At 38.8% G+C, this 72089-nt stretch overlaps 1 protein-coding gene and 2 long non-coding RNA genes across 3 annotated transcripts; all 3 read left to right on the top strand.

Moving 5' to 3' along the window:
* The first annotated feature begins 13561 nt into the window (after positions 1-13561).
* Positions 13562-17161, top strand: LOC131693879 (uncharacterized). Its single transcript, XM_058982137.1, has 2 exons — positions 13562-17053; positions 17122-17161. Exon 1 carries the CDS (start codon positions 13601-13603, stop codon positions 16568-16570), a length of 2970 nt encoding a protein of 989 aa, XP_058838120.1. The 5' UTR covers positions 13562-13600; the 3' UTR covers positions 16571-17053; positions 17122-17161.
* A 28946-nt stretch (positions 17162-46107) lies between these two features.
* On the top strand, positions 46108-47528 carry LOC131693886 (uncharacterized). Its single transcript, XR_009306347.1, has 5 exons — positions 46108-46450; positions 46520-46663; positions 46724-46892; positions 47161-47341; positions 47395-47528. It is a non-coding gene; the product is annotated as an uncharacterized LOC131693886 (long non-coding RNA).
* Positions 47529-50316: 2788 nt separating this feature from the next.
* Positions 50317-51320, top strand: LOC131693885 (uncharacterized). The gene is made up of 3 exons (XR_009306346.1): positions 50317-50460; positions 50524-50860; positions 50927-51320. It is a non-coding gene; the product is annotated as an uncharacterized LOC131693885 (long non-coding RNA).
* Positions 51321-72089: the final 20769 nt, after the last annotated feature.

Genomic DNA, 72089 nt, shown 5'->3' with positions numbered 1-72089 from the left:
AGCCAAAAGTTTCAATCGAACCCATACCGAGAGCTGCCATTTCTAGACCAACATGAGAAAAGGGCGGAAGTCCAATTGAGAATCTTTGTTTGCTCCCTCTTCCGTCAATAACTCGGCCGCTTCTACGTTTGCTCCTTAACTTTTAGCATAATATGCTAGACGACATCAGAGTCTTTCAATATTTATTGAATCAATGTTGGAAAGTTTTATGTTGACGCCATAATAACCGAAAGAGAAAGTAAACACAGAGAGACTCTCATTTGGACTTCCGCCCATTTCACATGCTGGTCTAGATTTATACAGATTTATCTGTATTATACAGATTTTTAAGCGCAGATACAGACCTGATACAGAATACAGATTTAATACAGGTTTTCAATACACAGTAGAGATTTCAATTGACAACGTTATTGGCGGAAGGCTCCTGCTGCCGTTTTCATTAAGAATAACAATTTCTTCAACAATTCGATCGTGAACCGACAAATCGGCCTAAATACCAAATGTAAGCAAACGGAGATTTGATTAATATCTTAAAGAGGAGTAAACATACTTATATCAACGAAAACGTTATTATATAAAACAATTTAGTTATGATTCCGAAAACTAGTATTTAAATGTTTTAATACATTTGAAAGCGCAGTATACAAACACTGTTAAAATACTATTTAATTTTCTGAAGCGAATTTTCAAAGCTATTTTCTCGATTCGATATCATTGGGATTTCGGCCCTTTAGTTATTGTCGAATGAACCATAACACTTTTTTATTCAAAAAAATCAAAAACTCGAGCCGGGAAATGTACAGATTACCTAAAAGTACCCACCTTAAGTCCCTTTTTATTGTTTGAATTTATAGTAGACAATGCCTAAAACTTTTAAATACGCCCCAAAAATCAAAATTCTTTTTCTTCAATGAATACAGATCAATACAGATTTTTTATAACGAGGGTACAGATTTTTAACAATATCATCTGAAAAACAAAACAACGGTTCCAAACGAGCAATGCAAACAAATGGTGGTGGATATAGGAACTAAAAATGAATGTTTGTAATTATGTTTAAATACGAAGAGTGTAAACTTTTAATACATGCATACTAAATAATATTGATGATTAAATAAAAAAAAATAAAATACGATAAACGCATCGAAAATCACAAAGCTATTGATCGAATGTCTGGTCCCTCTTTTTATATAACTGGTAGATGCAAAGTCTGAAAATTATAAACTTATTGACTGGTTTTCTTCTAATACCGTGACATTCGTTATAAATAATAATTTTGAATGGCATCAGCAAAGTAGCCAACTGTGTGACAATATCGCTATTACTCATCAACTACATTCTCGAATATATCCTCTCTAGTGCAAGAAAAAACATGTAGACAGGCTCAGTAATGTAAATCAATGCGTTTCCGAATTGCATGATTGAGCATTTTGCAAAATATTTCGAAAAAAGAATCCATCAATCATTCATTAAAACTACAGGTTACTCGCTGTTCATACAATATTCCTGGTTGCCAAAACTAGCAGGCAAAATATAGGACGAATCAGACGATACATCAGCTTCCATCAACGTCAACGGACCGTCACCGTTCCGTCAGAATAAGTTTAATACTTTTCTCTTGTGCCCGTTCACACATGCCGTTCGTCAAAACGTTCTGTGCCGTTGATGTTGTGTGTGAATGCTTCCATTTAACTGCACGTAACTAATCTTGACGTTCCGTTGACGTTTCGTACCAGTGACGGAAGCCTGATGTATCGTGTGAATTGTACTTAAGTTGGTAAACCGTGCAGAAAAAATAAGTTTTTCTCTCAGCGTATCTTTATATTGAGTTCTACAAGATGACGACACGAATGAACTCATGGTGAATAAAGTTCATGTTTGACAATTCTCGGTGGTTTGTTTACCTTGTCAGTTGCGTGAGTGCGAGTGCAACGGGTGCGCATCTATTACATTCGAACTCACGTAACTTCCATGTAAACAAACCACCGAGAATTGTCAAACGAAGTTCATCCGGCTCATTTTGTGGGGTTACGTCGGTCGGTGTAAAACCTAATTTGAAGCATCGTCTTTGACGTATCCTGGTAATCAGAGATGCCTGATTTGCAAACGTGTCTGCAAATTTGCAGACTTTTAATTTTATCTGCAGATGACACAGATATTTTCAGATTTTTTAGTTTGTTTGCAGACAGAGTGTATGTAAGGAGAGTGAAGACAACTGTCATGATTATCTGCCAGTAATATTCCAAATGAACAAATCCATATCAACATTTGAATAGGGCTAATAAGATTTGTAAACAAACTTTTGTTTTGCTGATTTCTCCTAATTTTTTATCATTTCAAGACAGAAAACATTTGAAAATGATTCTACCAAGGGTAAAGATGTTGATTCATGTGTATTTTTCATGAAATTCAACTCGGTGGCGGAATAATGAGCGAAATAGGTTTGTTTACAAAAGTCTTATTCGCCCTTTTGAAGAATTACTATTGAAATGACCTCTCAAAATACATGGATTTGTTTCGTTTGGAATGACACTGACAAATAATCATTGTTCCAATGTTGACAGTGTCGTCACTCTCCTTATATGCACTCAGGTTGCAGATATTTACAGTTTTTTGAAAATAAAGGTTTTTGGTTGCACTAGTTTCAAGTTACAGCTGTATCTACCTTAGATTTTTCCTCCATAAGCTATTTCTATTTACTTATTTTGGTCTATAAATATACTATTTTCATTTAATATAACGCATCATTAACAAGTCATTTTTGGTAAAAAATAGTTTTCCTGACATTTTGGTGCTTCCCAGACCTTTAAAAATTTTATTGCAGACATTTGGAAAAAGTATCTGGCATCTCTGCTGGAAATCAAAATCCATAACAAAAACAAGCAAATTCTCAAAATAATAAAACACCGATAAAACAGACGAACTGGAGTTGTAGGCTGCTTTGGGTGAGTTTCAAGAATGTTATTTGGCTGGCATACGGTTGAAAATTAATTGGTACTTTCGTTGCAGCACTCACAATCATTCGATGAATGCGACTGACAGTGATATGATGGCTACTCGATGCTCAAAAGATCCCGATTTTTCTAGTTAACGGTTGTGTTTGTATTCATTGGCAACCTAAGACAGTTTTTTTTTTAAATAACGTGCCGGAAACCAAATACAGCTGATGACGGCACCGTCCCTATCGTTCACGTTTTCGGTTATGACCAGCTTAATAATGTATTGGCTTATTGCGTATCAACCGGATCCAACCGGCGTCAAGTTAGGCACCAAAATCCAGGCACCAAAATTTTTGGTGCCCACCCTTTACCGACGGTGGCGCCACTTATGGAAGAGTAGCGAAACCTTCAGGCACCAAAATTTTGGCGTCAAGTTAGGCACCAAAATCCAGGCACCAATTTTTTTTTTGTGATTGCCATTAAATTTAGATGACAAACATTGTGGTTGTTAACAATTGCGGTTTTCGATTGATTGACACCGGTGTATTGGGGTGCACTGGTTTTGCACTTTCTAGCAGAAGTGTCAATGGAACATACCCAGTTTTCTGCACTTCTGCTAGAAAGTGCAAAAACGGTGCAGTTTCAGTGCACTCCACTACACCGGTGTCAATCAATCGAAAATCCTAAATATATGCTGTGAAAAATCGAATATGCATTTTATGAACTTCAAAATTCAGCAGATGATCAGTAAGGGTATGTGAAATGCGATAAAAATAACCACGAAAATGCCTCATGGTATGTCACTTTTGTTCACATGTTTTGTATTTGTTTGCAAAATATGCTGTAAAAAATTAATCCCAGGTGTACGGGGTCGGGACTCGAACCCAGATACGCTGCGTATAAGGTAATCGATTTACCAACTAAAGACATATTTTGTGGTTGTTTACAAAATATGCTGTAAAAAATCAAATCCCGTTTATCTCGCCCTCAAAATTCAGCAGATGATAGATAAGGGTGTGTAGAATGCGATAAAAATAATCGTGAATATGCCTCTTGGTATGTTCCCATACAACTTTTGAGGATTTTTCTTTTGCTTACATATTTTGTGGTCGTTTACAAAATATGCTGTAAAAAATCAAATCCCGTTTATCTCGCCCTCAAAATTCAGCAGATGGTCATTCGCCTCTTATGGTTGAAAAAAATCTCTTATGATTTTTTTTAACCCTATGCGCGGGGTCGGGACTCGAACCCAGGTACGCTGCGTATAAGGTAATCGATTTACCAACTAAAGACATATTTTGTGGTTGTTTACAAAATATGCTGTAAAAAATCAAATCCCGTTTATCTCGCCCTCAAAATTCAGCAGATGATAGATAAGGGTGTGTAGAATGCGATAAAAATAATCGTGAATATGCCTCTTGGTATGTCCCCATACAACTTTTGAGGATTTTTCTTTTGCTTACATATTTTGTGGTCGTTTACAAAATATGCTGTAAAAAATCAAATCCCGTTTATCTCGCCCTCAAAATTCAGCAGATGGTCATTCGCCTCTTATGGTTGAAAAAAATCTCTTATGATTTTTTTTTAACCCTATGCGCGGGGTCGGGACTCGAACCCAGGTACGCTGCGTATAAGGTAATCGATTTACCAACTAAAGACATATTTTGTGGTTGTTTACAAAATATGCTGTAAAAAATCAAATCCCGTTTATCTCGCCCTCAAAATTCAGCAGATGATAGATAAGGGTGTGTAGAATGCGATAAAAATAATCGTGAATATGCCTCTTGGTATGTCCCCATACAACTTTTGAGGATTTTTCTTTTGCTTACATATTTTGTGGTCGTTTACAAAATATGCTGTAAAGAATCAAATCCCGTTTATCTCGCCCTCAAAATTCAGCAGATGGTCATTCGCCTCTTATGGTTGAAAAAAATCTCTTATGATTTTTTTTTAACCCTATGCGCGGGGTCGGGACTCGAACCCAGGTACGCTGCGTATAAGGTAATCGATTTACCAACTAAAGACATATTTTGTGGTTGTTTACAAAATATGCTGTAAAAAATCAAATCCCGTTTATCTCGCCCTCAAAATTCAGCAGATGATAGATAAGGGTGTGTAGAATGCGATAAAAATAATCGTGAATATGCCTCTTGGTATGTCCCCATACAACTTTTGAGGATTTTTCTTTTGCTTACATATTTTGTGGTTGTTTGCGAAATATGCTGTAAAAAATCAAATCCCGTTTATCTCGCCTTCAAAATTCAGCAGATGATAGATAAGGATGTGTAGAATGCGATAAAAATAATCATGAATATGCCTCTTGGTATGCCCCCATACAACTTTTGAGGATTTTTCTTTTGCTTACATATTTTGTGATTGTTTGTATAATATGCTGTTTACATGTTTCGTTTTGCTTTTTTTGTATTTCGATTATAGAGGTTTTGATATTAAGATCATTCGCCTCTTATGGTTGAAAAAAATCTCTTATGAATTTTTTTTAACCCTATGCGCGGGGTCGGGACTCGAACCCAGGTACGCTGCGTATAAGGTAATCGATTTACCAACTAAAGACATATTTTGTGGTTGTTTACAAAATCTCGTTTATCTCGCCCTCAAAATTCAGCAGAAGATAGATAAGGATGTGTAGAATGCGATAAAAATAATCATGAATATGCCCCTTGGTATGTCCCCATACAACTTTTGAGGATTTTTCTTTTGCTTACATATTTTGTGGTCGTTTACAAAATATGCTGTAAAAAATCAAATCCCGTTTATCTCGCCCTCAAAATTCAGCAGATGATAGATAAGGGTGTGTAGAATGCGATAAAAATAATCGTGAATATGCCTCTTGGTATGTCCCCATACAACTTTTGAGGATTTTTCTTTTGCTTACATATTTTGTGGTCGTTTACAAAATATGCTGTAAAAAATCAAATCCCGTTTATCTCGCCCTCAAAATTCAGCAGATGATAGATAAGGGTGTGTAGAATGCGATAAAAATAATCGTGAATATGCCTCTTGGTATGACCCCATACAACTTTTGAGGATTTTTCTTTTGCTTACATATTTTGTGGTTGTTTGCGAAATATGCTGTAAAAAATCAAATCCCGTTTATCTCGCCCTCAAAATTCAGCAGATGATAGATAAGGATGTGAAGAATGCGATAAAAATAATCATGAATATGCCTCTTGGTATGTCCCCATACAACTTTTGAGAATTTTTCTTTTGCTTACATATTTTGTGGTTGTTTGTAAAATATGCTGTTTACATATTTCGTTTTGCTTTTTTTTGTATTTCGATTATAGAGGTTTTAATATTAAGATCATTCGCCTCTTATGGTTGAAAAAAATCTCTTATGAATTTTTTTTAACCCTATGCGCGGGGTCGGGACTCGAACCCAGGTACGCTGCGTATAAGGTAATCGATTTACCAACTAAAGACATATTTTGTGGTTGTTTACAAAATATGCTGTAAAAAATCTAATCCCGTTTATCTCGCCCTCAAAATTCAGCAGATGATAGATAAGGATGTGTAGAATGCTATAAAAATAATCGTGAATATGCCTCTTGGTATGACCCCATACAACTTTTGAGGATTTTTCTTTTGCTTACATATTTTGTGGTCGTTTACAAAATATGCTGTAAAAAATCAAATCCCGTTTATCTCGCCCTCAAAATTCAGCAGATGATAGATAAGGGTGTGTAGAATGCGATAAAAATAATCGTGAATATGCCTCTTGGTATGACCCCATACAACTTTTGAGCATTTTTCTTTTGCTTACATATTTTGTGGTTGTTTGCGAAATATGCTGTAAAAAATCAAATCCCGTTTATCTCGCCCTCAAAATTCAGCAGATAAGGGTGTGTAGAATGCGATAAAAATAATCGTGAATATGCCTCTTGGTATGTCCCCATACAACTTTTGAGGATTTTTCTTTTGCTTACATATTTTGTGGTTGTTTGTAAAATATGCTGTTTACATATTTCGTTTTGCTTTTTTTATTTCGATTATAGAGGTTTTAATATTAAGATCATTGGCCTCTTCTGGTTAAAAAAAATCTCTTATGCAAAATTTCTAACCCTATGTGCGGACTATGGAGACTCGAACCCGGGTGCGCTGCGTATAAGGTAATCGATTTACCAACTACGCTACGCCCGACCCTAAAGACATATTTTGTGGTTGTTTGCGAAATTTGCTGTTTACATATATTGTTTTCCTTTTTTTGTATTTCGATTATAGAGTTTTTAATCTTAAGATCATTCGCCTCTTTTGGTTGAAAAAATCTCTTATGAAATTTTTTTAACCCTATGTGCGGGGTCGGGACTCGAACCCAGGTACGCTGCGTATAAGGTAATCGATTTACCAACTACGCTACGCCCGACCCTAAAGACATATTTTGTGGTTGTTGGCGAAATTTGCTGTTTACATATATTGTTTTCCTTTTTTTGTATTTCGATTATAGAGTTTTTAATCTTAAGTTCATTCGCCTCTTTTGGTTGAAAAAAATCTCTTATGAAATTTTTTTAACCCTATGTGCGGGGTCGGGACTCGAACCCTGGTACGCTGCGTATAAGGTAATCGATTTACCAACTAAAGACATATTTTGTGGTTGTTTACAAAATATGCTGTAAAAAATCAAATCCCGTTTATCTCGCCCTCAAAATTCAGCAGATGATAGATAAGGGTGTGTAGAATGCGATAAAAATAATCGTGAATATGCCTCTTGGTATGACCCCATACAACTTTTGAGGATTTTTCTTTTGCTTACATATTTTGTGGTTGTTTGCGAAATATGCTGTAAAAAATCAAATCCCGTTTATCTCGCCCTCAAAATTCAGCAGATGATAGATAAGGGTGTGTAGAATGCGATAAAAATAATCGTGAATATGCCTCTTGGTATGACCCCATACAACTTTTGAGGATTTTTCTTTTGCTTACATATTTTGTGGTTGTTTGCGAAATATGCTGTAAAAAATCAAATCCCGTTTATCTCGCCCTCAAAATTCAGCAGATGATAGATAAGGGTGTGTAGAATGCGATAAAAATAATCGTGAATATGCCTCTTGGTATGTCCCCATACAACTTTTGAGGATTTTTCTTTTGCTTACATATTTTGTGGTTGTTTGCGAAATATGCTGTAAAAAATCAAATCCCGTTTATCTCGCCCTCAAAATTCAGCAGATGATAGATAAGGATGTGAAGAATGCGATAAAAATAATCATGAATATGCCTCTTGGTATGTCCCCATACAACTTTTGAGAATTTTTCTTTTGCTTACATATTTTGTGGTTGTTTGTAAAATATGCTGTTTACATATTTCGTTTTGCTTTTTTTTGTATTTCGATTATAGAGGTTTTAATATTAAGATGATTCGCCTCTTATGGTTGAAAAAAATCTCTTATGATTTTTTTTTAACCCTATGCGCGGGGTCGGGACTCGAACCCAGGTACGCTGCGTATAAGGTAATCGATTTACCAACTAAAGACATATTTTGTGGTTGTTTACAAAATATGCTGTAAAAAATCTAAACCCGTTTATCTCGCCCTCAAAATTCAGCAGATGATAGATAAGGATGTGTAGAATGCTATAAAAATAATCGTGAATATGCCTCTTGGTATGACCCCATACAACTTTTGAGGATTTTTCTTTTGCTTACATATTTTGTGGTCGTTTACAAAATATGCTGTAAAAAATCAAATCCCGTTTATCTCGCCCTCAAAATTCAGCAGATGATAGATAAGGGTGTGTAGAATGCGATAAAAATAATCGTGAATATGCCTCTTGGTATGACCCCATACAACTTTTGAGCATTTTTCTTTTGCTTACATATTTTGTGGTTGTTTGCGAAATATGCTGTAAAAAATCAAATCCCGTTTATCTCGCCCTCAAAATTCAGCAGATAAGGGTGTGTAGAATGCGATAAAAATAATCGTGAATATGCCTCTTGGTATGTCCCCATACAACTTTTGAGGATTTTTCTTTTGCTTACATATTTTGTGGTTGTTTGTAAAATATGCTGTTTACATATTTCGTTTTGCTTTTTTTATTTCGATTATAGAGGTTTTAATATTAAGATCATTGGCCTCTTCTGGTTAAAAAAAATCTCTTATGCAAAATTTCTAACCCTATGTGCGGACTATGGAGACTCGAACCCGCGTGCTCTGCGTATAAGGTAATCGATTTACCAACTACGCTACGCCCGACCCTAAAGACATATTTTGTGGTTGTTTGCAAAATTTGCTGTTTACATATATTGTTTTCCTTTTTTTGTATTTCGATTATAGAGGTTTTAATCTTAAGATCATTCGCCTCTTTTGGTTGAAAAAAATCTCTTATGAAATTTTTTTAACCCTATGTGCGGGGTCGGGACTCGAACCCAGGTACGCTGCGTATAAGGTAATCGATTTACCAACTAAAAACATATTTTGTGGTTGTTTACAAAATTGCTGTAAAAAATCAAATCCCGTTTATCTCGCCCTCAAAATTCAGCAGATGATAGATAAGGGTGTGTAGAATGCGATAAAAATAATCATGAATAAGCTGACCAACCGTACGGAATTTGGGAGGACAGTACGGATTTTTGGTCGTGTGTCCGGAAAAAATACTTGTACGGATTTGTCCGGAATTTGTACGGAATTTCCAACTTCAGTGGAAGTGGAAGTACTCCCGGGACAACAAAAATCTTCCACAAATGGAATCAAACTAAATAATGTTGCAAACTAGTTTCCCAGGTTCCAGAAATGCAATTTTTGTTAGCAAATGGAAACCGGTGAACAAGAAGAGTGCTAAAAACTTGATTTTTGTGAATTTTCTCATAAGCTGTGGAACTAAGCAAACTGCGATTTTTTCTAACATAAAAGAAAAAAATTAACTTTTATGTGTCTCGCTATCCGCCTCGACTAGTTGTTTAAGTCGTTCTCCCAATGTTAGCAGACTCAATATCAGTCTGCGCGCATCATAACCAAACTGCCAGCACTGTTCACTACCACAGACATCAGCTGCGGAATACACCACCTTCGCAATCCGCCTTGATAGCCAATACAATCACGCAGCAGCAAGTGACAGACAGTACCTCGTGACAGCAGGAAGAAAGAATAAAACAAAAACCCATCAGATAGTAGAAGTAGTGCATCTAAATTTACTTATAATAAGCTAAAACTAATTAAAACTACTTAAGCTAATTTATACTAAGTGAATTACACCACCACCGTATAACCTACAAGATACAAAAACCGTTCCGTGCCGATTTCGGTATTCAATTAGGCCCGAAGATCGTGAATCAAATTCTATCGCCTGTTTCTAGTTGGCACGTCAGGACTGTGCAGTTTCCTACCGTCAGGTACCCTATAACCGTCTGCTTAGGAAAGTTAGTAAACGTAAGTAAATATGGAAATTGAAATAGCTGAAACAAAACATTAACAGATTATTTATTGTCATGATACAGGAATTTTGTAATCCTTCTCCTACTTTGAATAAAATTGGATTAACAAATTCGGAAATATTTCTACGTCCTGTCTGTGCGCAACAATTTACAAAATTCGTTTATCTCGAGCGATTCTCGAGATATGTCGGGTCGGAGCAAAAATACGCGGCCAAAATCAAAGGCCAGCGTTGATGTTGGTAAGACAAACCAAGGTGAGCGTGGTACAAGTGGTGTGTCAGTGGTGGTCACGGAAGAGCAACAACCGGATGAAACCTTACCGGGAAGAGCGTGTAAAACATGTGGTGGTCCGGATTGTGACGAGATGGTGCAATGCGACGACTGCGATAAGTGGCATCATTTTGCCTGTGTAGGAGTCAACAAGGAGGTCGAACAACAAGACTGGAGCTGTCCTAAATGCGTATCAGCAAACAGGATTCAGAAACTGCGTTCTACCCCCGATGAGATTCCTGCAACAGGAGAACGGGTGGACGAGCGCACGGAACAATCGTCAAAGAAGTCGTCAAATACAGTAGGCTCTAAGCCACCAAAGGGAGGGTCTAAGTCAGAGCAATCACGGAGAGATGAGCTGTCAGAGTTTTCCCACGCATCGTCGCATGCCTCGCGGTTTAAGCGGAATGATAAGTTGTCCGAGTCATCATATGCGTCATCGCATGCCTCGCTGCTAAAGCTGGAACTGCTAAAGCTGGAGGAAGAACACGTTTTGGCTCAGCAGGAGGCTGAAAGACAACGCGCCTACGTTGACAAGAAGTACAGAATTCTAATGCAGATGTCACATCGAGGAAGTTCGCATTGTAGTGAAGGAATGAGTCAAATTGATGAATGGGTCCAGGAAGTGAAGCGCGCTCAGCAGCAAGGCGAAATGGTTGTAGCCGGTTCATGTAACTTCAACCCACAACGTCATTCAACGCATAATCTTGCTGTGGAAGAACAGCGTCCAAATGCAGGAGCTGCTTCACGACTACTGCGTAATCAGTCAAGGGTTTTAATTCCGATTCAATCTTCTCTGGTCAATAATCCCGATTGTAGCAAGGGTTCTAAACAACCAATTTCTCAACTAGACTGTTCTATTGGCCAATCGTCCGTTCTAGGCCATTCAGTTTCACGAAGGGGAAACAGCATTGTTTCAGCCGTAAGTCGAAGTGTTTCCGCGGTTAATCAAAATGTTATCCGCCAGAGCCATGCTTTCCCACAACATTCCCGTCCACCCACTCGAGAACAGATAGCTGCGCGCCAGGCGGTGTCGAAGGATTTGCCTCAGTTTTCCGGAAACCCCGAGGAATGGCCGATTTTCCTGTCAACTTTCAATAACTCTACAGCGATGTGTGGTTTCAGTGACGAGGAGAACACTCTCCGACTTCAAAGGTGCCTTAAAGGCAAGGCGTATGAAGCCGTTAGAAGTCGTCTGATGCATCCATCCAATGTGCACGGGGTGATAGCGACATTACGAATGCTGTTTGGGCAGCCAGAGGCTATTGTTCATTCGCTGATTTCGAAAATCAACTCGTTGCCGTCGATCAGAGAGGATAAGCTTGAAACGATAGTGGATTTCGCCGTCAACGTACAAAACTTTTGCGCTATAGTTGATGCCTGTGGTTTGGAGGAGTATTTATACAACATCTCTCTTCTGCATCAGCTCGTGTGCAAACTTTCTCCATCGATAAAATTAGACTGGGCTCGATATAGACAAACCGTTCCTTCTGTTAACCTTGCGACGTTCGGAAACTGGGTGTACTCTCTCGCCGAAGCGGCCAGTGCTGTGACGATCCCGCCAATTGTGCAGGAATCCAAATTGCTTAGGAACGAGCCACGAGGAGCAAGGAAGGGAAATGCCTTCATGAATGTTCACTCCGATCCTCAGCTCGATTTCACATCATCAAGTCCGCCAAAGGTCCACGAATACGTCAAGCCGTCTGCCATTAACGTATGTCTAATCTGCAAAGGGAGTTGTAAGACAGTAGAGAAATGCATGCATTTTCAAGACCTTTCACGGGATTCACGGTGGGCAGCGGTCAGAGAATTTGGACTATGCCGCAGATGTCTCCATCGACACAACGGTGGCTGTAAAGCAAAGCCATGTGGGAAGAACGGTTGTGAGCTGAAACATCATGCACTGCTACACAATGAACAAAGGAACGTTGTACTGGATCAGAAGCACCCAATTTCAACTGGTAGGGCTCCTTCGCCACAGCCGGGAACCAGCCATGAGCCCCGTAGGTGTAACACTCATGGGACCGACCTGGGTACTGTATTGTTTCGATACTTGCCGGTGATTCTCTACGGGAAAAATCGGATGGTAAGAACATATGCCTTTTTCGACGACGGTTCGGAACTAACATTGCTTGATCAAGAGCTGGCGAATGAGTTGTCCTTAGACGGCGATGTTCAACCTTTATGTTTGCGTTGGACTGGGGGCACTCAGCGAAATGAGGATAAGTCAAGAGTCGTTAGCCTAGACGTAGCCGGTATACGAAGCCAAACCAAGAAGTTCCGCTTGGATACCGTGAGAACTGTCGAGGAGCTGTTACTTCCACCTCAAACGCTGAACGTAGACAAGCTAGCGGATGTGTATCCACACCTTCGAGGTCTACCAATCGATTCGTATTTCGACGCTCGACCACGAATCCTTATTGGGATGAAACACGCCGGAATAAGTCTCGTCCAGAAGACTAGAGAGATGGGGTTGGATGATCCAATAGCGGTAAAGACACGTCTAGGCTGGACGGTTTGTGGTAACTGGCAAATGGATCGACCAATTGATTCCGCTCTGTGCACATTCCATGTTCATCGAGCCGATCAGGACCAAGAAACAGACGAGTCCTTGCATCAAGCTATGAAAGCGTATTTTACGCTGGATAGCCTTGGCCTGTCGAAACCAGTGAATACTCTACTCTCGTCCGATGATCAGCGCGCTCAACACCTACTTCAATCTTTGACAACGTTTCAAGAAGACCGATACGAGACCGGTCTGCTATGGCGTTACGACAATGTGCGCCTGCCAGATAATCGAGCAATGGCTCTGCGTCGACATTACTGTCTGAAAAAACGCATGAAAAAGGAGCCGGTGCTAGCGCAGGTCCTAAATCAGAAAATTGCCGACTACTTGTCTAAAGGATACGCACGAAAACTCACCAACGATGAACTGAGCCAAACCTTACCACGTGCGTGGTATCTACCCATATTCCCGGTCACCAACCCGAATAAACCCGGGAAACTTAGAATGGTTTGGGATGCAGCAGCCAAGGCTTTCGGTGTGTCTCTAAACTCCGTCCTGTTAAAAGGCCCCGATCAACTGTGTTCGTTGCTGACGATCCTGCTTCAGTTCCGCGAGCGTCGAGTAGCGTTGACCGGAGATATACGCGAGATGTTCCACCAAGTGCGAATTCGGGAGGAAGATCAACAATGCCAGCGCTTCTTGTGGGATGACGAAAACGGCGAAATTGCAACCTATGTTATGCAGGTTATGACTTTTGGAGCCTGCTGCTCCCCTAGTAGCGCCCAATTCATCAAGAATCTAAATGCCAATCGCTTCTCCAATCAGTTCCCGGCCGCCGTCGAATCGATAACAAAGCGTCACTATGTAGACGACTTGTTGGTGAGTGTAGACACGGAGCAAGAAGCGATTCAGTTAGCGAAGGACATCAAGTACGTACATTCGGAAGGCGGGTTTGAGATACGCAACTGGATGAGTAACTCGGAGGTAGTGCTATCACGATTACAGGACAGTTCTCTAGAAGAGAAGAGTCTTGATCTGCAGTCAGAAATGGGCACTGAGAAAGTTTTGGGCATGTGGTGGTGCATGGCCTCAGATGTATTCACGTATAAAGTCGGGTGGACCCGTTTCGACCAAGCACTGCTGGAAGGCCAGCGACGACCGACTAAGCGAGAGATCCTACGCGTGTTGATGACTATCTTTGATCCTCTAGGACTTATCGCTCACTTCTTGGTGTATCTCAAGATTCTGCTGCAGGAAGTTTGGCGATCCGGAGTCCAATGGGACGAGAAAATCGGAGACGAATTATTCAGGAAATGGCAAAGGTGGCTGAGAGTTCTGCCACAGGTGGAAATGGTCCGAATTCCACGATGTTACAACCTTCATTCGTCCCCAGCGAATAGTTGCGATACGCAGCTACATACATTTGTTGATGCGAGCGAGAATGGGATAGCAGCTGTATGTTATCTGAGATTCGTTCGCGATGACGTTACTCAATGCTCAATCGTTGCAGCTAAAACTCGCGTAGCACCGTTGAAGTTTGTCTCAATCCCAAAGCTGGAGCTCCAAGCAGCTGTAGTCGGTGCAAGACTCGCACGAGCTGTTGGCGAGGCTCTCTCCATCTCAATCAATAATCGAGTGTTCTGGACCGATTCGCGCGACGTTCTCTGCTGGATCAATTCAGACCATCGACGTTACACACAGTTCGTAGCATTCCGTGTCGGCGAACTCCTTGAAACTACGGAAGCTACTGAGTGGCGTTGGGTCCCTACAAAACTTAACGTAGCAGACGATGGAACAAAATGGGAGAGAGGGCCAGATTTGACGCGTAACAGCAGATGGTTTACCGGTCTGGATTTTCTTTGGCAACCAGTGTCGGAATGGCCCCAGCCAACGATTGCTCATGGCTCAACGAAGACTGAACTGCGTCCACATTTACTGTTTCATCGAGCGGTTCCTGATCCACTGTGCTGTGTGACCAATTTCTCTAATTGGCGGCGCCTGATCAACGTGATCGCAGCTGTTTTCCGTTTCCCAGCAAATTGTCGCTTAAAACGTCGCAAGCAGCCGATCCAAACGGGACCTTTTTCAATGGAGGAATTAAGCGTAGCGGAAAACTATTTAATTAGCCTAGCTCAGCTTGCCGCATATCCCGATGAAATGACAGTCCTGTCCCAGTCAAAATTGCAGGAATGTCCGGCCAAAAGGTTGATTCACAAGAGCAGTCCGCTGTATAAGCTCACCCCGTGGATAGACGACTGTGGAATTCTTCGAATGCGAACTAGAATTGCAGCTTGTCAGTTCGCCACCGAGGACGCTAGAAGTCCAATCATCCTACCACGTGACCACCATGTAACCAAACTGATAGTCTCGCACTACCACGGTAAATATCACCACCTGAACCACGAGACCGTTATCAATGAACTACGCCAAAAGTACCACATCTCCCGAATCCGTGTCATTTACGCCAAGGTTCGCACAAACTGCCAACGCTGCAAAAATGAATCGTCGGTGCCAAACCCTCCAATAATGGCAGACTTGCCAGATGCGCGGCTCGCTGCTTTCTCGCTCCCCTTCACGCACATAGGAGTTGACTACTTTGGGCCTATGGAAGTCGTGCTTGGCAGACGCGTAGAGAAACGATGGGGAATGCTAGTCATCTGTCTGACTACCCGTGCAATTCACATCGAGGTCGTCAACTCATTAAGCACCGATTCCTGCATCTTGGCACTTCGCAACGTCATTGCTCGTCGTGGCACTCCTAGACGGATTCACAGTGACCGCGGGACGAATTTTGTCGGTGCATCTCGAGAATTGAGGGAAGCTGCTGATTTGATTGATCAAAATGCTATAATGAAGGAGTTTGTAAGCCCAGAAACCGAATGGGTATTCAACCCACCGTCCGCCCCGCACATGGGTGGTAGTTGGGAGCGCCTGATCCGTACCGTCAAAAAGAACCTGATGGCAACTTTACCTTCACGAAAGCCCTCCGATGAAATTCTTCGGAGTCTACTTACCGAAATCGAAAGCACAGTTAACTCTCGCCCTTTGACCCACGTTCCCATAGATGACGATTCGGCCCCTGCACTAACTCCGAACCATTTCTTACTGGGCTCATCGAGTGGCGTGAAACCGCTTATCACGATGGACGACAGCGGCTCTGCCCTACGACAAAACTGGCGAGTATCGCAAGTTGTAGCAAACCAGTTTTGGAAGCGCTGGGTCACCGATTATCTGCCGGAAATTACCAGGAAAACGAAGTGGTTTGAACACACCAAGCCAATCTCGTTGGGCGACGTAGTGGTCATCGCGGACTCCAATCTACCGAGGAATTGCTGGCCGAAGGGCAAAGTGATTCACACGCGTGTCGGCCGAGACGGGCAGATCCGATCTGCAACTGTTCAAACAGCGAGAGGTGTGTACGAACGACCTGCAACGAAGCTGGCAGTGTTGGACGTTCGTCGCGATGAGGTGTAAGCCAATCAGAAGTTGGCGTACCTGGGGGGACTGTTAGCAGACTCAATATCAGTCTGCGCGCATCATAACCAAACTGCCAGCACTGTTCACTACCACAGACATCAGCTGCGGAATACACCACCTTCGCAATCCGCCTTGATAGCCAATACAATCACGCAGCAGCAAGTGACAGACAGTACCTCGTGACAGCAGGAAGAAAGAATAAAACAAAAACCCATCAGATAGTAGAAGTAGTGCATCTAAATTTACTTATAATAAGCTAAAACTAATTAAAACTACTTAAGCTAATTTATACTAAGTGAATTACACCACCACCGTATAACCTACAAGATACAAAAACCGTTCCGTGCCGATTTCGGTATTCAATTAGGCCCGAAGATCGTGAATCAAATTCTATCGCCTGTTTCTAGTTGGCACGTCAGGACTGTGCAGTTTCCTACCGTCAGGTACCCTATAACCGTCTGCTTAGGAAAGTTAGTAAACGTAAGTAAATATGGAAATTGAAATAGCTGAAACAAAACATTAACAGATTATTTATTGTCATGATACAGGAATTTTGTAATCCTTCTCCTACTTTGAATAAAATTGGATTAACAAATTCGGAAATATTTCTACGTCCTGTCTGTGCGCAACACCCAAGTTGGGTGGTATTTTGAAAATCAGTGTCTAGCAGCCGCCAAGTCGTTCTATCTAAGTCGAAACGCAATTTACCCGATTAATTTCCGTTATGAAAAATATAGTGCTCGATGTAGGTACACATTTGGTTCAACTCAATTTGCCTCCTATGAAGGTATTTCAATATGATCCGAATTATACAATTTCTATTTTTAATCTTTTTCGGAACCAAATTATTACCACTGCAGTTCGATTGTATTCTGTAGTTCTGAGATATAATACAATTAAAATATGCAGTGGATTCTAGAACTCTCTAAAATTTTCCATTTACATAGATTAACACGTTTTCCTTTAATTTCATTTGAAAGGTTGAACCAAAAATTTAATCATACTCGAAGAACATTAGATACAGAAACGAGACTGTTAAGTACAATGGAGTCTTTATATTTACGTTAGGTTTTCAGCCAGATAAACTGATTGGGTAGCTTGATACACACAAGGAACATGATGAGTACAAGTGCAAAATTCGTTTACACTCACTTTTATATTCCGTAATCAATTTCATCTTGTGCAAAGAAGCGCTTTTTTGACTTTAATACTATGTTCACACTACAGAGTTAAAATACGTTATTACAATTAGCAACAAGAAACATGTCATAGATAGCGTTAAAACACGCTTTAACTCGTAGTGTGAACGTAGTATAATGTTGTGCGTTTATAAAATTATGGCGTACAGTGATGTACCAAATCGGGTTTTTATAATTTTCGGGGAAAAAACCCAAGGTTTCTTTCCCGGTTAAAACGGTTTTTTTCATGGGAAGTTTAGGTTTTTTGAGTTTTTGATGTTTTAATAATAGAAAATTAATGCACTTTTTTGATTTATGAGCATTATTGTCATTAAGATTGATTTGAATCTGAAAATTTTGATAAGTCTTTCTCGATATAATCGAGATCGCTGATCCAACATTTATTTACCAATTTTTTATTTAAATAGCTTTCCAACACAAACTAAGCTAAGTCGATTGCGTTTCTTGCTGCGAATCAACCACCGGCCGAAAGAATTCGGATTGCAATTTGTGAGAGTTCTGATTGCGGTGCGATGTTTTTGTGCATATTACTCAATTTTACTTTTCACCGAATGAAGTGTTTAGTAAATTTTGGGTAAATTTTTAGTAAATTTTGGGAAGGTATTTAGTAAATTTTGGGTGAAAAATTATCTAACTTCGATAAAAGTGAAACAACTTCTAAAATGAGTAACAAGCAGGATAAAAGTGGTTTAGGCATCACATGATTATTCTGATTTTTATTAGGGAAACTATGACTATTGTTCGATGTATTATAAAAAACGAGCTGAAATTTTTGGGCTGGGGACTAAATGAGCGACCGAAAATAAATGTCGTAAGAACAGAACATGCTTCATAAAACCCGCTTTAAATATATTAGAATGTTAAAATCGGAAGCTAAAAGAAGCTCTTTCATGTAACAGTCGATTAAAAAACCGGTATAAAATCCGTAATAAATACATTGGGTTCTTACAAAGGAATCTTCTTCATCCGACTTTCAATCTTGAATGTAACGTTATACGGATTTAGCCACAAGCCAATTATGCTGGAGGTTTCTTGCAAATTTTTTCGAGTGAGAATTTTCTAAGTGATTCTCATGCTGAAGGATCTCTGTCCGATTTTTATGCTTGATGTTTATATTCGATTTTAACATTTTAAGATAGTTGAAGTGGGTTTTACAAAGCATGTTCTATCCTTGCGACTTTAATTTTCGGTCGCTCAAATCTAAACACAAGATTCTTAAAAAAAACGCTAAACAAACATTCTATAGTCGATCAATCGAAAAAAACAGGTTTCGGCCGGGTTAAAATGATTTGGGAAAAAACCCGGTTACAACCCAAAAATAGAAACCTTTGCGATACATAATAGAATAGCGGCATAATAGGAATTGTGTTATATATCAGGCCCGTTTGTATCAAAAACCGTCCATATTTACTGCTGTAAGTTATTGTGATGAGATTTGTTGCTTCTATTTCAGTTATTGGGGTAATTTTATATTACCTGGAAGCCTCTTTGGCCATAACCGGAAACTCTAGTAATATGGGAGAACTCACTCTCTTCTAGGATATGAACCATACTATGCAAATTAAGTATCAGATTCAGAATCCGCGCGCGATCATTCAAAAATACACGCAAATATGCGACTAGCCACACGGTTATAAAACCGAATTTATACACGAGAAGTTACATACACGCTAGCGCACGCGACAAACACGTTCACATACAAACGCTTGAGCCCTTCACGATCATCCATGCATACCTACGCTTACGATCTTACAAACAGGATAACACTCCGGTGACTAAGTGAACGTTCTAGCACTTATAAATTTACAAACGCGGTCTGAAGAATGAGCCTTCATACGCTTGTGTTCGCGCGATCATGAATTGGTTATGTCCGGAAATTCTTCCTCTCGACCCTAGCCGCCTAGGTCCATGCCCTCAGCTGGACTAATCAGAAAAATGACGCTAATATCTACTAGACAATACGTTCCATGGCGACATGACCGGGAACTCTAGTGATAGAGTTGACAGTGATAGAGAACTCACTCTCTTCTAGTATCTGAACCATAAACTGAAAATTTAGTATTACATTAACGGTCCGTGCGATCATCCAAGAACACACGCAAATATGCAAATAGACACCCGGTTTTAAAATCGAATTTAAGCATGTGAAGTGACACGCTAGCACACGCGAAACACAAACATCTACGCGACAAACAAACGCCCACGCAATCGAACACAATAACATCCAAACGCTCGAGCCCTTCGCGAGGGTACACAAAGACGAACATACAATCGTGATCATCCATGTACAACTACGCCCAAGATTTCATAAACACAAAAACGACCCCAATGATTTAGTAATCCCTACAGCACTTCTAATCCGGTCTCAAGCGCACACAAATAAACGCTCATTCCAACGCGATCGTCAAGTTCATTCCACTGCACAACTGAACCGTACAGTCGATATCACAATTAGAATCACGGCCTGCTGCAATTGGACTGAAGCAGTGATGAGTGATTCTGATAGGGAGCCCTTCTGTGAACTCAGCTCTACAGCTCCAGTAGGAAAACTCTCGAAATAGAAAGAAAGATAACAAATTTTAAAATATCTATGAGAATCGTATTCTGTAATAAAATTATGTTTTTGTCTGCCAGTTAGTATGAAATTTAGGAACATATTTAAAGCAGTTGCAAGAAAAACATTTTTACCAATTACTTCTCCGCGATGCAATTTCATTAAATATATTTTCATTCTCTTCAGACTTTCGTTACCAAAAAATAACTTTTTAAAAAATGCGTATTTTTTGTGGTAAATCTACAAAATTTATAATAATTTTTTTTTTATTTTTTGATAAATTCACAACTTTTCATACAGCATTTGTTTTTTGCGAAGAAGAGATTATTCCCTGCAATTTTTTCTCGGAGTGTTTTGCTGTGCAAAATACAGATCTCGAAACACATTTTTTTTAAACGATGTCTGCAAAAAATTTTAGGCCCTTTGAAAGTGTTGCGCTTGAATCAAAATTCTTTGCTTTGCGTGCAAAATGCTCAGAACCCATGCTGCTAAAATGTTTCAACTGTATCGAAGATGCACCCAAAACAAAAATCTCTTGCAATAATTTCAAGCGACAATCACTTGCAAATAATGTTAGCATCGCTTGCAATTTTGCAGTGAAAGCCGCTGGCAATTGTTGCAAGCAGATAAAACCACTTCATCTCTCTCTATACGTACATACTTTTCTTCAACACACTGTCAAAGGATTACCACCACATTCACGTGCCTATGCTGGTTGGTATAGCAACGTATGGCGAGTTTTTATTTTCCGTCTACTTTTTATTCATTCCTCACCAACATCATCAAACGCAGTTTTGTGGTTTATTCATTACACACGAGACGGCATCAAATGGCGGATGTGACGATTGTACGAGTTTTAACGTCCTGTTCTTACGTGTAAGGACAGGTCAGTACTTATAGTTAGAGCTATGATGCGCAAGAGCCTGAGTTCAAATCTGGGTGGGTGTTTTACTTTTTTCATTAATCGTAAAATCATCCAAGTGTTTATATATGACTTTTATCCACTTATTACTATCTGGTAGTATGGTTGGGTGGATAAAGTATTGCTTAGCGATCTGTTTGTGCGGGGTTCATGTTTCAATGCCAACAGTCTTTTTTTATAAAGCATATTGGTCACCAATACACATACATCGCTAATACATAGGCAAAATTCGTTTTTTCTGTTTCTTGCATTGCATGCAAGGAAGCTTCTTGCAATTTTCGCACATTACCAGAACGCTTGCAATTTTTGCTCGTATTTATTGCATTAATGTAAGCGAATCTTACCGGGTACGTTTTGGGTGTGGTCGTTCGCGATTTTAAAGATTTTTGGGTGAATCTTGGAGGAATTACTGTATTGTAAAATCTGTCTGGAAGTGCCAATTTGAACGACAATCGCTGTAATATTTTAATTCTTGCCGAAGTGATCGTTTAGTGTCGAGATTTATTAAAAACAAAAGTGGAACTCTGGTCAAAGAACGGACTTCGAGTCTTTTCGTATTAGCCCGAGTTTTTGGAATATTTAGTTACAGGTTTCATAGCCTAGCCTTGCGAAAGTCACCTCTATCAGATGCCATCAAATCAAGCATTTAATAATGATAATTTTCGATAGATTGCGCCAGGCAAACAAAATCATTTTGCAGAACAATCTACAACATGTCGTTGATCATGAAGCATTATAATAAAATTCAATATCCTCGTGTTTATGGATAAAATCAAGATTCAACTGCCCGATACGGCACCTCGAACTTGTGATAAGGTCTTTAAAAGTATCGCTGTACAGAAAAGTGGAATCGTTACAAAGGATACATGAAAAAACTAATTATGCCTAGATTATTTCAATGGTGATTACACGGTAAGATTGCGTCCTTCCTACCTGATCCGACAATACAAAACATGACAGTATTATTTTACAAATAATGCTTTGCAGTACATTCGTAACCCAACTTTGTACCGGGAAACAAGTGCTTTTTGTTCTCTCCGGTGTGGTTTAGTTTTTTCGGTGGTACGAAGGTGCTTGCTGTGGTAGAGGCTGCAGTAAAGCATTGCTAATAAACAGTCCCGCGAGTGATAATTGTTACCTGCGATATCAGTTAAAGTAGTGCAGTGAAGTGCGTTACTAAACATTTTTCTTGCCTGAAAGACGGCTTTGTTTAGACGAGCTATATCAGCTCTACTGTGTGAAGGTCACGCGGGTGACGGATAAAACAAACGAAGGATCAATTCACCTACCAGCTCGTCAGGAACCAACTGGTGAAGTGTTTCGTTTTTTACTTTTCTTATCGATTTTTTTCTTTTTATTGCTTTTGATTTTTTATTTTGATTTAAGTTAAACAGTGCGGTCGAGCGTGTTGCTCCCGCAACAAAATGGAACAAACAGAAGGATCACCCTCCGAAGAGGAATATTATGAAGAAGAAGAACGTATATCTGATACTGAGACAGATAATGTTATGGTCGATCCACTTCCCCCACTTTCCCCCAATGTCTCACAGCCCCCCCGAGTCAAGGTTTACCAGGATGGATCCGCTGGTCCTTGGGTGGTATACTTTCGGCCCAAAAATAAACCGTTAAACAGCATAACTGTTGCACGGGAGCTGACAAAACGTTACTCGGCCGTAACCGAGATTAAAAAGGTTCAGTCAGATAAACTGCGCGTAGTCGTTACTGACTTGAAACAGGCCAATGATATCGTTAGCAATAGCCTCTTTACGCTGGAGTATCGCGTCTACATCCCTTCTCGTGATGTGGAGATCGACGGTGTGGTAAGTGATGCGGGTCTAACTGTCGATGATCTGATGAATGATGGGGCTGGCCGCTTTAAGGACCCTAACCTTCAATCAGTTAAGATTTTGGAGTGCAAGCAATTGCACTCAAAGTCCATCGAAGATGGTAATTACTATCCATCAGACTCGTTTCGCGTAACCTTCGCCGGATCTGCACTTCCGAGCTACGTTGAAGTGGGAGGAGCTCGTCTACCTGTACGCCTGTTTGTACCGCGGGTCATGAATTGTTCCAATTGCAAGCAGCTAGGTCACACGGCCACCTACTGTAGCAACAAGCAACGGTGCGGTAAATGTGGGGAACGCCATGCGGATGATACTTGCAGTAGGCCCGCTGAGAAGTGTGTTTACTGTGGGGAAAATCCGCATGCACTTTTGACATGCCCAACGTACAAACTTCGCGCGGATAAACTGAAGCGATCCGCCAAAGATCGCTCCAGACGCTCTTACGCAGAAATGCTTAAAAGAGCTGTTCCACTTATCTCCGAAAACCCATTCGCTCTCTTGCCAACTGACGATAACGCCTCTAACGACCCTTGCGAGGGGCATTCTTTGGCTCCGCTTGGAAACTCTAGGAAAAGACCTAATCAAAACTCACCTGAACTTCCTCGTAAGGGTCCTAGGTTGTCCCAAACAAGGGTACAAAATAAAAATAATTCATCAACTGGAAGTGCTGGTACAAATCCGAAGATAATACCTCCTGGTTTTGGGAAATTGAGATACAACCAGGAGTTCCCAGCACTCCCCGGGGCACCAAAAATCCCAAGTGCTCCAATTTTACAGTCAGAAACTCAACCTAAAACGGGATTCCTTAAATTTTCTGACATTGTGGACTGGATATTCACAGCTTTCAACATTACCGATCCTATGAAAAGCTTGCTGGTTGCTATTCTACCAACAGTAAGAACATTTTTAAAACAGTTGACTGAACAATGGCCCCTCCTTACAGCGATCGTATCCTTCGATGGCTAACTTATTAGACGGAATCAGGGATCTGATCACTGTTTTACAGTGGAACTGCAGAAGTATTATCCCCAAAATTGATTCATTAAAACACTTGCTAAATTACAATCATTGTGATGCATTTTCCCTATGTGAAACATGGCTAACTTCTAATATAAACCTCAACTTCCACGATTTTAACATTATCCGCTTGGATCGAGAAGACTCATATGGGGGGGTACTTTTAGGGATCAAAAAGTGCTACTCCTTCAATCGAATCAACCTCCCTTCGACGCCAGGCATTGAAGTTGTCGCTTGTCAAACAACAATCAAAGGCAAAGATCTTTGCATTGCTTCTATTTACATTCCTCCTAGGGCCATGATGGGATATCGAAGATTCTCCAATGTAATTGAACACCTTCCCTCGCCCCGCCTGCTTCTTGGAGACTTTAACTCTCACGGTACGGGGTGGGGCTGTCTATACGACGATAATCGATCTTCGACAATTCAAGACCTTTGTGACAACTTCAATATGACAATTCTGAACACAGGGGAAATGACACGAATTCCTAGACCACCTGCGCAAGCAAGTGCACTGGACATATCTTTATGCTCGACATCACTACGGTTAGTTTGCAAGTGGAAGGTAATATCTGATCCCCACGGTAGTGACCACTTACCAATTGTAATTGCAATCACCACTGGTTCAAGACCATCGACACCAATCAATGTTCCCTATGACCTCACACGAAACATTGATTGGAAGAGCTACGCTGCTGAGATATCCAAAACTATCGATTCAACACAGATACTTCCCCCGGAGGAAGAATATAAGTTTTTGTCCAACTCGATTCTCGATAGCGCGATTCAAACTCAGACGAAACGAGTACCCGACGTGAACACCCAAAAACGTTCTCCCAACCCGTGGTGGGACAAAGAGTGCTCAGACGTGTACGCGGAGAAAGCTGCCGCGTATAAAACCTTCCGGAACGACGGGTTAGTTGCTAGTTATCGAGTGTACGCGATATTAGAAAAGCGAATGAAAAATTTAATGAAAGCTAAGAAACGCAGTTACTGGCGCCGGTTTGTCGACGGGTTAACAAGAGAAACATCGATGAGCACTCTTTGGGGCACGGCCCGACGTATGCGAAACCGAAACGGTACTAACGAGAGCGTGGAATATTCAAACCGTTGGATATTCGATTTCGCCAAGAAGGTTTGTCCGGATTCCGCCCCGGCACAGAAAATCTACCGCGCCGCGTCGCCTTACAATACCGCGAACGAAACACCGCTTACGATGGTGGAGTTCTCACTTGCTCTCTTATCATGTAACAATAAAGCCCCGGGGCCAGATAGAATTAAATTCAACTTATTGAAGAATCTGCCAAAAGACGCTTGTTGAATTTATTTAATAGGTTTCTTGAGGGTAACATTGTCCCACATGACTGGAGACAGGTGAGGGTCATCGTCATCCAAAAACCAGGAAAACCAGCCTCCGACCACAATTCGTATCGTCCGATTGCAATGCTGTCCTGTATCCGGAAGTTGTTCGAGAAAATGATCCTGTTTCGGCTCGACAATTGGGTCGAAACAAATGGCTTACTGTCAGATACACAATTTGGCTTCCGCAAAGGCAAAGGGACGAACGATTGCCTTGCGTTGCTCTCAACAGAAATTCAAATGGCATATGCTAACAAAGAGCAGATGGCATCAGTATTCTTGGATATTAAGGGGGCTTTCGATTCAGTTTCGATCAACATTCTTTATGAGAAGTTGCACCAGCATGGTCTTTCGCCAATTTTAAATAACTTTTTGCTAAACCTGTTGTCTGAAAAACAAATGCATTTCTCGCACGGCGATTTATCGACATCACGATTTAGCTACATGGGCCTTCCCCAGGGCTCATGTCTAAGCCCTCTCCTCTACAATTTTTACGTGAATGACATTGACGAATGTCTTGTCAATTCCTGCACACTAAGGCAGCTTGCAGATGACGGTGTGGTCTCTATTACAGGTCCTAAAGCCGTCGACTTGCAAGGACCACTGCAAGATACCTTGGACAATTTGTCTGCATGGGCTCTCCAACTGGGTATCGAGTTCTCCACGGAGAAAACTGAGCTAGTCGTATTTTCTAGAAAGCGTGAACCAGCGCAACTACAGCTTCAATTAATGGATCAAACTATTGCTCAGGCTTCAACATTCAAATATCTCGGGGTATGGTTCGACTCTAAAGGTACCTGGGGATGTCACATTAGGTATCTGAAACAGAAGTGCCAACAAAGGATCAACTTTTTCCGTACAATAACTGGAACATGGTGGGGTGCCCATCCAGGAGACCTAATCAGGTTGTACCAAACAACGATATTATCAGTGTTGGAGTACGGATGTTTCTGCTTTCGCTCCGCTGCGAACATACACTTCATCAAACTGGAGCGAATCCAGTATCGTTGCTTGCGTATTGCCTTGGGTTGCATGCACTCGACCCATACGATGAGTCTCGAAGTGCTGGCGGGCGTTCTACCGCTGAAAAATCGATTCTGGGACCTCTCATATCGATTGCTAATTCGATGCGATATTCTGAACCCATTGGTGATTGCAAATTACGAAAGGCTTGTCGAGCTTAATTCTCAGACCCGATTCATGTCCTTGTACTTCGATTACATGGCACAGAACATCAATTCATCTACATATAACGTCAACCGTGCTCATCTCTTAGATACTTCTGATCCAACTGTATTTTTCGATACATCCATGAAGGAAGAGATTTGTGGAATTCCGGATCATATTCGCCCACAAGTGGTCCCAAATATTTTCTATAACAAATACCATCAAGTCGACTGCGCCAAAATGTTCTACACTGACGGATCAATTCTCGACGGGTCCACAGGCTTCGGTATCTTCAACGAAAATCTTGCTGCCTCATTCAAACTCAATGATCCTGCTTCAATTTACGTCGCAGAATTAGCTGCCATTCAGTATACTCTCGGGATCATTGACACCCTGCCCTCAGACCATTACTTCATCGTTTCGGATAGTCTCAGCTCCATTGAGGCCATCCGTGCGGCGAAGCCTGGAAAGCACTCACCGTATTTCCTGGGGAAAATACGGGAATATCTGAGTGCTTTATCTGAAAAATCTTACCAGATTACCTTGGTTTGGGTCCCGTCACATTGTTCTATTGCGGGCAATGAGAAGGCGGACTCTTTAGCCAAGGTGGGCGCATTAGAAGGCGACACTTACGAAAGACCAATTTGCTTCAACGAATTTTTCAGTATCTCTCGTCAGAGGACGCTCGATAGTTGGCAAACCTCATGGAGCAATGGGCATCTGGGACGGTGGCTACATTCCATTATCCCGAAGGTATCAACGAATGCTTGGTTTAAGGGGTTGGATGTGAACCGGGACTTTATTCGTACGATGTCAAGGATCATGTCCAACCATTACTCGTTTGACGCGCATCTCCGTCGTATAGGGCTTGCTGAAAATAATCATTGTGTTTGTGAGAACGGTTATCACGACATCGAGCATGTTGTTTGGCTGTGCGCAGAGTACTGTGTTGCCAGGTCCCAACTAATAGATTCCCTTCGGGCCCGAGGTAGATCACCCTATGTGCCAGTCCGGGACGTCCTGGCAAGCCGTGACCACCCCTATATTTTTCTTATCTATATCTTTTTGAAAACCATTGATGTCCAAGTTTAATACATTTTACCCTCTCTCATTCACAGTAGAATCTCACCAACCTATCCCTGTATCTACAATATGGCATTGCTTCACGAGTCTTCGGTGCACACTCTTCTTGATAACCGTCTATCCAGAACATCATGACATACCGCACATGCAGATGATATAGAGTGCCAATAATTATCCGAAATATCGACCCTCCCCTCGCCCCTGCGATTACAGGCTGGAAACTACAACACTACAACAAAGTGTGCATATCCGCCACAATGATCAATCAGCAAACGACGATGTCAATTACACAATATGTATCCCACTTCCTACCTTTTTCCTTTACTTACATAAGAGGGGAGCAAGCCGCCCCTAAATACGGCTTTCCCTTCCCCCACTAACATGTGACATGTAATATAAAAAAAATGAATTATCGGCCTCGTTAAGCTACAGCATTTGGGCCTAAATAAACGTATTTTAAGATAAAAAATGCTTTCCTACCTCCATATTCTATAATGAAACGGCTCACTATCATAAACCGTAACAGCAGTCGTTAAGGAAACTCATCTCTGACAATTAATACCAATACAGTCTTCAATTCCGTTGAATGATTCCCAAATGGTTGCCAACTTTGTGACACTTGTTCAGGCAATAACGGCAACTGCAAAACGGTAAAAACTGTGTGCAACTTCAAATCAAAAGCCAGAGTTCTCAGTTGGAATGATGAAAGAAAGAAGATCCAACCGTGCATGTACTGATGAGATGAATTCGAAACGCATAAGCATTTTATTTTTAATTTGTCGATTTGTATAGAACTCTGACTTACGCTGTTTTTGTGAATTTGAAGTATAGAATACATCCTTTTTATTCCAAAATTTGAATTTGAAAAAAAATCTGTGCACGTTTCGGGTCTTTGGTCTCTGCACTAAGATTCTAATCAAAAATAATCCCGGGATTGGATGGTCGTGGATATTTAAATTCGAAACCTAATTATTTTGAATCCAATGTGCTGAGCAACAGTCTGTTATAATTTCGTAAGTTCATTTCGTTCGGAATATCTAATTTTCTACAGAAACCCATATAATTTCAAAGAACCTTCCTGCATGGCAAGAAATTTCAGTTCGTTGTGAACTTAACATGAAGAATGTTAAAAAGAAGGTATTTTTTCTGGATTTTTTAAAAACATAATACGAAGAACGAAACGATGTCTCGGAATGGTCGAACTAGACTTAGATGGTAAACTAAATATAGTTTGGTTCCATAAATTATAACTGCAAATTAAATAACAAATGTACATGAAGGAAACTGATCAGGACACTACAACAGGCAACTCTGGCATATAATTTCTGAGCTTCATCACTTACATTGAATCCAGAAAATATTTCGATTATAGAGGTTTTAACATTAGGGTCATTTGCCTCTTTTTCGTGGTAGAAAAATCTCTTTTGAATAAACTGTAACCTTGTGTGCGGAATTGGGAATCGAACCAATCGATTTACCAACTACGCTATGCCAACCCCTAAAATCATTGTTAAAAATTCTATTGCCTGTAGTAAAATATAGTAAACAAGAGAAACACTAAACAGTCTTAGAAATCAACCTGTGTTCTAAATTTTGAAATGAAATGTGTACGGATTTTTCTTAGCCCACAGTTGGTCAGCTTAATCATGAATATGCCTCTTGGTATGTCCCCATACAACTTTTGAGGATTTTTCTTTTGCTTACATATTTCCTTATCTATCATCTGCTGAATTTTGAGGGCGAGATAAACGGGATTTGATTTTTTACAGCATATTTCGCAAACAACCACAAAATATGTAAGCAAAAGAAAAATCCTCAAAAGTTGTATGGGGACATACCAAGCGGCATATTCACGATTATTTTTATCGCATTCTACACATCCTTATCTATCAACTGCTGAATTTTGAGGGCGAGATAAACGGGATTTGATTTTTTACAGCATATTTTGTAAACGACCACAAAATATGTAAGCAAAAGAAAAATCCTCAAAAGTTGTATGGGGACATACCAAGAGGCATATTCACGATTATTTTTATCGCATTCTACACACCCTTATCTATCATCTGCTGAATTTTGAGGGCGAGATAAATGGGATTTGATTTTTTACAGCATATTTCGCAAACAACCACAAAATATGTAAGCAAAAGAAAAATCCTCAAAAGTTGTATGGGGTCATACCAAGAGGCATATTCACGATTATTTTTATCGCATTCTACACACCCTTATCTATCATCTGCTGAATTTTGAGGGCGAGATAAACGGGATTTGATTTTTTACAGCATATTTTGTAAACAACCACAAAATATGTCTTTAGTTGGTAAATCGATTACCTTATACGCAGCGTACCTGGGTTCGAGTCCCGACCCCGCGCATAGGGTTAAAAAAAATCATAAGAGATTTTTTTCAACCATAAGAGGCGAATGATCTTAATATTAAAACCTCTATAATCAAAATACAAAAAAAGGAAAACAATATATGTAAACAGCAAATTTTGCAAACAACCACAAAATATGTCTTTAGGGTCGGGCGTAGCGTAGTTGGTAAATCGATTACCTTATACGCAGCGCACCCGGGTTCGAGTCTCCATAGTCCGCACATAGGGTTAGAAATTTTGCATAAGAGATTTTTTTTAACCAGAAGAGGCGAATGATCTTAATATTAAAACCTCTATAATCGAAATAAAAAAAGCAAAACGAAATATGTAAACAGCATATTTTACAAACAACCACAAAATATGTAAGCAAAAGAAAAATCCTCAAAAGTTGTATGGGGACATACCAAGAGGCATATTCACGATTATTTTTATCGCATTCTACACACCTTTATCTATCATCTGCTGAATTTTGAGGGCGAGATAAACGGGATTTGATTTTTTACAGCATATTTCGCAAACAACCACAAAATATGTAAGCAGAAGAAAAATCCTCAAAAGTTGTATGGGGTCATACCAAGAGGCATATTCACGATTATTTTTATCGCATTCTACACACCCTTATCTATCATCTGCTGAATTTTGAGGGCGAGATAAACGGGACTTGATTTTTTACAGCATATTTCGCAAACAACCACAAAATATGTAAGCAAAAGAAAAATCCTCAAAAGTTGTATGGGGTCATACCAAGAGGCATATTCACGATTATTTTTATCGCATTCTACACACCCTTATCTATCATCTGCTGAATTTTGAGGGCGAGATAAATGGGATTTGATTTTTAACATCATATTTTGTAAACGACCACAAAATATGTAAGCAAAAGAAAAATCCTCAAAAGTTGTATGGGGACATACCAAGAGGCATATTCACGATTATTTTTATCGCATTCTACACATTCTTATCTATCATCTGCTGAATTTTGAGGGCGAGATAAACGGGATTTGATTTTTTACAGCATATTTTGTAAACAACCACAAAATATGTCTTTAGTTGGTAAATCGATTACCTTATACGCAGCGTACCTGGGTTCGAGTCCCGACCCCGCGCATAGGGTTAGAAAAAAAATCATAAGAGATTTTTTTCAACCATAAGAGGCGAATGATCTTAATATTAAAACCTCTATAATCGAAATAAAAAAAAAGCAAAACGAAATATGTAAACAGCATATTTTACAAACAACCACAAAATATGTAAGCAAAAGAAAAATCCTCAAAAGTTGTATGGGGACATACCAAGAGGCATATTCATGATTATTTTTATCGCATTCTACACATCCTTATCTATCATCTGCTGAGTTTTGAGGGCGAGATAAACGGGATTTGATTTTTTACAGCATACTTCGCAAACAACCACAATATATGTAAGCAAAAGAAAAATCCTCGAAAGTTGTATGGGGACATACCAAGAGGAATATTCATTATTATTTTTATCACATTCCACGCACCTTTATCTATCATCTGCTGCATTTTGAGGGCGAGATAAACGGGATTTGATTTTTTACAGCATATTTCGCAAACAACCACAAAATATGTAAGCAAAAGAAAAATCCTCGAAAGTTGTATGGGGTCTCATACCAAGAGGCATATTCACGATTATTTTTATCGCATTCTACACACCCTTATCTATCATCTGCTGAATTTTGAGGGCGAGATAAACGGGATTTGATTTTTTACAGCATATTTTGTAAACAACCACAAAATATGTCTTTAGTTGGTAAATCGATTACCTTATACGCAGCGTACCTGGGTTCGAGTCCCGACCCCGCGCATAGGGTTAAAAAAAAATCATAAGAGATTTTTTTCAACCATAAGAGGCGAATGATCTTAATATTAAAACCTCTATAATCAAAATACAAAAAAAGGAAAACAATATATGTAAACAGCAAATTTTGCAAACAACCACAAAATATGTCTTTAGGGTCGGGCGTAGCGTAGTTGGTAAATCGATTACCTTATACGCAGCGCACCCGGGTTCGAGTCTCCATAGTCCGCACATAGGGTTAGAAATTTTGCATAAGAGATTTTTTTAACCAGAAGAGGCGAATGATCTTAATATTAAAACCTCTATAATCGAAATAAAAAAAGCAAAACGAAATATGTAAACAGTATATTTTACAAACAACCACAAAATACGTAAGCAAAAGAAAAATCCTCAAAAGTTGTATGGGGACATACCAAGAGGCATATTCACGATTATTTTTATCGCATTCTACACACCTTTATCTATCATCTGCTGAATTTTGAGGGCGAGATAAACGGGATTTGATTTTCTACAGCATATTTCGCAAACAACCACAAAATATGTAAGCAAAAGAAAAATCCTCAAAAGTTGTATGGGGTCATACCAAGAGGCATATTCACGATTATTTTTATCGCATTCTACACACCCTTATCTATCATCTGCTGAATTTTGAGGGCGAGATAAACGGGACTTGATTTTTTACAGCATATTTCGCAAACAACCACAAAATATGTAAGCAAAAGAAAAATCCTCAAAAGTTGTATGGGGACATACCAAGAGGCATATTCACGATTATTTTTATCGCATTCTACACACCCTTATCTACCATCTGCTGAATTTTGAGGGCGAGATAAACGGGATTTGATTTTTTACAGCATATTTTGTAAACGACCACAAAATATGTAAGCAAAAGAAAAATCCTCAAAAGTTGTATGGGGACATACCAAGAGGCATATTCATGATTATTTTTATCGCATTCTACACATCCTTATCTATCATCTGCTGAGTTTTGAGGGCGAGATAAACGGGATTTGATTTTTTACAGCATATTTCGCAAACAACCACAAAATATGTAAGCAAAAGAAAAATCCTCAAAAGTTGTATGGGGACATACCAAGAGGCATATTTATGATTATTTTTATCGCATTCTACACACCCTTATCTATCAACTGCTGAATTTTGAGGGCGAGATAAACGGGATTTGATTTTTTACATCATATTTTGTAAACGACCACAAAATATGTAAGCAAAAGAAAAATCCTCAAAAGTTGTATGGGGACATACCAAGCGGCATATTCACGATTATTTTTATCGCATTCTACACATCCTTATCTATCAACTGCTGAATTTTGAGGGCGAGATAAACGGGATTTGATTTTTTACAGCATATTTTGTAAACGACCACAAAATATGTAAGCAAAAGAAAAATCCTCAAAAGTTGTATGGGGACATACCAAGAGGCATATTCACGATTATTTTTATCGCATTCTACACACCCTTATCTATCATCTGCTGAATTTTGAGGGCGAGATAAATGGGATTTGATTTTTTACAGCATATTTCGCAAACAACCACAAAATATGTAAGCAAAAGAAAAATCCTCAAAAGTTGTATGGGGTCATACCAAGAAGCATATTCACGATTATTTTTATCGCATTCTACACATCCTTATCTATCAACTGCTGAATTTTGAGGGCGAGATAAACGGGATTTGATTTTTTACAGCATATTTTGTAAACGACCACAAAATATGTAAGCAAAAGAAAAATCCTCAAAAGTTGTATGGGGACATACCAAGAGGCATATTCATGATTATTTTTATCGCATTCTACACACCCTTATCTATCAACTGCTGAATTTTGAGGGCGAGATAAACGGGATTTGATTTTTTACAGCATATTTTGTAAACGACCACAAAATATGTAAGCAAAAGAAAAATCCTCAAAAGTTGTATTGGGACATACCAAGAGGCATATTTACGATTATTTTTATCGCATTCTACACACCCTTATCTATCATCTGCTGAATTTTGAGGGCGAGATAAATGGGATTTGATTTTTTACAGCATATTTCGCAAACAACCACAAAATATGTAAGCAAAAGAAAAATCCTCAAAAGTTGTATGGGGACATACCAAGAGGCATATTCATGATTATTTTTATCGCATTCTACACATCCTTATCTATCAACTGCTGAATTTTGAGGGCGAGATAAACGGGATTTGATTTTTTACAGCATATTTTGTGAACGACCACAAAATATGTAAGCAAAAGAAAACCCTCAAAAGTTGTATGGGGACATACCAAGAGGCATATTCACGATTATTTTTATCGCATGCTACACACCCTTATCTATCATCTGCTGAATTTTGAGGGTGAGATAAACGGGATTTGATTTTTTACAGCATATTTTGTAAACGACCACAAAATATGTAAGCAAAAGAAAAATCCTCAAAAGTTGTATTGGGACATACCAAGAGGCATATTCACGATTATTTTTATCGCATTCTACACACCCTTATCTATCATCTGCTGAATTTTGAGGGCGAGATAAACGGGATTTGATTTTTTACAGCATATTTTGTAAACAACCACAAAATATGTCTTTAGTTGGTAAATCGATTACCTTATACGCAGCGTACCTGGGTTCGAGTCCCGACCCCGCGCATAGGGTTAAAAAAAAATCATAAGAGATTTTTTTCAACCATAAGAGGCGAATGATCTTAATATTAAAACCTCTATAATCAAAATACAAAAAAAGGAAAACAATATATGTAAACAGCAAATTTTGCAAACAACCACAAAATATGTCTTTAGGGTCGGGCGTAGCGTAGTTGGTAAATCGCAGCGCACCCGGGTTCGAGTCTCCATAGTCCGCACATAGGGTTAGAAATTTTGCATAACAGATTTTTTTTTAACCAGAAGAGGCGAATGATCTTAATATTAAAACCTCTATAATCGAAATAAAAAAAGCAAAACGAAATATGTAAACAGCATATTTTACAAACAACCACAAAATATGTAAGCAAAAGAAAAATCCTCAAAAGTTGTATGGGGACATACCAAGAGGCATATTCACGATTATTTTTATCGCATTCTACACACCTTTATCTATCATCTGCTGAATTTTGAGGGCGAGATAAACGGGATTTGATTTTTTACAGCATATTTCGCAAACAACCACAAAATATGTAAGCAAAAGAAAAATCCTCAAAAGTTGTATGGGGTCATACCAAGAGGCATATTCACGATTATTTTTATCGCATTCTACACACCCTTATCTATCATCTGCTGAATTTTGAGGGCGAGATAAATGGGATTTGATTTTTTACAGCATATTTTGTAAACGACCACAAAATATGTAAGCAAAAGAAAAATCCTCAAAAGTTGTATGGGGACATACCAAGAGGCATATTCATGATTATTTTTATCGCATTCTACACATCCTTATCTATCAACTGCTGAATTTTGAGGGCGAGATAAACGGGATTTGATTTTTTACAGCATATTCTGTAAACGACCACAAAATATGTAAGCAAAAGAAAAATCCTCAAAAGTTGTATGGGGTCATACCAAGAGGCATATTCATGATTATTTTTATCGCATTCTACACACCCTTATCTATCATCTGCTGAATTTTGAGGGCGAGATAAACGGGATTTGATTTTTTACAGCATATTTTGCAAACAACCACAAAATATGTAAGCAAAAGAAAAATCCTCAAAAGTTGTATGGGGACATACCAAGAGGCATATTCATGATTATTTTTATCGCATTGTACACACCCTTATCTATCATCTGCTGAATTTTGAGGGCGAGATAAACGGGATTTGATTTTTTACAGCATATTTTGTAAACAACCACAAAATATGTCTTTAGTTGGTAAATCGATTACCTTATACGCAGCGTACCTGGGTTCGAGTCCCGACCCCGCGCATAGGGTTAAAAAAAATCATAAGAGATTTTTTTCAACCATAAGAGGCGAATGATCTTAATATTAAAACCTCTATAATCAAAATACAAAAAAAGGAAAACAATATATGTAAACAGCAAATTTTGCAAACAACCACAAAATATGTCTTTAGGGTCGGGCGTAGCGTAGTTGGTAAATCGATTACCTTATACGCAGCGCACCCGGGTTCGAGTCTCCATAGTCCGCACATAGGGTTAGAAATTTTGCATAAGAGATTTTTTTTTAACCAGAAGAGGCGAATGATCTTAATATTAAAACCTCTATAATCGAAATAAAAAAAGCAAAACGAAATATGTAATCAGCATATTTTACAAACAACCACAAAATATGTAAGCAAAAGAAAAATCCTCAAAAGTTGTATGGGGACATACCAAGAGGCATATTCACGATTATTTTTATCGCTTTCTACACACCTTTATCTATCATCTGCTGAATTTTGAGGGCGAGATAAACGGGATTTGATTTTTTACAGCATATTTCGCAAACAACCACAAAATATGTAAGCAAAAGAAAAATCCTCAAAAGTTGTATGGGGTCATACCAAGAGGCATATTCACGATTATTTTTATCGCATTCTACACACCCTTATCTATCAACTGCTGAATTTTGAGGGCGAGATAAACGGGATTTGATTTTTTACAGCATATTTTGTAAACGACCACAAAATATGTAAGCAAAAGAAAAATCCTCAAAAGTTGTATTGGGACATACCAAGAGGCATATTCACGATTATTTTTATCGCATTCTACACACCCTTATCTATCATCTGCTGAATTTTGAGGGCGAGATAAACGGGATTTGATTTTTTACAGCATATTTTGTAAACAACCACAAAATATGTCTTTAGTTGGTAAATCGATTACCTTATACGCAGCGTACCTGGGTTCGAGTCCCGACCCCGCGCATAGGGTTAAAAAAAATCATAAGAGATTTTTTTCAACCATAAGAGGCGAATGATCTTAATATTAAAACCTCTATAATCAAAATACAAAAAAAGGAAAACAATATATGTAAACAGCAAATTTTGCAAACTACCACAAAATATGTCTTTAGGGTCGGGCGTAGCGTAGTTGGTAAATCGATTACCTTATACGCAGCGCACCCGGGTTCGAGTCTCCATAGTCCGCACATAGGGTTAGAAATTTTGCAAAAGAGATTTTTTTTAACCAGAAGAGGCGAATGATCTTAATATTAAAACCTCTATAATCGAAATAAAAAAAGCAAAACGAAATATGTAAACAGCATATTTTACAAACAACCACAAAATATGTAAGCAAAAGAAAAATCCTCAAAAGTTGTATGGGGACATACCAAGAGGCATATTCACGATTATTTTTATCGCATTCTACACACCTTTATCTATCATCTGCTGAATTTTGAGGGCGAGATAAACGGGATTTGATTTTTTACAGCATATTTCGCAAACAACCACAAAATATGTAAGCAAAAGAAAAATCCTCAAAAGTTGTATGGGGTCATACCAAGAGGCATATTCACGATTATTTTTATCGCATTCTACACACCCTTATCTATCATCTGCTGAATTTTGAGGGCGAGATAAACGGGACTTGATTTTTTACAGCATATTTCGCAAACAACCACAAAATATGTAAGCAAAAGAAAAATCCTCAAAAGTTGTATGGGGACATACCAAGAGGCATATTCATGATTATTTTTATCGCATTCTACACATCCTTATCTATCAACTGCTGAATTTTGAGGGCGAGATAAACGGGATTTGATTTTTTACAGCATATTTTGTAAACGACCACAAAATATGTAAGCAAAAGAAAAATCCTCAAAAGTTGTATGGGGACATACCAAGAGGCATATTCACGATTATTTTTATCGCATTCTACACACCCTTATCTATCATCTGCTGAATTTTGAGGGCGAGATAAACGGGATTTGATTTTTTACAGCATATTTCGCAAACAACCACAAAATATGTAAGCAAAAGAAAAATCCTCAAAAGTTGTATGGGGACATACCAAGAGGCATATTCACGATTATTTTTATCGCATTCTACACACCCTTATCTACCATCTGCTGAATTTTGAGGGCGAGATAAACGGGATTTGATTTTTTACAGCATATTTTGTAAACGACCACAAAATATGTAAGCAAAAGAAAAATCCTCAAAAGTTGTATGGGGACATACCAAGAGGCATATTCATGATTATTTTTGTCGCATTCTACACATCCTTATCTATCATCTGCTGAATTTTGAGGGCGAGATAAACGGGATTAGATTTTTTACAGCATATTTTGTAAACAACTACAAAATATGTCTTTAGTTGGTAAATCGATTACCTTATACGCAGCATACGTGGGTTCGAGTCCCGACCCCGCGCATAGGGTTAAAAAAAAATCATAAGAGATTTTTTTCAACCATAAGAGGCGAATGATCTTAATATTAAAACATCTATAATCGAAATGAAAAAAGCAAAACGAAATATGTAAACAGCATATTTTACAAACAACCACAAAATATGTAAGCAAAAGAAAAATCCTCAAAAGTTGTATGGGGACATACCAAGAGGCACATTCATGATTATTTTTATCGCATTCTACACATCCTTATCTATCGTCTGCTGAATACTGAGGGCGAGATAAACGGGATTTGATTGTTTACAGCATATATTGTAAAAAATTGTATAAAGACCGGCATTAGGCATTTTTTCGTTTATTTTTATCGCATTCTACACACCCTTACCCCCTTACCTATCTGTTGAATTTTAAGGTCCATATAGTACATATTCGATTTTTTACAGCATATATTGTAAATAATTACAATCTAAATCTAAGGACAAACAGCAAAGAATATTTGGTGCCTGAATTTGGGTGCCTAACTTGACACCAAAATTTGGTGCCTGAAGCTTTCACTACTTTTCCATAGGTGGCTCCACCGGTGGTAAAGGGAATGCCAAAAAAAAAATTGGTGCCTGGATTTTGGTGCCTAACTTGATGCGAACTAACTTGACACCAAAATTTGGTGCCTGAAGCTTTCACTACTTTTCAATAGGTGGCTCCACCGGTGGTAAAGGGAATGCCAAAAAAAAATTTGGTGCCTGGATTTTGGTGCCTAACTTGATGCGAACCCGGATCCATCGATCGTGCCCGAGTCGTTTTAGCACCTGCACTTATTCATTTATGTGTCATTGTTTGCTGACACTGACCACCATCAAGAAGAGATTCGAGTAATTTTCATTGGATTTTTCTTGATATGCACGTTATATCTATATCTGACGCAGACTGGAATACTCAAGGATTTGTACCCGATATCAAGGATTTGTACACGATGAACTTTGTCCTCAACTAGGACTAGAACAGCGACTTCCTTACAGCAATCAAAAGCATTCTCATCACAGCGCTGGGCAGCAAGCTGCAGAAGGTGTTGGCGTTTTTTCGTTTCTAGCAATTCATCATGGATCGTGCCCTTTTTCTGCACCCAGAGTTTTATTTCTCTGTTTTAGTTCACCAGGTACTGAAACCGGTATACAGTATTTGCTTAGGGCATTTCTAGTGCTTCGAGTGAGGCGAACCTGTATATCTTAGGCTGCTGTCGATCTTTGACTAGACGGTATCCCACTTGGTGCTGGTGACAATTGCAATTTGTTTCAGATCAAGTTATTATTACGTCCCTCCAACTGGTGTCACAGTGGTGCAACGTCAGTGTCAGAGTTGTTGCTGCAGTGCAAAATATGGCTACCAGTGAAACTATCACTTCTGATTGATCTGTCAATATGTACTCGAGAACCGAATATGAGTCGTAATCATTCTATTGGATTATTTTTTGGCATCGATTCGTGAGGCACACATTATATTTAAGCGGAGTGGGAGTGCAAACCTGGATACTATATTTATCTTGGATCATGTTAAATTCCTGGTAAAATCTCAGCTGATTAGTCCATACAAATCATCGTATCCATTGTTATTCTGTCTCCGGTTAGTGACAAAAAAATTTGTTTATTTCATTATAGTTTGGGACCGAATGATGCTGTATGTTCTCCATTGAAAATGCTACTTATAATTTCTAGACGGGGGTGGGCGTAGCGTAGTTGGTAAATCGATTGCCTTCTACGCAGCGCACCTGGGATTGAGTCCCGACCCCGCACATAGGGTTAGAAATTTTTCATAAGAGATTTCTCTAACACGAAGAGGCGAATGACCTTAAGGTTGAAACCTCTATAATCGAAAATAAAAAAAATAACTTCCAGACTTCTGCGTCTTTTATTGAACCCCTTCTTCCAGGACGGTTTATTCTCTTTATCGCACATGCTGAACACGTAGATGCCAGCGCCATCATCATAGCCATCCAATCCGAGTTGAGTGCCATTGTGGTGTGTCTGACTGTATAAGCATTGTACTGCCGCTATACGCATAATTGTCCCATATGTATAGGAAATCCCATAGCACATGGGACAGTTATAGCGGCAGTGTAGATCTGATGAAAAACTATCGATTATCGAATAATAACCGTGTTCCTTCATTTGGTGCACAAACTAATTTAATCCAAGGTAGAATCAAGGGCAATATAACCGTCACTGGAAGTGTTCCTCAGATAACTGAACATGATGTAGAAGCACGGCTGACTGATAAGCGGTATCACTAACGGAAAACCCCGCAATCACAAAAAATGAATATTGCAATTTTTGATTTTTGTTTTGACTGTTTCAACTAAAAATTGCTGATTCAACTAACTGCTCTGTTGATTTTCGCATCATCGATTGGCTGAAAAAATTAGTTATTTTTGGAAGCTGTCAGTTTCCTGAAAATAAAGACAGCAAAAAGGAAACAAAAATTGCAAATTTTATTTAACCATTTCTTTAGTTGAAAAGGATACATTAGTTTGCTCACTATGTTTATTTTGTAAAATTTTTGAGGCTACCATAAAAGAGCTGGATTTCGAAATTTAGATTAATAAACCAGTTATAATACTTAAAAGTGCCTAACTAGTATATATGTGAATTCATCGAAGTATTTTTATATAATAGATCAGATAGACAACAAATTGCATGCTTCGCCTGATGCTCGAACAAACAAACCGGAAATATAACCAGGTGTGTATGTTTTAAGTCAATTTTACAAAGCATCCATCTAAACAAGATTTGCATTTTTTTTTTTAAATTCATCATGTTCTCATGGTGAGAAAGAAGTTTGAAAATAATGGAGATCCGACATGGCAATATAAAATGAGTGAGCCGACTAGAACAAATCATAAACATTATTCGGTCGATCTGACAATCACCATCACAAAACTTTCCAACATTGTTTCAATCTAATGTCGTTTAGGATATTATGCATCCTTTCACTTTGGGTAGAAGGCGTACACAATTATTAACATCCAAATATTGCCATCTGCGCGGAACGTGTGAATGTTGTACGAACAGCGCCGATTCAAAATTGATATCTAGAATATAATTGGGCAGTTCTTCGATGCTAGCATGAGCTTGTGTCCGCTGGAAGTGATGTTCGCCGCCGAAGATCGAATGGTGCTCGCTATCATTGTGCTAGGAGCAGATGGAGTGCCGGATGCTGTATTTGTGGAACTAAGCATACTAGTACCGTTGTTTCGTCGATTATGCCACGTTATTGCGCGAGTTCCACCTGCAAGAGCCGTCGTTGATGAGGCTGCTCTGCATTCAGGCATTAGGGAAGAGCGTTTAGGGGTGTTTTGTTCGAAGAATTTTCCAAAGTGTTCATAGGATACTGATACGGACTGCATAGTACTATCCGAGTCTGATGTAACGATTATGTCTGGTCGGGCTGCGTTAATGTTATAATATTCTTTCAGAACGTTCAGCTCCATTCCATGTAGTGTCAGTAAATCTTCATTGTAAACATCACTCTTGAAAGTTGAAAACCTCGCACGTTCGTCGGATTTGACATTTGTTACACCATTGCACGATCTCTGCCCGGGCTCTGTCGACAAACGCCTGAATATTCTCCCACCACATTGCCTCGCAACGGTCCAGCTCGATAAAAAGTTTGTCATATGTTGTCCGTGTATAATCGTTATATTTTTCAAAACAACCGAAGGACGAATCGCCAAAATATTTCCACAGATTCTGTAGTTTAGAACGCATTTTGTCAATATTGTGTTTAAGATGCCCGTACTGGGAACATACCGATTCATGCAAGTGTCTACGATTAGTTAGATTTATCTTGATGGAGGAAAGTTACGCACATTGATCAACTCGTCCTGACGATTCGATTGCATGGTGATATCTAAATAGCCCATCAACATTTTAATTTCCCGAGGCATCGCAATATCGTCGAATCACTGTAGCTTCTCCACTCGAAGACCTCTTGTCGGATATTTTCGATTTTTCTTGCGATTTTCGCTTGGCAATGTTGGTAAACACCAAAGAGAATAGTGAAAGAGACGCAGAGTGAAAATCAGTCAAAACGGCAACACTCCCTTTGCGATGATTTCAACACTAGAATTTGGCAACCGTTTCCAAAGGCAGCACTTTAAATGACTTCTATTATATTTTGAAAACAAACCTTTTGTCGATCGTTGAATTTGTTTATCAAACGATGTGCATTTCGAAACAAAGAGATGAAATAATTCTAAAACTTGTTTTTACTCATACATAGACTCTAGAATGCACCTTACAATCACGATTGCACTAAATTCTGACGAAAATTCAAATTTCTTTTTTGATAGATTTACAATACTTATCTCCTCCAACTCAGGCATGAGTAATGTTTATTTACATTGCACGATTGGTCTGCTCAATAAGGTATTTTTGGCTTCACACTATTCGTCTCTTTCCCTATTCTCTTTGGTAAACACGGCTCACAGTAAACTTCATTTATGTCGACTTCGTCAGTGTACACTGAAAATCAAAGTTACCTATTTTTTGGGTTAAATTTGCTCACTGGGAAGTTTATACATGGGCAACCCAAAATTAGGTAGAAATTTGAACATGGCGATTACCCATAATTTGAGTTGGTCGCTGTGAACTTCGTGTTGGGTAGGAATTGAATAATGATGTCTACTCAAATTCAAGTTCATCGCTTTGTACTTATATTTTGGGTAGCCCATTTCAAACAAAGTAGTAGGTAATGTTTTTGACAGCCATTGTTATTGTTGTGAATAAAATTGCATGAAGTGGCTCTGGAAAAGAATGGTAATTATAATGCATAATGCAATAATTTCAATTAAAATTAATGATTAATTTATTTCAGCCTAGAAAGATAGGATAAAGCAATTAGCGCTGGATCTAAAACATGAGTCGGTGAGTACTGAAACGTTGTTAATTTTTTGATTGTGGGTTCATGTTGAGTTGCTCATATCATTCAAATAGCGGCCACCGCATCATTCCGAAACCCGATCGGACCTCGAAAGACACATTGAACTCATGATGGGACGTTGATGATTCATATTTTTTGGAAATGTCTGAAATGCATATCGCTAGAGTTAAAATAGAATATAACTACTAGAGGGTAATGGCAGCGGCTAGCGGTGATTAAATATTTTCTCGCTCTTACATATGATGGGCCCATTAGATTGACATTTGTTGCTCCTGACACACGCAGGTTAAAGTAATGAGTAACAATAGCAGCTACAACGTGATACAGTTTGGCAATTATATACCAAATGTTCCAGGCTGCAACAATTCTAATTTTAGTCTATTGATCAAAAGCAGGCAAAAACCTCAAGCGGTGTGAATTTAGTAAACGGGGTAATTCTAAAAGATATGACGAAATGTTGAATGATAAATGGTCGAAATTGATTGAAAATAACAAAGGTAATGTTACTAAAGGTTTAATGAAAAAAGGTAAAAATTCAAAAAAAAAAGAATAATGTATTCTCACCGTTATGACGCGTCACCTCACCTAGTTTGGTGAGGTGAGAGCGAAAAAGCGATCACCGCAGTCACTTAGGTGACTATAGTCACCTAAGGTGACAGAAGTCACCTGGCAGAGCGATTCCAATAATCATTTTGAGTGACGACGGTCACCGTAAGATGGAAAAAAGTGAACAAATTCTCGCCTAAAAAATGTAAGTGATTAGAACCAAAAAGTGTTGCGTTTACATTCAGATTTTTTTTTTAATTTTCGGGTAACATTTCCTTTTGGATAATAGTAGTTGGGAAGTTTCCGAATGACGTAAATTGATGATAGGCGTTTTTTTGAAATTCAAGATGGCGTTAATATAGATGTCATTTGAAAGGTAGTGTTTAGTAGAAGGCAAAAAATGATGGTTGGAGCCATTTAAAAATCCAAGATGGTGGATTCCAATTATCACAAAACACTGAAAACGAAAATCAGCATGGGTGTCATTTGAAAGGTAGTAATTAGTAGATGGCAAAAATTGATAATTGGCGCCATTTTGAGTTCAATTATGGCGGCTTCCGGTTACTACAAAACATTGAAAACCATCATCAATATGGGTGTCAATTAAATGGTAGTGTTCAGTAGAAGGCAAAAATTAATGATTGGCGCCATTCCAAAATCAAAGATGGCGGCTTCCGGTTGCCACAAAACACTGAAAATCACCACCAATATGGGTGTCATTCGAAAGGTAGTTATTAGAAGGCGAAAATTGGTTCCATTTGGAAAACCAAGATGGCCGCTTTCGGTTATCACAAAACACCGTAAATCACCATTAATATGGATGTCATTGGAAAGGTAGTAATTAGTAGAAGGCGAAAATTGACGATTGAAGCCATTTGAAATCCAAGATGGCGGCTTCCGGTTACCACAAAACATCAAAAACCATTATCAATATGGTTGTCATTTGAAAGGTATTGATTAGTAGAAGCCATAAATCGACGATTGGCGCCATTTTGAAATCTAAGACGATTGACTTGGTTTGTTTGATAGAGCCCATCAAACGAATTTTCATGTGAGAGGTGACAGAATGGGGTCAATACACTGACAAAATCGGGGGTAGACTGAATCAGGCACAGACAATATCGCCCAGTGAGTACATTTTCTGGCAGAGACCGCTCTGCTAGATTTCTGGAAGTCTTGGTTTGGCAGCCCTGTCAGATTTCTGCGCGAATCCTGTCGCGTTAGTTGAGCTAGGACGAACTCGGTTTCGCTCGCGTTTTCTGGCAAATTTTGACAGGAACCGAGCTAAACCCTGGCGTAACTCGGATATAAACTGTGTAAAGATCCTGGCAATTCCTACCTGGTAGAATTTAGCACGAATCGAACAAAACATCTGACAAAGATGTGGCAGGAACCGTACAGAGATCTTGGCCGTACATTTCTGGCTCGATTCTGGATAAAAGTGAGCAGCATCGGTTGGTTTAACCGCTTCTGTCAGAAACGGTTGTTGCATTTGAGCGAATTCGTTGCCAGAATTCTCGCACAAATCGCGCAAAATGCTCGCAGAAACTCTGTCAGCATCAATTTCGCTTTGTTCAACTTTTGCTAACTTTCTGCTTGCCACGCAGACCGGGCGGTGGCTGATAATATTGGGTCTTCCCTATATTTCTAAGTACTTCGATAACTATGTTTCTAGAATCATCCATTTCGTAAACTAGCATTCGGTGAAATGGAAATCGTCATACTGACGCTCTTCCTTTTTTCAAATCATCTATCTATTGCTTTTAACCCTTTCATGTCCAAAGTTTTTCTAGTGCATGCAGGGTTTCAAAACTATTTTTCCTTGAAAAAAGTGAGGTTAAGAAACACGAAATCTTTCTTTCATAAAGATAGGAGCTTCCCTCGCAGCGCTAGAAGCTGCTCAATTTCTACCTTCTAATGGTCAATTCCCCTAGAATATTCGATTTGAAACACATTTTGCTTAGTGACCGCACCCCACAACCCATAACTCTGGAATCGGAAATCGGATCGAGATGAAATTTAATAGCCATTTACGGGGATAAAACACCTTTCATTTGAGACCAAGTTTGGTCGAATCTCCGGGAAACAAATGAGACTGTAATTCTGAATTTGGATACTTCCGCCGGGGCTTCCGGAACCGACGATGGTGGCCAATGTGACCAAAGAGACTTTTAATGGCTGTTAGTGACCTAGTACTACAAATCTAAGTAGATGTGGCACCATTTTGAAAAAGTTTTCACCTTTATACATTACAGAATTTTGAAAATCGACATTGTCTGCGTAATCGTACTCTTCACTCTGCAATTCCGGAACCGGAAGTCGGATCCATTATAAACTCAATAGCAGCCTATAGGAATGTTGTATCTTTCATTTGAGACTAAGTTTATGAAAATCGGTTCAGCCATCTCTGAAAAAAGTGAGTGAGATTGTGGTCACATACACACACAGAATTGACGGATTGAATCGAATGGTATATGTCACTCGGGCCTCCGGGTCTCCGTTTAAAAGACGGTTTTCAGAGCAGTTTTCTATTGAGAAAGGCAAAACGTAAATCGTACGAATAAGTTATAGCAAATAATGGCACATTTTATACTTTTATAATTAGTGGCTCATGTCCCTTCAGATTTGACCGCACTTACCGCTTGATGACGTCCCAGTTTGATATTTCTTTTGAGTGTTTTGAGAAAACGAAAATCATCAACGCAGGCCTGGATACGGTTAAAGAAATATAAACAAATTTTGGTATCCTCGCATCGTTGTCCGGAGCAGTTGGATATGTAAGGATATTTATTATTTTTAATCTAGTCCTGTAATTTAATTCTATTAATCCAATCGTATATTTAAAGCATTGTCATCATTACCCCCAGGGTTGAAAAATTGATTCGGTTCTGTGACTCCGAATCTAAAGACTAATGCGTGCGGCATCGAAGAATTTATTCCGTGCATTTTAGGTCGTCTTGTTTCAAACACCTATTAAATCTATCTAAAGGGTAAATGTTGTAAAATTACACAAACTAAACATTAAAAATCTGACACGTTTCATTTTGTAGATGATGATCGAGTTGCACTTTTTGTTGCCAACGAACGGAAAACAGCTACCAGCTCTTGCTTTTGCTCCACCACCCGTTTTTTCTAAGAGATCAGAGATGTATATTTTCGCTCTGCAGTTTGTTGCTTTTAGCTAAATAGTTGAAGAAATTTTTCTCCTCAAAATATTTGGTAAGTAAATAAGAACAGTTTTGCATGTAATATAAGTTGTTATCGTGGGCGTGGAAACGACATTTATTCACTATTACTTGTGGATACACTGGAAGATAAACTAATGGCGTTTTCGTTTTTGACTCTGCACCGCACCAGTGTAGTCGGTGCTACACTCATTCAAACCTGAGGGTAATCAGTTTATCTCTTTTTTTGCATTACACCGGTGTAGCACCAAGAAAAAACGAAAGCGCCAGAAGACTAATTTAATTTCTACCACATTTTATAGATTATTTCTGCTGCCTCTGCACTCCTTGCTGTCGTTCGATTCCGTTCACGTAGCTTCGACGTGCTGCCTCGTGGATCGTCAACTCGTTGGTAGCGAGCCGCGTGGCTTGTTTCGATATTCCACCTGTTGCTATGGGCCTTGGTTGCGTTTAGATGACCTCGCATCTGCGTGGTGACTTCAGGTATGGTTAAGATGATCGGTTGTGGTATAACGTATATATAACATTTTTTGCAGAAAACTATTCAGTCATGTCAAACTAAGGCTTCCAATAGTCAACACCGGTGAAACAACGTCATCTCGGTTATTGACTTCAGATACATCGATCAATACGGAACATTTGAACAAGACTGTAGCTTACCCGAGCTCCGAGCCACTATAATTCCATTTGACTTTAGTCATACCGGCTGGAATATAATATAGAATTCTGGCTGTCTAAGAGACAAGTATTTTAATTGTGCATTCATTTTTTTTGTTTTTTGTTGATGATTAATTCATTTCAAATATATTTGTAGTTGGGACTGTGTCCACATTTGTAATTATGGCGCCACTGACATATGAGCAAGCGTATGGGGGATAGACCACTTGTGAATAATTGTTCTTAAACCTGAGGGGTATCCACCCATATTGATGGTGGTTTTAAGTGTTTTGTTACCAGCCGCCATCTTGGATTTCAAAATGACGCCAATCATCAATTTTCACTTTCTACTAATTACTATCTTTCAAATGACCCTCATATTGATGGTGGTTTTCAGTGTTTTGTGGTAACCGGAAGGCGCCATCTTGGATTTCAAAATGGCACCAATCATCGATTTTTATCTTCTACTAATTACTACCTTTCAAATGACACCCATATTGATGATGGTTTTCAGTGTTTTATGGTAACAGGAAGCCGCCATCTTGGATTTCAAAATGGCGCCAATCATCAATTTTCGCCTTCTAACAATTACTACCTTTCAAATGACCCTCATATTGATGGTGGTTTTCAGTGTTTTGTGGTAACCGGAAGCCGCCATCTTGGATTTCAAAATGGCACCAGTCATCGATTTTTATCTTCTACTAATTACTACCTTTCAAATGACACCCATATTGATGATGGTTTTCAGTGTTTTGTGGTAACGGGAAGCCGCCATCTTGGATTTCAAAATGGCGTCAATCATCAATTTTCGCCTTCTAACAATTACTACCTTTCAAATGACCATCATATTGACGGTGGTTTTCAGTGTTTTGTGGTAACCGGAAGCCGCCATCTTGGATTTCAAAATGGCACCAATCATCGATTTTTATGTTCTACTAATTACTACCTTTCAAATGACACCCATATTTATGGTAGTTTCAAGTGTTTTATGGTAACCGGAAGCCGCCATCTTGGATTTCAAAATGGCGCTAATAATCAATTTACAGCTTCTACGAATGGCTACTTTTCAAATGATACCCATATTGATGGTTGTTCTTAGTGCGAATGCCAAGCCTCCATATAAGCCTAAATTTTCGGTTACCCGAACGTTACCGAAATTTTGGATTATCCGCTCGTTATAAATGTTGGGTTATGCGCTCAGTACTCAAATTTTCGGTTATCCGCTCAGTACTCAAATTTTGGGTTATCCGCTCAGTACTCAAATGTTGGGTTATCCGCTCGTTACTCAAATTTTGGGTTATTCCATCGTTACTTAAACTTTGGGTTACCCGCTCTGTACCCAACGCATGGGTTATCTGTAACCCAAACTTTGGGTAGTCCTCACACTACCCAAAATTTAAGTTCAAAGCCCCCAGTTACCCAAAAGTGAGGAGATGCACTTTAGTCCATTTTGGGTAGGATTCTACCCAAAATTAGGTAACGGCTGGTAAGCGTGTACATTCTTATTTTCGCACATTTTCACCCTGCCGAAATCTTCCGAACAGTGTTGCTATCTTTATTAATGGAAATGGAGTCTTGTTAATTAATTTTATGCCGGTAATATTTCCTACCTTGAATCCACTATATAGAGGAAAGGCAAGGGTTTTTTTCATGTCATGGATGTTTAATAAGGTTTGATGAATGATGATGTGGTTTCTGTCTTGTTAAAGTTAATCAACTATGTATACGGTAAATGCATGATAAATACTTGTTTCACTTTGCCGCAGTTCAATTTAGTTATTTTTACTTTTTTAACGATAATAATTTTATTTGTCAAAAGTAATGATAATGTTTTCTTATAAATATATCAACACTGCCAAGCATCATTTCGCTATCCCTGCAGTAACATTGCGTACGGTGCAAACAATCAGAATCAACCAATCAGGAACTGGATAATTCTAACGTAAAATTGGAACAAACCCCCCCCCCCCTCTTTTGTTACATCTTGTCTTAGCATAATACAGATAAGTCTGCACGCCACCGAAAAACTACCTAAAATTCAGTACTTTTGACTCAATCTCGTGGTATCGTGCAGGAAGGCAAAATTAGGTAAACCGTGTGAAGGTAGTTTCCATTAACTACGGCAAAAATAATAACTCAACCTTGAGTTCAATTTACTTAAATTTAAGTTGAATTTACCTTATTTGAGTATATTTCAAACAACTTAAAAGTACCTTACTGCACGGAAGACCTCGACTGAGTCGAATCTCTCGTTTTGTTTTTGACAACACAAATAAGTGCGAAAGCGACGCACAGCTCAAAAGTACCTAAATTTAAGTTAAAAGAACTTATTCTGTAGGTTATTTTACGGTTGCGTGTGTATAAATGGCAGCTCTGTTCGCGAATGCAAACAAAACCAGGGTGGCTGACCTACCGATTTTGGGCTTTCCTAACGATTCACAGTTGACCGGGGAAAAACTAACGATATTGTCGTATTCCCACCGAAAACTACCGATTTTTATTGATTTTGGGCACATCCTACACCAACATTTATTTTTGGGTCGGATTTAGTCTGAAATCTGTGTTTCCAGTATTTATAATTCTATGTGAACAATACGTTTTTTGGACAAAAACACCGATAACTACCGATAAATTTTTAGTGAGTTTACTGATATTAAGGAATTCTATCTGGCCACCCTGAACAAAACAAACAAACCGACATGTGATGTTTTTTCACTGGCTTTGCTAAAACATTCGGCGTCTTCGAGTCAATCCATTGTTGTATTCTATACATAAAATGAAGTATATTGCTTTCGGGTTGTCATCCGGTGGACCTACGAGGTATCAAACGGCCATATTTCCATGTTAAACCACTGGATCGTTCTAAGTTGACAAAGTGGAAGGAAAACCTCGATTTTGAAATCGAAAATGTGGGATAAGAAAGGTATTCTTCTATTGCTTGAACGGTAAGTGATTGTTTGGGCACTGTACAATTTCTGGCTTAATTCGATTTTTTACTTGGATTGCAGATTGGACGAACCAGATAATGTTCTACGATCCAAGGTGCTGAAGAACAATTCCCCATCCGGACAAATTTGATGTGCACCTGTGTGGTCAGCATTAGCAAAAACTCAGGACCACAACAAAGCCGGTGAGATACTTGCAAATCTGGTGGTTTGCTCCTGCTGATACAAATTGCCTGTGGGCGAATAAATTTGGAGCGCCGTCGTGACGACAAATGCGTTCAGTTGTATTCTTCAAGATTAAAATATGTCAACCAGGCACAGGTGCTCGAGGAAGACACGTCGACCACGGAAGTTGCACTGCAGTTTATGGTACAGGATGGGTTAAAGCGAATAAAAAGAGGTAACTTATCATTTGTAGAGTGTTCGTTTCCTTCATTTACAACAATTAACAATTTGTAATTTCTAGAAAACAATCGCCACTCAAAGAATCATCAAAGGAAATTGCGTCCAGTGCCACAGTTGGAACTAGTAGTACTGCTGCTAGTTATATAGTCGGAAGCTACAACTATGCTAGCACAACTCCTACTATTACGGAACTCTGGCAACCCAATCCAGCCAGTATCAATACGAGGAGAGTTCGCCTACGGCTACAGCACCTGAAATCATCAATATTCCAAAGCTGGCTACAGAGAGTACAGTCAGTGGAGTCTGTATGGATGTTATTAAGGTAGGCAGAATCCGGCGTAGTCAGGTTCTAATAATTATCTAAGACAATCATGTATGTTCCTTTTTATACTGTTTCTATACATACGACGATAAAATTTTTGAAAAGAGAACTAAATGATAAAAGTAAAACTTGCTTCAATCAACACAAAATCGAATTCTTTTTTGTCGTAGAACAGAAAAAGAATGTGGCTAGCTCACTGGGCGCTGTTGTTTTCATCGCACAGTGGCGTAACAAATTCGTGGGGGTGGCGGTATTAATTGGAGGGTTTCGCAGTTAAAAGATTAGATTAGTTCACGTTACACTACAAATTGAAGCTTTTTTCACTTATAAATAACCCATTTTCTTTAGGGCAATTATGTTCTTCAGCTAACTCCTCTTCTTAATTGCCAAACATATCTTCGACAAACATTCCAGTAAAGGTACAGCATATTACAATTGGGGCCCTATTCTCACAGTCACGTCACTTAGTGACTAGAAGGATTTTTTTTCTAGTCACTGGGTGACGTGACTGTGAGAATAGGGCCCTTGATTGAAACAACCACCTTGGTTTCCAGTTTCAACTCGCATCAATCTTGAAATCGAAAATAATATAGCGCATTGCGCACATAATAAGTGCGACTAAAAGTGCGGAAACGCTTATAAAATTGCGCTTTTACATTGAATTGGCTTGGTGTCTTACGCACTTATGTATTATCTAACGAGGAATAAGTGCGCGTCATACATGAAAACGATTCAATGTATAAGCGCACTTTTATAAGAAAAATCGCACTTTTATGGAGTCCAGTTTTAAAGGCCATCAATAATATTAGTTGTTACAACTTGTTGCGAATTATTTTAATATAACAATTGATTGAAACAACCATCTTGGTTTTCAGTTTCAACTCGCATCAATCTTGGAATCGAAAATAATATTAGTTGTTACAACTTGTTGGGAATTATTTTAATATTACAATTGATTGAAACAACCATCTTGGTTTTCAGTTTCAACTCGCACCGATCTTGAAATCGACAATTATATTAGTTGTTACGACTGGTTGGGTATTATTTCAATATTACAATTGATTGAATCAACCATCTTGGTTTTCAGTTTCAACTCGCATTCATCTTAAAATCGATAATTATATTAGTTGTTATAGTTATTTGATGAGCTGAGTCAGATGATGTGTGTCTTGGCTAACTGACAGCATCACATTTTCAACTAGATGATTTAGTTGTTTCAGCAACTGTTTTGCTAATATAAAAACAAAAATGAAAGTTTAGAAAAATCAACAATCGTTTAGCTGTACCAAATTTTAACTAGTCGATTTCAGAAATTCGACTAATATATTAGTTGCTATGCGATCGGGAGCGTTTCCGTGCACTCGACTCAGCTCGACGATTTGGGACAATGTCTGTGTGTTAAATCTAGTTAAAAATGGTATGCTGTCAGTTAGCAAAGACACACATCATCTGAATCAGCTCATCATCTAGCTGTAACAACTAATATAATCGTTGATTTCAAGATTGGTGCGAGTTGAAACTAAAAACCAAGATGGTTATTTCAATCAATTGTAATGTTGAAATAATTCCCAATCAGTTGAAACAGCTAATGATTTTGTTAATTATAAGGAGGATTTGCTACCCAGAAATATAAAAAAGCCAAATTATATTCGAAAAAGTTTATTGCCGGCATATCAATAAGTTAATATATCCAAACGCGTTGCATCACTGAAATATAAATTTATAATAACATTGCTTATAACTGTTCATCGCAAATACGCTTCCATGAATTCTATCTTATAAAAATATTCAAGATTGGGGCATTACTAGAGTATAATAGTTACTAGAATGGTTCTTCCGATCCACCAGAATGTTTGCTACCACTACCAAATCTGCAGTATGGAGGATCAGTGTCCAACATAAACCACTGAGAATATGAAACAAAAACTAGACCCGCATTTCTGCAATCACATCTTCCACCAAAACGAACATTCCGGGAAGATGCCGTAAGGACCTTCGACCAGCAGGTACAGAGTTTTAATAACAGATAGTCTCAAATGAAAGATACAACCTCCCCATCGGCTGATATTGAATTTTGGATCGCGGCCACACAGAAATTTCTAATATGAACTATAGGAAAAATTAAAAATAGAATTTTTATTTTTGATGCTAAATGTCTTCAAGGAGCATGAAACGTCGAGATTTGAGGCAAACTCGAAAAAAATTTGACGACGATTCACTTTTTTGGATTTTGGCACTTTTTGCCTTTCTCATATAGAAATGTTATGCAATCTCTCTGAAAAACGACAACCTAATCCCGGCCCGGAGGGCCGAGTGTCATATCCCATTCGACTCAGTTCGTCGAGATCGGAAAAAGTCTGTGTGTGTGTGTGTGTGTGTGTATGTATGTATGTATGTGCGTATGTGTCAAATAATGTCACTCATTTTTCTCAGAGATGGCTGGACCGATTTGCCCAAACTGTCTCAAATGAAAGGTACAACCTTCCCATCGGCTGCTATTGAATTTTGGATCGATCGGAATTCTGGTTCCGGAATTACGGGTTTAAGAGTGCAACCACACAGAAATTTCTCATATAAACTATAGGAAAAATTAAAAATAGAATTTTTATTTTTGATGCTAAAGGTTTTCAAGGAGCATGAAACGCGAGATTTGATGCAGAAAAAAAATTTGACAACGATTCACTTTTTTGGATTTTGGCACTTTTTGCCTTTCTCATATAGAAAGGTTATGCAATCACTCTGAAAAACGTGAACCAAATCCCGGCCCGGAGGGTCGAGTGTCATATCCCATTCGACTCAGTTCGTCGAGATCGGAAAAAGTCTGTATATGTATGTGAGCATGTGTGTGTGTGTGTATGTGCGTATGTGTCAAATAATATCACTCATTTTTCTCAGAGATGACTGGACCGATTTGCCCAAACATAGTCTCAAATGAAAGGTACAACCTTCCCATCCGCTGCTATTGAATTTTGGATCGATCGGAATTCCGGTTCCGGAATTACGGGTTTAAGAGTGCGGCCACACATATAAACTATAGGAAAAAATAAAAATAGATTGTAACTTTTTTGAACGACTGGGGGTGATCTATGTTTGGTTATTGGCTTTCTCAGTCTAGTGTATATGTATCAAACGACTTAATTTTTAATTATCCGACGTTTCAGTCGTTTTTGGCGACCTTTTTCAAGGAAAATTATCTGTCTGTCGCTATTGTCATGTATAATTTTTCCCGCGTTGGGACGTTCGGTTTGTATTTTTCATAGGTGTGCTGTGGAGTTTCTATCGGCACAAGATTTTTCACGGGTACACTTTTGGTTCTTACTTAACGATCGTTTTGAAAAAACTACAGTCAACTAATCAAAAATTAAGTCGTTTGATACATATACACTAGACTGAGAAAGCCAATAACCAAACATTAAAAATAGAATTTTTATTTTTGATGCTGAATGTCTTCATGGAGCATGAAACGTCGAGATTTGATGCAAATTCGAAAAAAATTGACGACGATTCACTTTTTTGGATTTTGGCACTTTTTGCCTTTCTCATATAGAAAGGTTATGCAATCACTCTGAAAAACGTCAAACCTAATCCCGGCCCGGAGGGCCGAGTGTCATATCCCATTCGACTCAGTTCGTCGAGATCGGAAAAAGTCTGTATGTGCGTGTGTTTATGTGTGTATGTGTGTGTATGTATGTGCGTATGTGTCAAATAATGTCACTCATTTTTCTCAGAGATGGCTGGACCGATTTGCCAAACTTAGTCTCAAATGAAAGGTACAACCTTCCCATCGGCTGCTATTGAATTTTGGATCGATCGGAATTCTGTTTCCGGAATTGCGGGTTTAAGAGTGCGGACACACAGAAATTTCTCATATAAACTATGGGAAAAATTAAAAATAGAATTTTTATTTTTGATGCTAAATGTCTTCAAGGAGCATAAAACGTCGAGATTTGATGCAAACTCGAAAATTTTTTTCACCGCGATTCACTTTTTTGGATTTTGGCACTTTTTGCTTTTTGCCTTTCTCATATAGAAAGGTTATGCAATCACTCTGAAAAACGTCAACCTAATCCCGGCCCGGAGGGCCGAGTGTCATATCCCATTCGACTCAGTTCGTCGAGATCGGAAAAAGTCTGTATGTGTGTGTATGTGTGTATGCATGTGTGTGTGCATGTGTGTGTGCATGCATGTATGCATGTGTGTATGTGTGTGTGTGTATGTATGTGCGTATGTGTCAAATAATGTCACTCATTTCTCTCAGAGATGGCTGGACCGATTTGCCCAAACTTAGTCTCAAATGAAAGGTGCAACCTTCCCATCGGCTGCTATTGAATTTTGGATCGATCGGAATTCTGGTTCCGGAATTACGGGTTTCAGAGTGCGGCCACACAGAAATTTCTCATATAAACTATAGGAAAAATTAAAAATAGAATTTTTATTTTTGATGCTAAATGTGTTCAAGGTGCATGAAACGTCGAGATTTGATGCAAACTCGAAAAAAAATTTGACGACAATTCACTTTTTTGGATTTTGGCACATTTTTGCCTTTCTCATATTGCCTTTCTCATATAGAAAGGTTATGCAATCACTCTGAAAACGTCAACCTAATCCCGGCCCGCAGGGCCGAGTGTCATATCCCATTCGACTCAGTTCGTCGAGATAGGAAAAAGTCTGTATGTGTGTGTGTGTGTATGTATGTGCGTATGTGTCAAATAATGTCACTCGTTTCTCTCAGAGATGGCTAGACCGATTTGCCCAAACTTAGTCTCAAATGAAAGGTGCAACCTTCCCATCGGCTGCTATTGAATTTTGGATCGATCGGAATTCTGGATCCGGAATTACGGGTTTCAGAGTGCGGCCACACAGAAATTTCTCATATAAACTACAGAAAAAATTAAAAATAGAATTTTTATTTTTGATGCTAAATGTGTTCAAGGTGCATGAAACGTCGAGATTTGATGCAAACTCGAAAAAAAATTTGACGACAATTCACTTTTTTGGATTTTGGCACATTTTTGCCTTTCTCATATAGAAAGGTTATGCAATCACTCTGAAAAACGTCAACCTAATCCCGGCCCGGAGGGCCGAGTGTCATATCCCATTCGACTCAGTTCGTCGAGATCGGAAAAAGTCTGTATGTGTGTGTATGTGTGTATGCATGTGTGTGTGCATGTGTGTGTGCATGCATGTATGCATGTGTGTATGTGTGTGTGTGTATGTATGTGCGTATGTGTCAAATAATGTCACTCATTTCTCTCAGAGATGGCTGGACCGATTTGCCCAAACTTAGTCTCAAATGAAAGGTGCAACCTTCCCATCGGCTGCTATTGAATTTTGGATCGATCGGAATTCTGGTTCCGGAATTACGGGTTTCAGAGTGCGGCCACACAGAAATTTCTCATATAAACTATAGGAAAAATTAAAAATAGAATTTTTATTTTTGATGCTAAATGTGTTCAAGGTGCATGAAACGTCGAGATTTGATGCAAACTCGAAAAAAAATTTGACGACAATTCACTTTTTTGGATTTTGGCACATTTTTGCCTTTCTCATATTGCCTTTCTCATATAGAAAGGTTATGCAATCACTCTGAAAACGTCAACCTAATCCCGGCCCGCAGGGCCGAGTGTCATATCCCATTCGACTCAGTTCGTCGAGATAGGAAAAAGTCTGTATGTGTGTGTGTGTGTATGTATGTGCGTATGTGTCAAATAATGTCACTCGTTTCTCTCAGAGATGGCTAGACCGATTTGCCCAAACTTAGTCTCAAATGAAAGGTGCAACCTTCCCATCGGCTGCTATTGAATTTTGGATCGATCGGAATTCTGGATCCGGAATTACGGGTTTCAGAGTGCGGCCACACAGAAATTTCTCATATAAACTACAGAAAAAATTAAAAATAGAATTTTTATTTTTGATGCTAAATGTGTTCAAGGTGCATGAAACGTCGAGATTTGATGCAAACTCGAAAAAAAATTTGACGACAATTCACTTTTTTGGATTTTGGCACATTTTTGCCTTTCTCATATAGAAAGGTTATGCAATCACTCTGAAAAACGTCAACCTAATCCCGGCCCGGAGGGCCGAGTGTCATATCCCATTCGACTCAGTTCGTCGAGATCGGAAAAAGTCTGCATGTGTGTGTATGTGTGTGTGTATGTGCGTATGTGTCAAATAATGTTACTCATTTCTCTCAGAGATGGCTGGACCGATTTGCCCAAACTTAGTCTCATATGAAAGGTACAATCTTCCCATCGGCTGCTATTTAATTTTGGATCGATCGGAATTCTGGTTCCGGAATTACGGGTTTCAGAGTGCGGCCACACAGAAATTTCTCATATAAACTATAGGAAAAATTAAAAATAGAATTTTTATTTTTGATGTTAAATGTGTTCAAGGTGCATGAAACGTCGAGATTTGATGCAAACTCGAAAAAAAATTTGACGACAATTCACTTTTTTGGATTTTGGCACATTTTTGCCTTTCTCATATAGAAAGGTTATGCAATCACTCTGAAAAACGTCAACCTAATCCCGGCCCGGAGGGCCGAGTGTCATATCCCATTCCACTCAGTTCGTCGAGATCGGAAAAAGTCTGTATGTGTGTGTGTGTATGTGTGTATGTATGTGTGTGTGTGTATGTATGTGCGTATGTGTCAAATAATGTCACTCATTTCTCTCAGAGATGGCTGGACCGATTTGCCCAAACTTAGTCTCAAATGAAAGGTGCAACCTTCCCATCGGCTGCTATTGAATTTTGGATCGATCGGAATTCTGGTTCCGGAATTACGGGTTTCAGAGTGCGGCCACACAGAAATTTCTCATATAAACTATAGGAAAAATTAAAAATAGAATTTTTATTTTTGATGCTAAATGTGTTCAAGGTGCACGAAACGTCGAGATTTGATGCAAACTCGAAAAAAAATTTGACGACAATTCACTTTTTTGGATTTTGGCACATTTTTGCCTTTCTCATATAGAAAGGTTATGCAATCACTCTGAAAAACGTCAACCTAATCCCGGAGGTCCAAATTTTTTTTCGACTCGCATAAGGTTTCTGGATTTTAACAGGGGCGTATTTGATGGTTTACGGAGAGGGGTTACACCCCCCCCCCTCTACTGTTCACTCCCCTCCTTTAAAAATCTCCTTAAATCACCCCTCAGACCACCACCCCATCCAGCCCTCATACCCCTCACTTTCAACCCCATCATCTTTAAACCACCACTATATCACAAAGCATACCAATTTAAGCTGGGGAGTCGTTCGTTCATGGGACTTTCGCCCTCCTCACATACCCACCCCCGCATGACAAAATGAGTTAGCAAGCAGATAACATTGATCTAATGCTGGTTAGACTAATGGAGTATGATATTTTTTTGTTTCAAGTGTTTCACCGTCGACACGTAGCTCATCAAGTTCGTGGCTGGCATGCCATTGTGTATAAGTGCAAAGTGTACTAAGAATGTAATGGACATTTCCACAATTATGTTGAACATAAAAAGCCTCCGTGCCATAGTTTAGAGAAATGAGAATGGCACAATTGCACCGCTAGGTGGATTAAAACAGGTTTCTCATATAGAAAGGTTATGCAATCACTCTGAAAAACGTCAACCTAATCCCGGCCGGAGGGCCAATTTTTTTTGACTCGCATAAGGTTTCTGGATTTTAACAGGGGCGTAGTTGATGGTTTAAGGAGAGGGGTTACACCCCGCCCCCTCTACTGTCCACTCCACTCCCTTCAAAATCTTCTTGAACCACCCCTCAGACCACCACCCCATCCAGCCCTCATTCCCCTCCCCTTCAACCACATCATCTTTAAACCACCACTAAATCACAAAGCATACCAATTTAAGCTGGGGAGTCGTTCGTTCAGTTTCGCCCTCCTCACATACCCACCACTGCATGACAAAATGAGTTACCAAGCAGATAACATTGATCTAATGCTGATTAGACTAATGAAGTACGATATTTTTTGTTTCAAGTTTTTCACCGTCGACGCGTAGCTCATCAAGTTCGTGGCTGGCAAGCCATTGTGTATAAGTGCAAAGTGTACTAAGAATGTAATGGACATTTGCACAATTATGTTGAACATAAAAAGCCTCCGTGCCATAGTTTAGAGAAATGGGAAAGGCACAATTGCACCGCTAGGTGGATTAAAACAGGTTTTTATTCTTTTTATCACTTCATTCATTTATTTTATTCATTCTATTCATTTTATTGATTTTGTTAACCCTCTGCATACCCTGTTATTTATGAACAACAACGTTTTCAAACAGCTATAACTTTGGGGTTATACAAGATTTCCTCACAAAAAAAGTAAAACTAATATGATCAAAACAGGTTTTTCGTGTTTCTTTACTCTAACACTTTTAAGAAAAGCGGTTTTGGAACCACGTGCTAGAAAAACATTAGGTATGAAAAGGTTAATTTTATCCATATTATTCTTATTATTTATCTTATCAATTTATTTTTTTGCTTTATTCATATTATTTATTTTAATCTTTTTATTGGGCGTGTGGGATCCCAGTCAAAAAGGGCAAGTTGGTGGCTAACAGGGGGCTATTTACCAACTCGGATGCGCTAATTGACCTTCAATTTGCCAGAAAATTACTGGCAATTAGGGGGCTATTTCAAATGCAATATTTGGGCGATTTGCCGCCGTCATTGTTTGCCGCCCTACCAGCCCTTAAATCGCCCAGGGAACGCGCCATTCAATCGCCCTTAATTGCCTAATTAATAATTCACTTTTTTGGATTTTGGCACATTTTTGCCTTTCTCATATTGCCTTTCTCATATAGAAAGGTTATGCAATCACTCTGAAAAACTTCAACCTAATCCCGGCCTGGAGGGCCGAGTGTCAAATCCCATTCGACTCAGTTCGTCGAGATAGGAAAAAGTCTGTATGTGTGTATGTGTGTGTGTGTATGTATGTATGTGCGTATGTGTCAAATAATGTCACTCATTTCTCTCAGAGATGGCTGGACCGATTTGCCCAAACTTAGTCTCAAATGAAAGGTGCAACCTTCCCATCGGCTGCTATTGAATTTTGGATCGATCGGAATTCTGGTTCCGGAATTACGGGTTTCAGAGTGCGGCCACACAGAAATTTCTCATATAAACTATAGGAAAAATTAAAAATAGAATTTTTATTTTTGATGCTAAATGTGTTCAAGGTGCATGAAACGTCGAGATTTGATGCAAACTCGAAAAAAAATTTGACGACAATTCACTTTTCTGGATTTTGGCACATTTTTGCCTTTCTCATATAGAAAGGTTATGCAATCACTCTGAAAAACGTCAACCTAATCCCGGCCCGGAGGGCCGAGTGTCATATCCCATTCGACTCAGTTCGTCGAGATCGGAAAAAGTCTGTATGTGTGTGTGTGTGTATGTGTGTATGCATGTGTGTGTATGTGTGTGTGTATGTATGTGCGTATGTATCAAATAATGTCACTCATTTCTCTCAGAGATGGCTGGACCGATTTGCCCAAACTTAGTCTCAAATGAAAGGTGCAACCTTCCCATCGGCTGCTATTGAATTTTGGATCGATCGGAATTCTGGTTCCGGAATTACGTGTTTCAGAGTGCGGCCACACAGAAATTTCTCATATAAACTATAGGAAAAATTAAAAATAGAATTTTTATTTTTGATGCTAAATGTGTTCAAGGTGCATGAAACGTCGAGATTTGAGGCAAACTCGAAAAAAAATTGGACGACAATTCACTTTTTTGGATTTTGGCACATTTTTGCCTTTCTCATATAGAAAGGTTATGCAATCACTCTGAAAAACGTCAACCTAATCCCGGAGGTCCAAATTTTTTTTCGACTCGCATAAGGTTTCTGGATTTTAACAGGGGCGTATTTGATGGTTTACGAAGAGGGGTTACACCCCCCCCCTCTACTGTTCACTCCCCTCCTTTAAAAATCTCCTTAAATCACCCCTCAGACCACCACCCCATTCAGCCCTCATACCCTTCACTTTCAACCCCATCATCTTTAAACCACCACTATATCACAAAGCATACCAATTTAAGCTGGAGAGTCGTTCGTTCATGGGACTTTCGCCCTCCTCACATACCCACCCCCGCATGACAAAATGAGTTAGCAAGCAGATAACATTGATCTAATGCTGGTTAGACTAATAGAGTATGATATTTTTTTGTTTCAAGTGTTTCACCGTCGACACGTAGCTCATCAAGTTCGTGGCTGGCATGCCATTGTGTATAAGTGCAAAGTGTACTAAGAATGTAATGGACATTTCCACAATTATGTTGAACATAAAAAGCCTCCGTGCCATAGTTTAGAGAAATGAGAAAGGCACAATTGCACCGCTAGGTGGATTAAAACAGGTTTCTCATATAGAAAGGTTATGCAATCACTCTGAAAAACGTCAACCTAATCCCGGCCCGGAGGGCCGAGTGTCATATCCCATTCGACTCAGATCGTCGAGATCGGAAAAAGTCTGTATGTGTGTGTGTGTATGTGTGTATGTATGTGTGTGTATGTGTGTGTGTATGTATGTGCGTATGTATCAAATAATGTCACTCATTTCTCTCAGAGATGGCTGGACCGATTTGCCCAAACTTAGTCTCAAATGAAAGGTGCAACCTTCCCATCATTTGCTATTGAATTCTGGATCGATCGGAATTCTGGTTCCGGAATTACGTGTTTCAGAGTGCGGCCACACAGAAATTTCTCATATAAACTATAGGAAAAATTAAAAATAGAATTTTTATTTTTGATGCTAAATGTGTTCAAGGTGCATGAAACGTCGAGATTTGAGGCAAACTCGAAAAAAAATTTGACGACAATTCACTTTTTTGGATTTTGGCACATTTTTGCCTTTCTCATATAGAAAGGTTATGCAATCACTCTGAAAAACGTCAACCTATTCCCGGAGGTCCAAATTTTTTTTTCGACTCGCATAAGGTTTCTGGATTTTAACAGGGGCGTATTTGATGGTTTACGGAGAGGGGTTACACCCCCCCCCTCTACTGCTCACTCCCCTCCTTTAAAAATCTCCTTAAATCACCCCTCAGACCACCACCCCATTCAGCCCTCATACCCTTCACTTTCAACCCCATCATCTTTAAACCACCACTATATCACAAAGCATACCAATTTAAGCTGGGGAGTCGTTCGTTCATGGGACTTTCGCCCTCCTCACATACCCACCCCCGCATGACAAAATGAGTTAGCAAGCAGATAACATTGATCTAATGCTGGTTAGACTAATAGAGTATGATATTTTTTTGTTTCAAGTGTTTCACCGTCGACACGTAGCTCATCAAGTTCGTGGCTGGCATGCCATTGTGTATAAGTGCAAAGTGTACTAAGAATGTAATGGACATTTCCACAATTATGTTGAACATAAAAAGCCTCCGTGCCATAGTTTAGAGAAATGAGAAAGGTACAATTGCACCGCTAGGTGGATTAAAACAGGTTTCTCATATAGAAAGGTTATGCAATCACTCTGAAAAACGTCAACCTAATCCCGGCCGGAGGGCCAATTTTTTTTGACTCACATAAGGTTTCTGGATTTTAACAGGGGCGTAGTTGATGGTTTAAGGAGAGGGGTTACACCCCGCCCCCTCTACTGTCCACTCCACTCCCTTCAAAATCTTCTTAAACCACCCCTCAGACCACCACCCCATCCAGCCCTCATTCCCCACCCCTTCAACCACATCATCTTTAAACCACCACTAAATCACAAAGCATACCAATTTAAGCTGGGGAGTCGTTCGTTAAGTTTCGCCCTCCTCACATACCCACCACCGCATGACAAAATGAGTTAGCAAGCAGATAACATTGATCTAATGCTGATTAGACTAATGAAGTACGATATTTTTTGTTTCAAGTTTTTCACCGTCGACGCGTAGCTCATCAAGTTCGTGGCTGGCAAGCCATTGTGTATAAGTGCAAAGTGTACTAAGAATGTAATGGACATTTCCACAATTATGTTGAACATAAAAAGCCTCCGTGCCATAGTTTAGAGAAATGGGAAACGCACAATTGCACCGCTAGGTGGATTAAAACAGGTTTTTATTCATTTTATCACTTTATTCATTTATTTTATTCATTCTATTCATTTTATTGATTTTGTTAACCCTCTGCATACCCTGTTATTTATGAACAACAACGTTTTCAAATAGCTATAACTTTGGGGTTATACAAGATTTCCTCACAAAAAAAGTAAAACTAATATGATCAAAACAGGTTTTTCGTGTTTCTTTACTCTAACACTTTTAAGAAAAGCGGTTTTGGAACCACGTGCTAGAAAAACATTAGGTATGAAAAGGTTAATTTTATCCATATTATTCTTATTATTTATCTTATCAATTTATTTTTTTGCTTTATTCATATTATTTATTTTAATCTTTTTATTGGGCGTGTGGGATCCCAGTCAAAAAGGGCAAGTTGGTGGCTAACAGGGGGCTATTTACCAAGTCGGATGCGCTAATTGCCCTTCAATTTGCCAGCAAATTACTGGCAATTAGGGGGCTATTTCAAATGCAACTTTTGGGCGATTTGCCGCCGTCATTGTTTGCCGCCCTACCAGCCCTTAAATCGCCCAGGGAACGCGCCATTCAATCGCCCTTAATTGCCTAATATGAAAATTACAAATAATACTTATTTTCGGATTCATTATCTACTCACATAAACTTATCAGTATACTAGATAATCACCACCAAACTATAGGAAGAATCAATGGTGAAATTGGTATTGCACACCAAAACTTACCACAATCTGACTTTCATTAAGATTTTAGGTCAGAGATTTTGTTCCACTATATTTACACACGATTTCATAATTTCCCACATTCGTTAGCAAAATGAAGTGCACTAGACAAACAAAATACAAACGAGAACACTCCAACTGTTTAAAAAAAAACAATTTTAAGCTTAAGCCTAACATAAACCGCCATGTTTAAAAAAAGCAAATAACAAACATTAGCTAGGGTTACCACCCCTCCGGGTTTGACCCGGAGACTTCGGTTTTCGGGAGCGATCTCCGGGTCTCCGGATTTTACATCAATTTCTCCGGGTTTGGTGGGAAGAAGCATAGGTTGAATTTTTTTTTTTGAATTAATTGATTCTTTACAAAACGTTTAAAAAGTCTAAGTTAACTATTACTCTGGTTCAGATTTATTTTGCCCGACTAACCTTTCGTTTCAAGGTGGCGAAGATGAGTTCACCAAATATTAATAATTTCTTTCACAAAGCAATGAAAATGAAAAACAAATAAAATTACTACCAATTAACCTTCCGGCAGTCGCGCTCTGAAAATCTAGCGAAATCGTCTTAGGTTACCAGCGGCTGCTCGTTCGGTGGGCCATATGCGCGACTTAAGGAGAGTTAAGGAAAGTAATATTTCGTCATGTGCTACAATTGAAATGTTGCATTCCACTAAGTCGTTCAAAATGGTGTAAAAAGTTTTTTTGCTGCAATTTTACCAAATCATTTCACTCATAGTGGTGCTTATCACCAGCTGCACTAAAGTCTAGCAGATTTGTTCTAATCCAACTGACTAGATCAACATCAAACGAGTTCTTTCGGTATTGTTGCTACTCCGGCAGCGATCCTTAACTGGGCTAGGGAGGTGAGTTTTGCACCTTTGTTGCGAAATGAAAATTTGTTGGTGATGAATAACCGACACTACAGACACATTCCACGCACTTGTATCGCTTACCTCATAAAAATAAATCTGCTAATATAAGTAAAAGTTGTTTTGAAATATGTTGGTATAGGTTTAAGGCTCCCAAATCATAGATATATAGAAATTTTTTAAAAGAATTTCATGACGGTCTTCGATGAAAACCAGTAATACATTTATGACTCGTTTTTAATAATTGAATTGATTTTTCCGTACCACACCGACAGGTTTGTAATAAAATTTATTTGGAATAATCTTAAATTCCATTTTATTGTTCACATATTGTACAAAGATTTCATCTTCGGATGCAGATTTATTGAGGATCAATTCACTCAGATAAAAGAGGGGGAAAAATAGACCATTTTTGCGTTGTCCCCTAACGCAAATATCATGTTTTTTCAATTTTTCACGAAAACAAAGCATGCTATCTATGAAATCTTTTGAGAAGCTATTAGTACTCATCAATACCTTTCTAAAAATATGCTATTTGTATATAACAAGCTTTGGAATCGTTCTTTCAGAGGGGTGCACTGAAGTGTTGTGTCCTAACGCTTTCCGTTGCAATACGATAAATCCTTCTGCAGAGTTACTTTGAGAGACTACAGAACAGTATAGGGACATAAAAGATATAACCAACCTATTTCAGCAATACCGCAGCCACGCAGTGTCATGGGTGGTCTCTGGAGCGGGGAGAGGGGGGGGGCATTAAGGGGGAGGGCTTATAATATAGAAAACTTATCAAGTTTTTTATTACATATATAAGTAAATAAACTATCTAAGAATGTATCAACAATTTCAGAACAGAGTTCAAAGTGATTTCAAAGATATAGAACGGAAAGCATTAGAATACCAAATAAGCATGAGAGCACGCGGTAGTTTAATGCAGTTTTTTGATGTTTTATAGCACTTTAAATTCAAATTGTTATCCTGAGGATACGCATTTCATAGAATTCGCTAATAAAAGATACAATTTTACGAAATTCTCCAGTTTTCTATTATTTAGATAATTCAATGACAAGCAAGCCATCTGAGCCATAAGACCGCAATTGTGTGGAATTTCTTAACGAATTTTTTTGTACTCTAATATAGTAAAATTTTCAAAAAGCTGGATCTTACCCTTCTTTTCCAAAAATTGCGTAAAATGGCTACATTTTGATTAATTTTCGCAATCATCACTAATAAGTGTCGTCTTGCAGATCTATGAGTAGAAACAGTTGTGCAAACGCCAGAGGATGAACTGGAAGGGCGATATTCTCTTTCGATTTTTTTTTTCAACCGTATTACTCGTATTTCGCGACAACATTATATACAATATGTAAATATAATAATTACTCGACTGAGTATAATCGTTTGACAGTCTTTCCTTTGTTGAATTGCTTCAGAGTCACATTTGTGTATTTGTAACGTAACAAGAAAATAAATATTGAACAACCCTATGACGTATTTTATCTGCCCTAATCACCAGTCAATTTTATTTTCAAGATTTTATAAGGTCAAAAAACAAAGTCAGTGCACCAAACTTACATGAAAAAACTTAGTTGGTGAACAAAATAAAAAGAAACCTAAGAAACAGTTAATTTTATTTCATATATTTTCCTATGTCAATCAGGAGCGGATCCAGAAAAAAATTTCGGAGGGGGTTCAAAATTTCGACTTTAAAATGTTCATTGTACAATACGTAATATGTAATACCCTCATTTAATTAAACTCAGTTTTGGTAATCGAATCTGGTTTGCAAAGATTTTGAACTTAGAATGAATTTAAAAAAGAAACTTTTTTAAAAATTCACAAGATGTTAAAAAATTTCGGGAGGGGCCTCCCCCTGGATCCGCCACTGATGTCAATAATATATTAAACTTACCAAAACTACTTGAAACCACCTTTTTCGATTCATTAGAAAGTGGCGATTGTGGTCTACAATCTCTTCTATACCGCGCCACACTGTGGTAGGCGGTGTGTCCTGTTCTCATTTCATATTAATTTGATTTCTAAATAAAACACATGAAGGTGAAACTAGAAATGCATCTGGTTTGGCGTTTCAAATCTTTATTTTGAGTTATTTACAGGTTCAGAGGTGATATACATCGCTTTGTTTGAGCTTCAACAAATTCTTCAATCGCGTTAGGGGACAACACTTCATATGCGACCGTTTGTGTTCATTTTGGTGTTCTCCCCTAACGCAGTGTTCGCAGCGGCCGTGAAAAAAATTTCCTAAAAACTCGAAAATATAAGTATACAGTATTGTTCTGTGACTATCGATGATTAAATTTCTAGAATAAATAGATGCTCTATAGTTTGAGACCGAGCAGGTTTTTTGATAAATACAAGTGTAGGTTGGAAAATCAATTTTTTGCGCTGTTGTCCCCTAACGCGACATTTTCACCTCTCAGAATGAAAGGACAACCTGAAAAACATCAAACCCATAACATTAACATTGTGTTAGGACTTTTAAAGTATTCAATTAAGTTTTTTGAGCGTACATCGTAGGATTTTTCAAACGACGAGCTGTTAACAGTTTCATGATGCGTGCAAACGTTGTCCTCTAACGCTGGAATGTGTATACATAGTGTGATGCTGCAGCTCTGCCTCCTTTGCTCTCCTTTTCTTGTTAATTATGGAGGAGAGCAATGCTCGTTCAACTTATCCTCTACAGTGAGAGTAGCTGGTTCTTTTGTGTTCTTGGCACTTAGTCGGGGAAGTGAAATACTACACCACATTAACCCGATAAAACCGTTCTCAACCGTCAAAAATACAGCTCTACAGCGATTAAAGTGCTCTAAATGCCGAGCAATCGCTTGGATTCCAATTTCTGTCTCGTTCCACTCAAAATACACCCCCCCCCGTTCAGTAAAAATCTCCGGGTCAAAGCCTCTCCAGAGGTGGCAACCCTACTATTAGCACAGGCAAGTTGAGTCAAACGTCCAACTGTTCAAATCGCCTGACCATATTCGCCCGCATTTTTCTTGACCGGGATACGTAATGATGCTTTCTAGAGTTTTATCGCGTAGCAAGATGAAGAGCATTCGAATGCGTGATGTTATAAATAAATAATGTTTAGCACTTGATTTGATTTTCTCAATTAATCCTTTCGAGCTGCAAGCACCATATATACGCTATCACAAGGCTTCATTCACTTCAAAGTAATGTACGCTTGGTAGTAAGCTTGTTCGTGTCATAATTTTTCGGAACTCCATATTTTCCTCAAGGTACGATACTGTCTTACACTACACAAAATAGTTCACCAAGGCCCTGATTATTTATCAGCTAAACTAAATTCGGTTGGTAGTACACGGACTAGGAACTTTATTTTACCACGGCTTAACACAACGCATTATAGAGACTCGTTCTTTGTGCGAGCAGTCAATTTGTGGAATCAGCTTCCAATAGACCTTTCTCGTCCGACCTAACCCCCTTTTTTCTTATTTTTATTCAAAAGACTACACATTTTTAAGAATATTTCCGCTGAAATGAGACTTTTTAGAGCTATCGTGATTTTTTAATGATTTTTTTAAATTTGAAAAATGCAAGAATGTTGAGTATTTTTTTCACCTTTGCAAGAATGGTGGGACTCAAAATATGTGTTTGGGCAGCACTGTTTTGTATATTTTTGCTTGGCTTCCTGGCAACGCGGCAAATGAAGTGGTGAGTTGCGGTACAAAGTTCATTGGTTATGTAAACAAACTAAAGTGAACCTCTCGGTGGAGAACGTTGCATGGTAATGCTTAATTTCACTTTTTTGACAGTTCAAAGAGATTGTTTACATGATCTTGGAATTTTTGTTGATTCGATCATAGTATGAGAAACTTGGTTTGGTTCGCTGCCAAATGTTAACACTTTCCCAAAAAGGTCGCTCAGCTGTATTTTTTAATTAATGTCGGCATCATACATTGTTCCGTTAAATTTAACATTTTTACTTTTCTTGTACATGATTCATTGAAGAAGCAAGGAATTTCTAGGCAAACATTTGAAAAAGGCCTACTGCCAAATGCAAAAAAATCGAATTTTGATGTTCTCTATTAAAATCCTGGGACAGAACCTGTGGGTAGATGTTTTCTTTTTCTTTTTTCTGTTCATTTTATCTCTTGTCTTGCATAGCCACTCTTTCATCCTCACATATTTTAAATGGACTGGCTACATTTGACAGTCCCCCCTGACTGCATTTGACGGTTCCCTTTGGCTGTATTTGACAGCTCCCCCTGGCTACAATTGACATTAGGTTTTTTCGTATCCACACGTTCCGTCCCAGTTAAAAACTATCTATCTGGCCATGTACATAAACATAACGCAACAATGGATTATGAAGAATTTTGATAATGATTTTATAACAAATTATAAAAGGGCCCGGCTGATATAAAAGTCCTAACTAGCAATACACTTATTATAAAATGATTATAAAGGATTATTGTAACTGATTCCAAAAGGATTATAAAGGCAGTGAAATACGTACTCAATGAATTAAGGGGTGTGTCTGATGTAAACAATATGCGCAATCAAACTAAATAAAACAGTATTCAATTTTTAAATAGAATTATAATGAATTCGACCAAAACTTCTTTTGCCTTTTTCTCATTTTCAAATGTTTGGGTAGAATTTAGATTATTTTATCGTTGTTGCGATCAATTTCGTTTGGTTTGTTTTGTTCACAATGTTAGTCGCAGAGCATTTTGGTGATCTATGGCAATTGATGACCTTTACACCCCACACTAGGTCAGCTCCTGTTGCAGCTGTTTCGCCCTGTCCGGCACCGAGACAATCGATGGTCCAACCTGCGCCGCACTCGTCTGTCGCTATGTCAATGGCAGGGACTTGGATTAAAGGCCAAAATTTCAGCTACGGTTGGTGGTGTTGCTGCAATCGGTTTGCCTTCGGCCACGTTGGACATTCGGCTAACGGGAATATTCAGCGATTCCGATTCGAAGGAAGCAGAGCCAGTAGCAGACTGCTTCGGTTCAGCAATACGCTCTGGTATCGGACGAAGCTAACACTCCGAAGGTTTCAACGAGGGGCTCAGGCATAAGTAGAAGAGTCCTTGCACTTCCTGCTTGTCGAGTGAACAATTCCGACGAAACCACTGCCGCTCTCGCCAAGTTTGATCACCGTAATAAGTGCGACGTCAGCGGTATAGTGCCAGGATTAGTCGAGAACAGTACCAGGACTTGCCAAAGCTACAAGATTAAATAGCAATGCGTTTTTAAAGTGGCCATAGTATAACGTAGAGGCTTTAGCCAGATGATTTATTCAGCAGAATAAGATAGCAAAATTACCCAAAACATAAGACCTGGCTGCCGAAGTGAATACACACACATCATCACCTACAGAGGCAAGCAATATTGGAACGCAGCGAAATTCCTCACAATGAATTGATCTCGTTAGGTGAAATTCCAGGAAGTACAATTTTCATAGCACAATTTAGTCGACCGAAATTGTAGTCCTCAGTCGAGAGAAAGACTGATAGAGTAGCAGCAGCTAGGAATTTTCTTTCGAAAGCTAGCAGCGGTTTCGCGTATCCTGCGCTAAGTAGAGAGCGTTAAGACAGATCTCCGAAACATGTCAAGTGCTATCAGATGAGAAAAAAACATCGCATCTATGACCAGTACGACAAGGACGGTTTGCTGACCAACGGTTCCGTCTGGTACCACCATAACACACGGCACCGGTGACACATATATATTCACAACATACTAATTACTTATCCTTCCGAAAAAGTAAATAAATTGACTATTCAATTTATCATTCGCTGCCTAGTTATTTCCTGCCAATTTGAACAAGACAGCAGTTGCAGAAAGCTTTATTGCGGTGCAAAAATGATGGCAACTCGGGATATAATATAAATTTACATATAATTTCTCCTCCCTGATATTCTTCCAGAATGTATAATGCTCTGCATTCTTATCACTCCTATCAAATCATTCTTACTCCTTATCGCCAGTGCCGAGCACTGGTTTGCATTTGCCGGCTAAATCAACGACAATGCGACAATCGTCAATCGACGAAACTTTTGCTGTAATGGAACTTGAACACGAATAATAAATAATTGTTCCATTCGAAAGCGATAACCTTGTTGTCCTCATGTTTGCAGCTATCATACGCTGGTAGGCATTCTGACCAATGGAAACGTTTTTCGGTATGGGCATTGAACGATCATTTCAACAACTTATCATCGACCGAATTCGTTACCTATAAAGTTCAGGTAAACTTCACCACCTAAAAATGAGTAATAAATCGGATCATCTTGTTAGGACTTAACCCACGAGCAAACAAACAAATGTGTACAAATCCTTATCCATCATCCAGAAAGTAATCGTTTAATAGCCCAATGCTTGATCTTACGATTCAGCATATGCCACCGGGTTTTGCATCCAGCGCCGATTGGTCAATGTATGAACCAGGGGTGACATTACGCATCTCGAAACGAAAGGTTTATTGTATTCAAGCTTGTGTGAAAAGGTCGATTCGAATTGGTTGCATAATGTGGCACCAGGTTCCCATTGTTCCAATCCTCATCCCTCTTGAGTTGATAGTCTTTCAAAGAGCATCGAAAGTATTCAAGTAATGTAAATTTTAAAAGTCCATGTAAACAAGTCTTAGGTAAACAAGCACACTGAACTGTCAGAAAAGTGAGGTTATACATTTTCATGCAATGCTCTATGTTTTTGACAGGTATATGAATGAATCATTTCAGCATCAGTGATGCCAGGTCTATTTAAACAATAGCCTGCAGTGAAAATATAAAAGTCTGCAGATTGCTACAAAAATCTTCAATAAATTTGACATAGAAATGTAGTATGTATATATTTTAAATGATCAAAAATGTTGAAGGCTTGTGTATAAATTGGCTGGCATAGGCTTTGTTCTGCTAAATATTTGTAATCTGCAAAACATCTGCAGTGAAAATGCAAAATCTGCAGATCTGGCATCCTTTTAGTATTCCCCACAGGAAATTCATCCAAATGGTGTAAAAATACGGGGAAACAAGGCGAGATAGGTATTCAGAATATGGGGTTAAATGAGCAGCTTGCACTATTTTTGATTTTTTCAATAGTTAGAGGTACCAAATCATCGCGGCAATCAGCAGTAACGAATTGGGGATAAAAAAGGAAGCATCCTATCATATAAAATTTTTTGACGAGAAAGGTCTATTGACATTAAAAATATTGAATCTCGTGAGCGGTTCCATCGGGAGTGTTTGGATTGGTTAAGAGAAAGGAATTAGTTTTTAAATTAGTTTTAAATTTAAATTTAATTTGTTAT

This window comes from Topomyia yanbarensis, chromosome 3, assembly GCF_030247195.1.
Source record: "Topomyia yanbarensis strain Yona2022 chromosome 3, ASM3024719v1, whole genome shotgun sequence".
NCBI classification, from domain to species: domain Eukaryota; kingdom Metazoa; phylum Arthropoda; class Insecta; order Diptera; family Culicidae; genus Topomyia; species Topomyia yanbarensis.
The sequence above is the reverse complement of the archived record's forward strand: the minus strand, read 5'-3'. Positions and strand labels throughout refer to the sequence as shown.

Excerpts from the sequence above, each read along its gene's own strand:
- LOC131693879 (XM_058982137.1), top strand. The coding sequence starts at position 13,601 with ATGGTTTGGGATGCAGCAGCCAAGGCTTTCGGTGTGTCTCTAAACTCC.